This window comes from Xenopus laevis, chromosome 2S (genome assembly GCF_017654675.1).
Source record: "Xenopus laevis strain J_2021 chromosome 2S, Xenopus_laevis_v10.1, whole genome shotgun sequence".
In the NCBI taxonomy this organism is placed as follows: Eukaryota; Metazoa; Chordata; class Amphibia; order Anura; family Pipidae; genus Xenopus; species Xenopus laevis.
This window is the reverse complement of record NC_054374.1, coordinates 127,639,293-127,711,381: the sequence shown is the minus strand read 5'-3', so window position 1 is coordinate 127,711,381 and position 72,089 is coordinate 127,639,293. Positions and strand designations below refer to the sequence as shown.

The 72,089-nt window shown below is 38.8% G+C and overlaps 2 protein-coding genes across 4 annotated transcripts in view; one reads left to right on the top strand and one right to left on the bottom strand.

Annotated features, from left to right (window-relative positions):
- Window positions 1–41,654: 41,654 nt before the first annotated feature.
- On the top strand, window positions 41,655–51,196 carry fkbp11.S (FKBP prolyl isomerase 11 S homeolog). 2 transcript variants are annotated; one of them, XM_018249995.2, is made up of 6 exons: window positions 41,655–41,828; window positions 43,046–43,108; window positions 46,040–46,127; window positions 49,250–49,283; window positions 49,870–49,940; window positions 50,960–51,196. In XM_018249995.2, the coding sequence occupies exons 1-6, from the start codon at window positions 41,721–41,723 to the stop codon at window positions 51,175–51,177; spliced, it is 582 nt and encodes a 193-aa protein (XP_018105484.1). In that variant the 5' UTR covers window positions 41,655–41,720; the 3' UTR covers window positions 51,178–51,196. The 2 variants fall into 2 exon arrangements, with proteins under 2 accessions (XP_018105484.1, XP_018105486.1); XM_018249997.2 differs by lacking the exons at window positions 41,655–41,828; window positions 43,046–43,108 and adding an exon at window positions 43,130–43,374.
- A 7,012-nt stretch (window positions 51,197–58,208) lies between these two features.
- The window catches only part of ccdc65.S (coiled-coil domain containing 65 S homeolog), a 13,911-nt gene continuing 30 nt past the window's right edge, over window positions 58,209–72,089 (bottom strand). The window contains exons 1-9 of one of the 2 annotated variants that reach the window (XM_018249992.2): window positions 71,795–72,089; window positions 68,193–68,362; window positions 67,857–68,024; window positions 67,029–67,198; window positions 65,190–65,328; window positions 63,181–63,378; window positions 62,171–62,389; window positions 60,283–60,435; window positions 58,209–59,105 (exon numbers count right to left, since the gene is read on the bottom strand). The exon at window positions 71,795–72,089 is cut by the window's right edge and continues 30 nt beyond it. In XM_018249992.2, the coding sequence (XP_018105481.1) occupies window positions 58,791–59,105; window positions 60,283–60,435; window positions 62,171–62,389; window positions 63,181–63,378; window positions 65,190–65,328; window positions 67,029–67,198; window positions 67,857–68,024; window positions 68,193–68,333 (1,503 nt within the window). In that variant the 5' untranslated portion in view covers window positions 68,334–68,362; window positions 71,795–72,089 and the 3' untranslated portion in view covers window positions 58,209–58,790. Of the gene's footprint in view, window positions 59,106–60,282; window positions 60,436–62,170; window positions 62,390–63,180; window positions 63,379–65,189; window positions 65,329–67,028; window positions 67,199–67,856; window positions 68,025–68,192; window positions 68,363–71,689; window positions 71,767–71,794 lie in introns of those variants that run through there. The other variant, XM_018249994.2, reaches the window with a different exon arrangement.

The following is a 72,089-nucleotide window of genomic DNA, read 5'->3' as shown; positions in this document are numbered from 1 at the left end:
TATTTTTTATTGATAAGTCATAATGCTTCTCCTTTTATGCCTTTCCCATGCAGCACTGAAGACCACAAACTGTGTTAGTTTTGGATCTCTGGTTTGCAGTGTTTTTAAATTCCTCATGCTTATAATTACACGCACAGCGTGTACACTGCTCCGAGTTTGCCCTTTTCCAACCTTGTCCATATATTTATGTTTATGGAAGGTTTTACTGTTCATTGTTGTGGGTAGGTGGGTGGGTGAGTGTATTTTGGCCGAGGTTTCTAAGAAGGGTGAGAAATACAATATCATTTTGAATGCTTGGATATTTCTGCAAATACCCACTGGAGCAAGCAAGAAGTGGAAAGATTGGCTCTTAAAATACATAATCCCTTGTGTGGTGACAAAAAAACAAGACACCAGAGCCAAACATGTCATTTGTTCCAGAAATAATCACAGGTCTGTGTCATAATGTTTTGGGAGATTCCCTGTCAGTTGTGCAAAATATGTGAAATAAATAGCTGATCTGAGTCAAAGGGTACTGTAAAGTGACACTATCAAAGATGTGTTACTCATGTCTTCCAGAAAGGGCACTCCTTTACTAGCCGTGGGCTTCCAGAGCTAGAGGTGCCTCACAGGACACTAACATACAGGAATGCTTTGTTTATAAAGAGCTTTCCATAATATTTTACAAACATTTGAGTTGGCAACTTTTCGAATGCCACAATGCACCCAAATGTAATAAAAGGCACAATGTTTGCCCAGGAGCAGTAATCCATAGCCACCAATAAGATGTTTGGCCAGTAAATGCTACCTGCTGATTGGTTTCTATGGGTTACTGCACCTGGGCAAACTTAGTGCTTTTTATTACATAGCCCCCTTAGTCTTCTCTTGATGCCACACTTCTGCAACACTTTATTATCCCCAAAAGCACATCAAAAAGAGCTCGCTCTGTAACCATAACTGAAAAATGTACATTGCCACCAAAAAGTGATGAAAGAGCCACAACACTAACTTATCCCCAAAAATGCAATGATCATCAGCCATTCACTTTTGGACACACTGTCACTGCAGATACACACAGATATATAATTTATCACTTGTGGGCAGTGTGCAAAGTGCAAATTACAGGTGCAAGCTACTTTGTTTCCATGCTTTACACCAGTGATCTCCAATCTATAGCTTACAAGCAACATGTTACTCACCATCCCTTTTTGATGTTACTCCCAGTGACCTAAAAGCAGGTGCTTAATTTGAGATTCCTGGCTTAGAGGCCAATATTGAGGCATAGAAATACATGTTTATTCCAAGCAGGGTCTGCTGCTGACTGGCAATCCACATTAGGCTGCCAAACAGCCAAGCACAGGAGGCTTTTTCATTCTTGTGTAGCTCCCCAACATTTTTTTACATCTGAATGTGGCTCACAGGTTCAGAACCACTGCTTTACACCCTGCCTCATGGGATAGTGTTTGTGGAGCACAAAAACTTACTCTTTCTGTCTGAATACAGCTCTGCCTGAGTAAGGTGATAGGAGGTCCCCATTTTCATTCCCTACCCATTGTATCCTGCACCTTGTGCTCCTTTGTGAATGAGTCATAAGGGCACCCATCAGTGCTGTTTGGCCCAGGGTCATCATGATCCTTGTCCATTGTTTTCTCTTCATTTTTAAGACTTCTGAAACCATGATCCAGGCAGAATCAGATAGCACCTTCTAAAAGTGGACAATACAGTTCAAACATGGCAGTTCTCAGTCTTAAATCACATTTCTATAAAACACCTGTTTTTAGCTCTTAGTACAAAGTTGATACAGGGACTTGGTCCAATAGCCCCCTTGGGGTCAGGTAGGAATTGCTTCCCATTTGAGGCTATTTGGAGAGGCTTCAGATGATTATTTTCCTCCTTACTCTGGCAGTTAGGCAGGTTTCATTTAGACAGGTTGAACTCAATGATCATGTGTCTTTTTTCATAGTTTGCTAGAAACTGTGGGGGGGGGGGATTCAGGTAGTTAATGAATGAGTATTTAGACACTCTTAGGGTGGTGGCAGACGAGGCTACTGGGGGAGATTAGTCGACAAATCGCCTCTTCTTCAGGCGACTAATCTCCCCTAAATGGCTTACCGCTGGCTAGAATGTAAATCGCCAGCGGGATTGCACTCGGATTGCTTCGGCTTTCCGAAGTTGCCAGAAGTTTCCTTGTGAGGAAGCGTTCCGAGTGCCATTCCGCTGGCAATTAACATTCTAACCAATGGAAAGGCATGTAGGGGAGATAAGTTGCCCGAGAAGCGAAGATTTGTAGATGGGCGACTAATTTCCTCCAGTAGCCTGTCTGCCACCACCCTTACGGCAGAGACACATGCTCAGATTCGGGGAGATTAGTCGCCCAGGGACAAATCTCCTCTTCTTCGGACGACTAATCTCCCCGAACTGCCTCCGAGAGGCAATTTGGGGAGATTAGTCATCCTGAAGAAGAGGAGTTTTGTCCCTGGGCAACTAAATCTCCCCGAATCTGGGCGTGTGCCATTACCCTTAGATCAATTAATCACAGTCTTGCCTGTCACCCTCACTAATCCTCCCTCTTATTCCTTTTATTTCCAGTACCTATTCGCGAGGAAACCGAAGTGCTCCGAGTGCCATCTCGCCGGCGATTTACATTCTAGCCTGTGGGAGGCAGTTCGGGGAGATTAGAAGCCCTGAAGAAGAGGCGATTATAATAATCCCTGAATAATAATTTCCCCGAATCTGGGCGTGTGCCCTTACCCTTAGATCAATTAATCACAGCCTTGTCTGTCACCCTCACTAATCCTCCCTCTTATTCCTTTTACGGTATTTCCCAATGTAGGAAACATGTGAAAACTATTATTTGAGGTCCATTGTAAATGCAATAACTGTTGCCTGGGTGCAGTCTACTTAGAATAATTCACAAGAGTTGATAGAAGGTAGTCGCACTCACAGGACTTATGCTGTACAAAAAGTGTTTTATTTTTTTATTTCATGGCAAAAACTATATATATATATATATATATATATATATATATATAAATATATATATATATATATATATATATATATATATATATACAAAAAACGGCAGCACTCCAAGGATTTTAAACACAGTTCAAAGGTGAAGAAAGAGCAGGTTTATTAGAATCCAACGTTTCAGTTCATATCTGGAACTTTCATCAGGGAATAGTTCCAGATGGGAACTGAAACGTTGGATTCTAATAAACCTGCTCTTTCTTCACCTTTAAAGTTTGTTTAAAATCCTTGGAGTGCTGCAGTTTTTTGCCTATATATATCCTCATTTTGGTTAAAGCACCCAGGTTTTGTTTTTACGGCTCATGGTGTGCGCTCCATTTGTATTTTTTATATATATATATATATATATATATATATATATATATATATATATATATATATATATATATATATATATATATATATATATATATATACGTGTATTTAGTAAAGCATGTCTTAGCCAACGTAACGTTTCCATCCCCACTGGGACCGAAACATTACGTTGGCTAAGACATGCTTTACTAAATACGTGTTTTTTGATTTTGAAAAATATCCCGGTGTTGCTGGTTCTTTTTTGGAAAAAAAAAAAAAAAAAAAAAATATATATATATATATATGCACACAGTATACAGTATAATATATGCACTGCACAATTTCTTCTGGTTTGCCTTGTAAATATAGTCCAATGCCTTAGTCCTCTTTGGCATTATTCCTTCTCTGTTACTCATGTTAGCTTTGTTGTGTTTAGTTTAACCAGTAACATGAGTGGGCTAATTACAGGAGCTTTACCTTTGTATTGTGTGGTTGAAACTTTGCATCCACCAGTCTAGTAAATGGTAACTCTTGCTCATGGTTGGAGTTGGTATGGTGTGGTTAGAGTAATACTGGAACACTTGGCAAAGGACAGGTCTTTGATGTCCAGCCTGCAACCTTCTGTAGTTACTTGAACTTCAATTATATCCATTTCTAGGAAGCCTTTATCTTCCTATGAATGTTGTGTATCGAAAGCCATCAACAGCTAGAGGGGCTGGAGGCTGTACATCCCAGACACAGATACTACAAATATATATAAAAAAATGAAATAAAAAATGTTATACAGTGCAATAATATGTGATTTGTCCCTTTACTAAAGATATTTCCTGTCCTGACGAACCCTGCTCTGAAACTTAGCCCACTTTTACTATTGTGATACATAATGTGGCTGGTTGTTTAGTGATAGGAAGTTTTATTAATTTCACAAGAAAGGCATAAAACTATCATGTCTCTTATACACAGGCAGACAGAAACATGACAAGTTAGCAGTCTAGTGGCTTATGCATGGATACTAAATAATCACCTTGTTGACTTGGTGGAAAATCATATCGGTTAAGGACTGCTAAGCCTGTGAATGTTGGCTGCAAGTCCAGTCCCAGGGGAAATGTTTCTTGGCCCTGGGGTGGGGTGATCAGGCTAAATTAATGGATCTATTCATGTATGGTCAAATTTACACAAAAAGGAGTACAGGTATTCGCATTTCCATGGAATATCTTAAAAAACCGACATTGAGAGACGTTGTTTTGAAACCATTGTTGGGGCTTATCAGAGCAGGGTTTCCAATCAGCATATGCCAGGGAAGTGGCACCTAAAACATTACTTTGTTTATAGCCACAATACTGGGTAGTCTGGGCCCTGGGGAAAGCAAATGTGGCATGATGCTTAGTAAGTAGATGGGAATTAAGTCTCTTGGACGGTGTTATTGGGATGGGAATGTGTAGGCTAAACTGGGAGGAGAAGGACTCCCAGGGGGTTATTTATTAATGTAATGAGGTCTGAATGGCCTTGGGTTAATCCCCTGGTGCAATGGAGCCTATCACAAATGACGGGATTTTTATTACTGTTCCTTTTCTTATTTCCCAATCCATTGATTTAATCAATCCCTTCTGGTTTGTGGGGTTAACATGCACCAATCTTGTCCTCTGGGCCCTCCCTTCCTTGTTACTATCTTTTTTTTTTGCCTAATCACCTCTGAACACATTCTTACCCATCATGGCAGCAAATCCAAGGCAACAAGTGTACCCCCCCTACACACCTCCCTCTAATCCCTGACACTGTTAAAGCAGCCAAAGTATCTCAGCCTTGCTGGCGAGGGGCTTCTTGATAGAGGCTGCAGCAGACAAAGCCTCCTCCTGGGGGGTTAATGTGGAGCGTCATGGCGGGACTGTGTGTCCCTCAGGCAAAGTAATGAATTGTCCATCATGCTTTTCAGGTGCGCCCGTCCATCCTGCATTAATCTTGGATGTCAGAGAGGGATGGAAGTAACTAAGCCAGTATTTATTACACTCCTATTGTGACTAATTGAGCTAATTATCTGAGGCTCCAGCCCAAGAGGCAATGTGAAATTCACATGCACAATGCTGAGAATCGCAGACCCTCACCAAGGGGGTGAAATGGGCACTTAGCTGTCACCTCCCCTAAAATTACTAAGGCACAGCACAATTTGCTCATAAAGAGTTAGGTTTGTATAATGTGGTATCCTTAGACAATTGGAGCACATTACATACAGTGGGGCCCCTTACATGTCATCCACAGAAGCTATTTTGATAACACTGCCTATCACAACGTAGTGTATTAGTAGAACCATCCCAAAATCCTTTGCTCATGCACATGGGTTATCATCAGGGCCGCCATCAGAAATCGGTATGACAAAAATGTCTGTGTCTCTTGTGGTCCGCCCACCACCACGGGCCCTGCCCAATGCCCCACACACCCCCACAACACAGTAAAAAAGCCACAAAAAATAGGTGCTAAAAACCCATTGGTGGCCAGAGTCCCTCCTACAAGTTAAAAAAAACAGTTTATGGTCAGGGCACCCCGATAAAAGTTGAAAACTTCACTGGTGGACAGCCCCCCCTACAAGTTAAAACCCTGTTGGTGGCCAGGATCCCCCTACAAGTTAAACAAAAACAATTGGTGGTCAGGGGCCCCCATAAAACTAAAATAAAAACTTCAGTGGTTCCCAGGGCCCCTCCTACAAGGTTAAAAAAGGGGCCCAATAGAAAAAATTGGTGGCCAGACCCCCCCCTTACAAATTAAAAACATACAATGGTTGGAAGGCCCCCCTTACAAGTTAAAAAAAATACATTGGTGGTCAGGGTCCCCCCTTACAAGTTAAAAACAAAACATAGGTGGCCAGGCCTCCCCCCTTACAAGTTAAAAAAAACACTAGTGGTCATGGGCCCTATAGAATATTTTTTTTAATAATTGGTGGCCAGGGGCCTATAAAGGATTAAAATAATACATTGGTGGCCACAGTTTAATAAATTTTTTTTAAAAAAACACGTGTTCAGTGGAACTTTCCTTAGATTCTTCTTCCTTGTCCTCAGCAATGGCAGCTTCTTTTGTTTTCTTTGGCTCCTTTCATAGCTTTGGGTCTTTTGGCGGCTTCAGAGCTTCAGCTTAGGCTCCTTTTGTGGCTTCGGTTTTTGGAACTCCAAGTCTTCGCGCCTTGGGACTTTGCTTGCACATGTTAAGGGGGGCCCAGCTAATTTGGATAGTACAGTGTACCCCTGTGCCCCCTGATGGCGGCCCTGGTTATCATACTCTAGCCTTCAACAAGTTGTAAACTACAAATAACAGGACCCACACAGAGTCTGTTGTCTGTGCTATGGCTATATGCCATGCTATGGCTAGATTTATGAGCTTGAAATAGTTACTGTATATCTATATCCTTGCACTACTGCCCTGTTCTGGGCTGAAAAAAACTCCACATATATCCTCACCTTTAAAAAATAAGACTCATTGACCTGAATTTAATGTTCCCACTTCATATAAAGAGAATAATTTTGTTGTCTTAACTTTAGTCCTACAAGTTATGTTATATCATACTTAGTCCTTAAGCCTCTTAAGTCCTCTTCCAGTATTCCCAGGATTACTTGCACAGTGTATGCACTAGCAGTATTGAGTACAATGATCTAAGAAGACAATTAATGCTGATCTTCAAAAACAGGATAGTTATTATTTCCTTATAGGCTGAATGGAATTGATAGGTTTATGGCAGCCTCTGTTCCCTAAAACTTGAGAATCCCACATTCCGTAAGTGTCTACAGTTCCATAACAGCGCATATTCCACTTTGTGAACAATGTTTATAAAACTCCCCAAGGCGGAAAAACAGAGAGAAAACAGCTTAACGTATAGCAAGGGAAAAGAATTCTATTGAAAGCAGTGGGGGGCTTTCATCTAATAAATCTGCTGTAATTCTGCTACAATAGTCTTGTTTCAAGCCTGCAGTGTGTGTGTGTGGGGGGGCAGTATATTAAGTCCAAAGTGTCATGTAGACTGGGTGTCCTAGGAACTCAGCCCTACATGAGCATTCTACATTGGAGGAGGCATGTGATCCTGTAAAATTGCAGGCGGCTTTCCTTATAATTTCTTATACAAATCATACACTGATGTGTATGAGTTATGTTTGTCCCAATCAGTACAAGGTTTGCCTTAATTTATGTCTGATATTTGTAGAGGCCTGTAAAGCCCAGATTTGCATTATATATATGGTACTTATTGTCAATGAATAGTGCAGAGGGAATGTTGTGGTTCTCATCTGCCCCATCACGCAGCTGTACAGCATGTGTGAGGTGCAGGCAAGGGAAAGATGCTGCAGTTGTCTATGATCACTGTCTCAAAGGCCACACTGGGTTAACCTTTGGCTGTGACTCACTCCGGGGTGGACACTGCTGTGGTTGGTGGTTTGGCTTCTGGATGACCCCCCAATTGTCTCACCACAAAAATGACACCTCATCCCACGGCGGGAACTAGCCAGAGAGGAGCCAGGATGACAGAGGCACTGAATACCCACAGAAAAAATTAGTATAAAGAATCCTCAGTCTGACAGCTGGATACCGTTCCTCCAGCCGTGCGTGTTGATGCCATGCTCATAAAGAACCTGATGCCATCCCATGCACTTGTCCTTTCATTCTTGCATTCTGACAGTGCCTTCAGGAGCTGTGCAAAGTGCACCAGGGACACATCAAATTACTCATGTCCTCCTCCAGCCAAAGAGCCTGTTGAAAGTCTTATTTATTTTTTTGGAAGCCGCACTTTTCCCACTCCCATATTTATGAACTAAAATGACATGTGAGTAATAAGTAGAGTCAGAGAGCTATGTTGCAGACGTATTAGGAAGTCACTAGGAATAATAATGTATTACAATTAATATATTCACTTTACAAAATATGAATATGGAAAATTCCATAAAGAACAACCATGAGGTGCACAGATAGTTTAAAAGAAAAATACCACCGAACATTTTACAGTTGTGTTCAGAATAATAGCAGTGTGTTTAAAACAGTGAATAAAGCTCAAAATCCTTATAATAGTTTTTATTTCCATACACACAAATGCATTGGGAACTCTGCACATTCTTTTCCAAATTAAAACATGAAGAAAAAGTATCAAATTTGTGTTATTCTGTTGGAGAAAGTGAAGAAAAGGGAATATTGGGCTATTCCAAAAAAATAGCAGTCTGCATTCTTTTTTAAAAAATCAAACATTCATTGTATAAACAGAAAAATGTTTCAAGATTTTGCTTTCCTTTGAATGACTGAACTATTATTCCGAAATGTAGATCTTTATAATAATATGTTGCATAAAAATGCTCATGAAAAACCCTGTTTCATCTAAATAAATCATTTTCCTAAAAATATACTTTTTTATTAGTATGTGCTATCAGGTAATCCTAAATACATACCTCCCAACATTTTGGAAGTAAAAAGAGGGACAAAAATTTTTTTTCGCACATAGCGCAGTGAATTTTTTGACCATGCCCTTTCTCTGGCCACACCCCCTAATTACCATGTTAATTTTACAAAATTTGGCAGGTTATGAAAGTTTGAAAATATTTCTCCTTATCTAAACTGTTTTTTTGTGTCTCAAAATTATTACAAAGTATCTTATTTGCACTTGTTAGCTGTTCTGTGCTCTCTGCTAAAAGCCAATTAAGTTAGAAACTTTATTTCTTTTTCTGGCAGTTCAGTGCAGAGAAAATAGGGACTTTCCAGTACAAATGAGGGACTGCGGGTTGAGCTGTCAAAAGAGGGACTGTCCCTCCGAAAAAGGGACAATTGGGAGGTGTGCTAAATAGAAAATTGTAATTTTAAGCAGTAGGGGCCACCCCCTTGCATCATACAAATCACGGTGCACACAAACTAACCAAGGGCACATATACATATTAGGCCACACGAGCCAATTAATGTATACAGTTCTGACTTTCACTCTCATGCTTCTTCCTGTTACAGTTAGAGCTGCATTATGCAGTATGTCTGAATATTATAACATAGGAAATGCAGACAAACAAGCAGACATTGGGTAGTATGAAATGAGGTAGGATTAAATGTAGGTAGACAGACACAGTTTATAATAATAATAAAATGTACAGTGCATGTTAGTGTATTTCAGTGGGGGTGACATTTCCCAAAGGACAATGGGCTGTTTAGAGAACGGGCACATAAATCACTATCACAGATTGTACGTATGGCTCTGAATGGGCACATATAGTGCAATAACAGCAATGCTTGGGAACAAAGCTAGATCAAGTAGGCAGCTTATTGGCCTCCCAACAACCGATATCTGCCTGATTTATTTATAGATAGATAGATAGATAAACAAGGAAAAGTTGCATTAATTTTTAAAAAAAAAAAACATTAGGCGGGGGTGCAATGAGGCTGTGACCACAAAATACATATAGACAAATACAAGAGTCCTCTGCACTCAACCCGGTTGTATTTTGTATATAGATATAGATATATGTATCTAACAGGTTAGAAAATCCCACTGAATGAGGACTGCATTCTATATATATATATATATATATGGGACAGGTTAGAAAATCCCACTGAATGAGCACTGCATTCGAAAATTGATGAGGTCTACAGATCTTTGGTCAGGGGGTCACCAAATCTGGCACTGGTCTGTTCATTTGGTAACCTTGCCAAATGAGAGGACCTGTTAGTGAGCTGCCAGCTTTCGAAATCATCAGAATACATTGGTAAGAAAAACTCTATAACTAGGAATGCAAGGAGTATAAAAAATATGGAACAAGGGTGAAACACTTTAATATTAATTTGCATGGTGGACAAAACCCCTAAAAAATGCTGTCAAGTACATCAGCACAAGGAGCAGTAACACCAAAAAATTAAAAGTGTTTTAAAAGAATGACAATATAATGTAATGTTGCCCTGCGCTGGTAAAACTGAAGTGTTTGCATAAATGTGCTGCTGTGTGGCCTTGGTGGCAGCCATTCAAGCACAGGATACACACTAGATAACAGATAAACTCTGAAGAATCCAATTGTATACTACAAAGCGCATCTGTTATCTGCTGTGTATCCTGAGCCTTTTCTCCTTTTCCAGCTCTGAGTAGCTGCCCCATGGCTACACAGCAGTAACTATAGTAGAGCTTATGAAGAAAACACCCCCATTTTACTAGTGCAGAATAAAAGTACATTATGTTTTCATTACTGTACACCATTTTCATTTTTGGTGTTACTGCACCTTTAAACTGTCAGGAAAATTGGCCAGTGGTGGTGGAGGGTTAATTATAACCCTCAATAATAAGGGCTCAATAATCAAAGACACTTAAAGGATAAGTAAACCTTTAAAATAAGTGAGGTGCTATTCTAAGTGCTTTTGTTATTTACATTGATTATTTATTTAGTTTTTATTCCAGGATATTAAGGGATACATGTACTGTTAATATGAAAGAATTTTTTAACAGCCCCACCTGCTGGTCAGTTTCCCACCATTCTGACCACCAAGTAGTCTTTCTTTCTCTTGACAACTTCCTTGACTACTTGGTGGTGACAATGGTCTGAAACTGACCAGCAGGTGGTGATGTTGTAACAAAATTCTTTCATATTAACAGTACATGTATCCCTTAATTTCTTGGAATCAAAAGAAAATAATGAATGTAAATTACAAAAGTGCTTAGAATAGCCCCCTAATCAAGTTGACATTCACTTATTTTAAAGGTTTACTTATCCTTCAATAGTAAGTTACAGAGCACTTGTGTCTGTTTTCTATACCCTGCAAAATCAGGTGCAAGGTACAGAGCACAGCACTGGGGTGCCTGCCAAGTGCTTAGTAAAGGGGGTCTATTGCCCTTTGCACTCCCTTGTGTGTCTTGCCATCTAGATGTCCCCAGTATTCTCATCATGAATACAGTGATGTTAAATGGAGGCAGGGCTGTATTCATGAGACGTCAACAGGTCTTTATATCCATATTGGAACACAAACACGTGCAGCTATGGATGTAAAGTGCAGAGTAGGGCTGTTAATGAGGCATATAATGTCTCAGATGCGTTTTGATATCTGCAGCTACATGAGATGAGTTAGTTAATGGTTGTGTACATAATCCTTTCCATTTTTACCTGTCTTCTTTCAGTTTGCTTAGTTTTTTCAGGCATGATTCTTGCTAGCACCTTTCATGAGCTGTCACAACCTTGTGCACATCTGGATGTACAATACAAACAGCAAAAGTGTTTCCATTCTTTTCACCAGCCCCTGTGTGAGCACACATTAAGTTTTCTCCCAAAATACGTGCATATCAGAGCTGAAAATTGCCCCACAGACAGATGCCTACAGACACAGATGAGATACAGTGTGTATCCATTGTGTGGACTCTGTGTGTATGTACTGACAGGCTGATCCTATGCCTGTCAGTGCAAACACAGATGGCAGAAGATCAGGTTTTCTTCTCCAGCAGAGAAAAAGACCTCTGTGCAATAAGACATGTAGAGTAAATCATTAATCAGCCCTTGGGCCTATGGCACACTGAGCATTCTCATTGCTCAAGAGTCTATGCATTGCCACAAAGGCTCCAACCCAAAATGATTAAATTTCTGCTTTTTAAAAACAAACTGCATTATTATTATATTATTGCATTGTAGTTATCAAATGGAGTAACTTATCTCTTATACCAGAGACAGAGAATGCAGACATTGGCAGCACTGCCATCTTGGCTGTGTCACTTCCAGAAATTATGCTGGCTCTAAAGAACCCATTCTCTTTTGGAGGAGACTAAGGGGCAAATTTACTAACCTCTGAAAATACACAGCGCAACACTTCGGCAGGCGTAGATTCGCCAGGACAACGCTACTTCACTAAAATCCAAAGTTGCGTCTAGGGCGCCGAACGCTGGCGAGGCTGCGCTAGTGTTACTGCACCAAGTGAAGCAAAGTTGCGCTAGCGTTGAAAATTTGCATACGGCAGGAAGTTAAAGTTAAATGGACGTATATGTTGCAGCAAATACATTCACTACACAAGCCAGGGAAACCTTAATAAAATAAATAAAGTTGTTATATTGCTCTACACATGAGCCCAGTGTAAAGTTTATGTGCCATATGTTAGGAAATGTAGGGGAGAAGTCAGATACCCCCCCAAAAAAAAAATTACACTATTTTTCAGCCTATCACCATGAAAAAGGAAAAGTCGCCTGCGTTTTTTGGGACTTAGAAAAATTTTCAACTATTTTTTGAGGAACTCCTATCTACTCTACTGCACTTCACCTGGACTGAGGTGGCAAAGGCAAGTCTGTCCGCATCTTAGCGAATTTGCGTAGTTACGTCCATTCGCCAGAGCACAAATTCGCCAGGCAGTTAGGGAGCGAAGTACCGCTAGAGTCTATCTCCTTCACTAGCGAAGTTGCACCGCTGACCGTTAGTAAATTATGTCATGCTGGAGAATTTTCGCCCGCTTTAGTCACTTCGCCCTTTAGTACATTTGCCCCTAGGTGGCAATGTGATGCACCTTACAGATAACACTGGATTCCCTTGTCCTTTAGGGCTCTTACACATGGGAGTTTATTTATGAAATGGTGAAGTTAGAGATCACCACAGTCTGCTAGAGTGAAATTCCGCCACTCTCCATTTATTTCTATGGGATTTTTAAAGTCATATTTATCAAAGGGTAAGTTCACCATTTGATAAATACGCCTTTAAAAAACCCATAGAAATGAATGGAGAGAGGCAGTCTTTCACGATCTTTGATAAATATAACCCATGGGCGGTTGCTTCCACATTTTTCAAATGCATGCTGAGCAAAAAAAAAACACATGTATTGTATTTAAACATGTTTTTCTGACACAGCTAAGCATGTTTTTTTCCTTTCCAAACGCAACCATCTATTCAGCCAAATCCGAATCCTGCTGAAAAAGGCTGAATCCTGAAAGGAATCCTGGATTTGGTGCATCCCTAATACTATTGATAAGTGAACATGTGTCAAGCGCAAGAAAATGCATCATGCTGCTTCTAAACGAACACACTCAAACGAAAACGGAGTAAAACGCAACTCAAAACGCTCAAGAGCACAGAATGGCAGAGTAGTATAGAATCAATTAGCGAATGTGGGTTTTTTTCCTGCAACGAATGTGAAATCCAGGAAAAAAACGCCCGTGTGTAAGAGAACTGAAACACACAATCTGATTCGAAAGTACACTGACTGAAGTGCGTGATATTTGAAGAACCCAGAGTGATATCTGTGAATATGGTCCTTGCATTACAATATACTCAGGGGCGTGCCGGCAATGAGGCGAGCTGAGCCGCTCGCCTCAGACGGCAGCGCCTGAAAGAATTCCAGGGGCGGCAAAAAGCCGCTCCTGCACCTTTAAGAGCCGAATTTACGGTTTTTGAACCGGAAATTCGGCTGTACTATTGCGAGAGAGCGCAATTGCGCTCTCCGCAATAGTGTTTCTGCCTCCACTCCCGACACGTAAGTTGGTGAGGGGGGGCGGCATTGCAGGAGCCGCCTCAGGCGGCTCCTTAGTCTGAATCGCCGCTGAATATACTATGTGACCACAGGATGAGTGGGAAGGAATAATGATAAGAACCACTATTTGTTAAACCAAACTCTCAGGGTGATGATAAAGATTTGCATTAAACCCATCAACCAGCTGACATTTATTCAGAATGCCGTCAGAAGGGGGGGTCGGACACATCATCATTTGCGTCATTTCACTAGAAAATATGTCAAATTTGCTGCTTCTGGCTCCGTCACCACAACAAAGTCTAAATAAAAGCAAGAACATTTGCCTTGAGCTACCTCATACATATAAAGGCAGTTTGTGCCTGTAGCAGGTGAAAAAAAAGAAGATTAAAAAAAAGCTTTTATCTCAGCTAATTAAATTCAATGCTAAATGAGCAGAACTAAGAGATACAAGGAAAGTAAAGTATGGTAAGCAAAGATAAATGGGAGTAGGGCAAGTTAAAACATGTAGTGATATTTGCATCCACGTACAGACATACACCATGAAAAAAAATGACAGGTACAAAATATGTTTGCTCCATTTGGGGCATTATAGTGCACTTGTAAAGAAGGTTTAAAGGCATTCTCTCATGATTTTTATGATGTAGTTTTTATTTCTAAATTACACTGTTTACACTGCAAATAATTCTCTCTACAATATAAAATTTAATTGCTGAATCAATAAGTGTATTTTTTTTAGTTGTAATATTGTTGTGTAGGTGCCATATCAGGTCATTTTGCCTGGTCATGTGCTTTCAGAAAGAGCCAGCACTTTAGGATGAGACTGCTTTCTGACAGGCTGTTGTTCCTCCTACTCAATGTAACAAAATGTGTCTCAGTGGGACCTGGATTTTACTATTTCTACTAGAATACTGTTCTTAGATCTACCGGGCAGCTGGTATCTTGTGTCAGGGAGCTGTTATCTGGTTACCTTCCCATTGTTCTGCTCGTGGGCTGCTGGGGGGAGGGGTGATATCGCTCCAGTACAGTAGTAAAGAGTGACTGAAGTTTATCAGAGCACAAGTCAAATGACTGGGGGCAGCTGGTAAACTGACAATATGTCTAGCCCCATGTCAGAGTTCAAAATGAAATATAAAAAAATTAGTTTGCTCTTTTGAGAAACAGATTTCAGTGCAGAATTCTACTGGAGCAACACTATTAACTGCTGCATTTAAAAAAATGTTTCCCATGACATTATCCCTTTAAGGTGCACTGCATTGGAGCATGTACTAGGCAATTGCCTTGTATTAATAATTGGGGGCATGTGAATTGTAGGTGTGGAGGCATGTATTGTCAAATACATTTGGATATGGCATGCACAATCCCAATGTACTGATGTTTTTCTTGTGCCTTAAGCACCCTTCAAATCTGCATTTGGTGCGTATCCAGGCTGAATTTACAAACTCTATCATACACAGCCTTAGTACTATACTACAATAGGTCTATATCTATATCACTATGAGGCATCCAGGAAACCTTGTGATTCACAATCCACTGCAGTGTCTTACAGTTGGTTCCTTGGTGTGTTTCTGGTGTGAATGCACAGTTTCAATCTCTTATTAATAGCTCTGATCAAACCCGAACGTATACCACAGTTCAAAGGGTAAAGCTACACAAGCAGCACATGGCTCTATAGGTTCCATTAAGGTTCAAATTAGCACTTAGCAGAGCTGGCACCATGTTAAAGGAGAAGGAAAGCTCAAAGACAGTTTATTGCCAACAGATTAGCCACAATAGTGCAAGCTAGAACGCTATATTTATTCTGCAGAATGCTATACCAGCTCTAGACATTGTCTCTGTTTGTTTAGGATAGAAGCTGCCATAAGGACATTGTTCCTGCACTGCGGCCTTATGGGCTACTAGCAGTGGGTTTGTCTTTTGTGGGCGCTCCTCTTTTTAGCCTAATTTTATTAAAAGTTACATTTTATATAAGGCAGTTTTGCCAATTATACTATATAGGCGCCACACTGAACTAGTTTGCTTTGAAGTGAGTGTTGATGGACTAACGGTGTTTTGATTTCACTTCTTCTTCTTCTTCTCTCAGTGCAGGAGATCAAAGAGAAAGTTGGGAAATTTCAGTAACAATACGGGACTGCTGGTTGAGCTGTCACAATTGGGACTATGCTGCGAAAATGGGACAGTTGGGAGGTATGCTTGCTCTAAACATTTTGGGGTCCTGAAAAATAATACACCATGGGGCGCAATAATATCTAGTTATGCTACTGGATGGGGCCTACCGTCGTAGTTAGTGCCACTTCCTCCAGCCACTGCCATGCCTTCTCCATGCTCCCTCCTCCACCCTATGTCAGTCCTTTTGCATAAACCACCCTAACATTACACGTTTAGGTTTAGTGTATGGGACAATGTTAGGGTGAGGAGAGGGAAGGAGAGTAAATGCAGAAGGGCTGACAGCAGATAAAGGAAGAGGGCTGAATATGGGGCTTTCTAAACCAGCCAGGAGTGCATCTATTCACAGGTTAATTTTTAAGGTTTTGTTCTATTTGTATTGGTTCCTGTGATATTTGTATGTTGATACTGGTAATACTGGGATTTTGGCTCAAATGAATGTCAGCAACCTGAGGGTTAAATAAATCCCAAAAGTGCATAGTTAGTTAGGGTTCCTGACACTTCGGGACTTCAAAATGCTGTTGACCTGAAAGTCTGCCCAGCAAATTATCTAAAACTAATAATATCTCAGAAGCCACTCAAAATATAAAATACACGTAAATTGCAAAAGGCTCAGAGGACCACTCTGAACAAGTTTACATCTCTTTTTTTGGGGTTAAAATCCCCTTTAATATATGAAAAGGCATACTCCCAACATTTGAAAAATGGAAAGAAAGACGACACCCATTTTATGCCTCCCCCCCCCAATTACCATATTTATTTTACAAAATTTGGCCGGTTATTAAAGTCTGACGTTTCTGGGAGTTTAGGGCCATGTTGTATGTGTTTTAACAGTTTTGTTAATGAAAGGGAATTGCCCTTTAAGCTGCTTCTCTCAAGAGACTTGCTTATCTTAAGTAGTTCAGGACTCTCCCTCAGAAACGGGACAGTTGGGAGGTATGGAAAAGGGTTTGTTACAGTGAGAGCTGTAAAGTTGAGGAATTCTTTTCCTGAATGTGTCCGAGAAGGTTCTCATTCATCCAGGTCACAATATATCTATAGTAATTTCACTAATGTGTCTTAATATTACTGCTATGCGATTCCTGATTGCACTGTGCTGGGGGGCCTCATTATTATTAATTTCATGATGGAGGCTGAGGGCCGGTGTAAATTTGAAACCGGGCCTCACTTTGTACATGCCTGTGATAGATTTACTCGTCCTGAATCGGTTGAAGTGACAGATAGCTTTTGAAAATGGCAAAATACAGGGTTATTAAAATTAGTTTTTAGTACAAGTTGATCCAGGAACATGTCAAATTGCCATACTGGAGTAATGAAGGAATTTTCCCCAAATTGGAGAGGCTTCAGATGGGGCTTTTAGCGTTACCCTGATCAACAAGCAGTCACACAGGTTTCACATAAGGTTTAGACATAAAAGGTAAAACTTGATGACACATTTATTCTTTTGGCCTTATCTATTGTGTTAATATGGTAACAAAAAACATACATTTTGCAAATGGCAAGAGTTGCTAAAGGAATTATAGTTTAAATGAAAGCGTCTAAAATATTGATGGGTGGTTACACAACAGATGAAACAGGGACAAATGTATTAAAATTATGAAAGCCTTTGTAGGCCAATCATTTAACTATAATCTAAATGTTGAAAACAATCCTTCTTTGAACGACCTCAATGCTATAATTGCTTCATTCCAACAGGACTAGTGTTAAACTGAAGTCTGGCGATTATTTGCTGCCATCTGGTGGTTAAATTAACTGAATCTTAAACCAGATAACAATTTTAGTAATATGGCATCAAATTGTGACTCACAAAATTCCAAAATGCAGGCTACAAAATGAAAAGGCAATATATCTTTATTTAGTTTACATGTTCTTAAAATATTTCCCCCACAAACAAAATCCCTTAAGTTCCATTCAGCAAGGCACTAAATCATAGGTTACCAATATGGCATATATTTAAAGAAAAAATACTGTATAGAAACAGGAATGTGCCAATGTATTATAATCCTCTAAATACAGAAGGAATGTGATTTAAAAAGTTATGTTTCAGGCTAATTTATTGAAAGTTTAAAAAACCCTACTAGTTCCACCCATCTGCTCAAGTTCCTGCTGCCTCCTCTCTCGGGCTGTGCAGGGAAGCCAGTATCACTCAGCTCACTGCACTGTAGGATAGGAACCAATCAGCAGCTAGGCTAACCTGATAGGAAACTGAAGCGTGTGTTTGCTTGGGTGACTGCAGGACTGTGATTGGCTATTCCCCTCCTACTGTGCTACTGGCAGCAGGAGTGTATTTACCATATAAATACATTCCTGCTGCCAGGGCCTGTGCCTAGGGTTGGCAGCTTTAAGGGGACGGCCTATATGTTAACAAAAATTGTACAATGTATGCAACTTTAGAAGGGGCATAAACCAACTGGACAAATTCAGAAGGATTTTTAGAGTTAAAAGTTATATATTCATTCATTATATTAGTAAGTACTTGTAAATGTATATATAATATACAGTGATGTGCCCTAAAACGTGTATGGTTAATACACAATTAGATATACCTTATTATTTTCCAGCTGGCTTTTTCTATAATTGATCATGTGATCACTTATGTCACAATGCCCACTCCAGATAAACACTCTCTGATATCTTTGAGCTGTGTCAGTTTGAGTGTGGAAGCTGAAGAGTGTGGATGTGCAAGTAAGAGATCTATAATATTTTCATATTTAGGGCATCATGGCCATTCACGCCACTTAGGTATTGTACTAAAATAGAATGTGGTGTTCCCTACACTACAACTTCTCCAAAAGGACTGCTTAAAAAGAAGGTTTAGTTAGGAGTTTAATGCAGGGGGAGTTAAAAAATACTTCAAAGTGGCTCATGTGACCAATGATGTCATAATGCTCACTCCAGATTCAAACTATCTGATAGCATCTGATTTCAGTTGTGTTAGTGTGAGTGAGGAAGCTGAAGTGTGTTGCTGTGCAAGTAAGAGACCTACAATATTTTCATATTTAGGGCATCATGGCCATTCACACCACTTAGGTATTGTACTAAAAGAGAATGTGGTGTTCCCTTCACTACAACTTCTCCAAAAGGACTGTTTAAAAAGATGGTTTAGTTAGGATTTGAATGCAGGGGGAGTTAAAACAGACTTCATAGTGGCTCATGTGACCAGTGATGTCATAATGCTCCAGATACAAACTCTCTTATAGTGTCTGATTTGATTTGAGTTGTGTTAGTGTGAGTGAGGAAGCTGAAGTGTGTTGCTGTGTACAGGGGGGGACTACTGTCCCAGGTCTGGATGGTTTGGGGAGTTAAGGGGGGCCGGCTGTGCTGCACTTACTTGCATTGCCGGGACCCTGCCATCAGTGAGCTGCAGACTTCAGAACGGAGGGCGGGCTGGAGCTGTGCTGTGATTCGCCATGAAGTGTAAGTCCCGGTAAAGCAGCATGGGGATTGGATGGGTAAAGTTTGAACCACCCCTCTACTTTATCCAATCACCATGTGGCTTTACCGGGACTTACATTTCACTGGCAAATCAGAGCACGGGAAACTGAAGATACCAGCATCTGAACTCCCTGGCTAAGTTAAGTGCAGTTTTCTTTTAACTTGTAGGGGCCCTGGGCAATTGTTTTGTATTTTTTAAAAAAACTTGTAGGGGCCCTCGCCAATTGTTTTTTTAAAAAAAATGTGTAGGGGCCCTGGCCAATTGTTATTTTTATGTTTTTTTTAAAAAAAAAACTTGAAGGGGCCCTGGCCAATTGGTTTTTTTAAAAAAAAAATGTGTAGGGGCCCTGGCCAATTGTTTTTTGTTTGTTTTTAAAAAACTTGTAGGGGCCCTGACCAATTGTTTTTTTTTAAAAAAAAACTTGTAGGAGCCCTGACCAATTATTTTTCTTAAAAAACATGTAGGGGCCCTGGCCAATAGTTTTTTTTAAAAAATAAATTGTAGGGGCCCTGGCCAATTGTTTTTTTTTTAATTTTTTTAAAAACTTCTAGGGGCCCAGACCACTAATGCTTTTTTCAAAAAAAAACTTGTAGGGGGTCCTTGGTCAACAATGGTTTTTTTCTTTAACTTGTAGAGGGCCCTGACCACCAAAACTTCTAGGGGGGCACTGTGCACCAACGTTCTTTTTTTAACTTGTAGGGGGGCACTTAATGTTTTAGTGCTTGTGTCTTTCGTGGCCTTCATACTAATAGGTGAGGGAGGGGTGGCGAGGGGGGTCCAGAAAATTTTGTTGTGCGGGGCCCCGTGATTTCTGATGGCAGCCCTGGCTGTGCAGATAAGAGACCTACAACTGAACTGAACAGAAATGTTAAAATGTAAAAAGGGTTACTTTTATCTGTATTGCTCACAAAAAAAGATAACACCATGCCTCTCACATAATATCCCTGAAAGTAATGGTTAGAAAAAAGTTACACCAAGACTTACACCTCCCCGAAGTAAATTGTGTCATCATTTGCAATTGTGTTTTAGTATTTGGGAAAAAGTGGCAACTCTGGAAGGCACATTGGGTGGGATGAATTTACGATTGTCTTGACTGGTTCATGGGAGTTTTTAAATTGTTCTTTAAGTTTTAGAGACCGAGTGAATTTGTAAACATCCTGCATTACATCAAATGAGTTAGTATAATGGAAAAAAATATTTTTGGGAACAACAGACTCTCTGGTGATATTAAAGTATGGTTAGACGTAGGAAAAAAAAATCACCATTTCTCTTTCAACCGTCTGGGAGGGTAACCTCTTTGGGTAGTAACCCCCTTCCTAACAGGTCAAGTTTTCTGTTTGGTATGTCTATGATTAATTGGGACCATGTCGTAATGTTGGGTCCTCAAACTAACCAAGTTTCCCCCCACCTGTTAGCATTTGATAATTAGGGTCATGGGGTAGCTGAACTTATCATTCTACGCCCATCTTTCAAAAGGTTTTTACCTCCCTCACCAAAGAAAAAACCCTAAAGTGAGTAACCCCCAATATAAAAAGAGGCTAACTAAATTGGTACAAACAAATTTGCAATTGCTGTTTATATTTTTTCATTTTTAATTTATTTAGCTCTTTACTCAGCAGGTCTCCATTTTGCAATTTCAGCAATCTGGTTGCTAGGGTCCAAATTACCCTAGCAACAAGAGATTGATTTGAACAAGAGACTGGAATATTAGTAGAATAGGTCCTGAATAGAAAGATTAGTAATCAAAAGTAGCAAGTCAGTGACCCCATTTGAAAGCTAGAAAGATTCAGAAGAAAAAGGGCAAAAAACTATAAATAGATAATGAAGGCTATCAGAGTTGTGGCACTTTTTCATGAGCAAATAAACATCCTTCACCGGTTTATTGGTGTTTTTGTTTTGTCAAGAAATTGTTTTTGGCCCTTGCCAGTTTTAGACCCTACACATGGCAGCACTTGACACCAAACAGGTGTTATATACTGCTAGAATCACTCCACTCATGGACTTGTACTAATCTTGGCTGGGCACATTCTTTTTTTATGCAAAACAGAAAAAAATCACCACTGCTCGGTCCCGGTCTTCATATTAACCCTTTGTGACATATATGATGAATAAATACATACTTATATTTATGTATTTATTCATAATATATGTCACAAAGGGTTAATAACTGTCTCAAATGCTAAGTTGAACATACATTTAATTTCACTTTTTCTTCCTAAGAAATAGTAGGTAAAGAGTGCTAACCTGCTCAAATGCTAAGTTGAACATACATTTAATTTTACTTTTCTCTTTTTAAGAAGTAGTAGGTAAAAAGCTCTAACCATCTCAAATGCTAAGTTGAACATCCATTTTATTTAACTTTTTTCTTCCTCAGAAGTAGTAGGTAAAGAGTGCTTACCGGTTCAAATGCTAAGTTGAATATACATTTTGTTTTACTTTTCTCGTTCTAAGAAGTAGTAGGTAAAAAGCGCTAACCGGCTCAAATGCTAAGTTGAACATACATTTGATTTAAATTTTCTCTTTTTAAGAAGTAGTAGGTAAAAAGCACTAAACGGCTCAAATGCTAAGTTAAACATACATTTAATTTTACTTTCTCTTTCTAAGAAGTAGTAGGTAAAAAGCACTAAACGGCTCAAATGCTAAGTTAAACATACATTTAATTTTACTTTTCTCTTTCTAAGAAGTAGTAGGTAAAAAGCGCTAACCGGCTCAAATGCTAAATTGAACATACATTTAATTTAACTTTTCTCTTTTTAAGAAGTAGTTGGTAAAAAGCACTAATCGGCTCAAATGCTAAGTTGAACATACATTTAATTTAACTTTTCTCTTTCTAAGAAGTAGTAGGTAAAAAGCTCTAACCATCTCAAATGCTAAGTTGAACATCCATTTTATTTAACTTTTTTCTTCCTAAGTAGTAGGTAAAGAGTGCTAACCGGCTCAAATGCTAAATTGAACACACATTTAGTTTAACTTTTCTCTTTCTAAGAAGTAGTAGGTAAAAAGCACTAACTGGCTCAAATGCTAAGTTGAACATACATTTGATTTTACTTTTTTCGTTCTAAGACGTAGTAGGTAAAAAGCGCTAATCAGCTCAAATGCTACGTTGAACATATATTTAATTTAACTTTTTTCTTTCCAAGTAGTAGTAGATAAAAAGCGCTAACAGGCTAAAATGCTAAGTTAAACATACATTTAATTTAACTTTTTTTCTTTCTAAGAAGTAGTCGGTAAAAAGCACTAACCGGCTCAAATGCTAAATTGAACATACATTGAAATTAACTTTTCTCTTTTTAAGAAGTAGTAGGTAAAAAGCACTAACCGGCTCAAATGCTAAATTGAACATACATTGAAATTTTAACTTTTTTCTTTCCAAAGTAGTAGTAGATAAAAAGCGCTAACCGGCTCAAATGCTTAATTGAACATACATTTAATTTAACTTTTCTCTTTCTAAGAAGTAGTAGGTAAAAAGCGCTAACCGGCTCAAATGCTAGGTTGAACATACATTTAATTTAACTTTTCTCTTTTTAAGAAGTAGTAGGTTAAAAGCACTAATCGGCTCAAATGCTAAGTTGAACATACGTTTAATTTAACTTTTCTCTTTTTAAGAAGTAATAGGTAAAAAGTACTAATCGGTTCATATGCTAAGTTGAACATACATTTAATTTAACTTTTCTCTTTCTAAGAAGTAGTAGGTAAAAAGCTCTAACCATCTCAAATGCTAAGTTGAACATCCATTTTATTTAACTTTTTCCTTCATAAGAAGTAGTAGGTAAAGAGTGCTAACCAGCTCAAATGCTAAGTTGAATATACATTTAGTTTTACTTTTCTCGTTCTAAGAAGTAGTAGGTAAAAAAGCGCTAATTGGCTCAAATGCTACGTTAAACATACATTTGATTTAACTTTTCTCTTTCTTAGAAGTAGTAGGTAAAGAGCACTAACTGGCTCAAATGCTAGTTGAACATACATTTAATGTATTTTTTCTCTTTCTAAGAAGTAGTAGGTAAAAAACGCTAACTGGCTCAAATGCTAAATTGAACATACATTTAATTTCACTTTTTTCTTCCTAAGAAGTAGTAGGTAAAGAGTGTTAACCGGCTCAAATGCTTAATTGAACATACATTTAATTTTACTTTTTTCTTTCTAAGAAGTAGTAGGAAAAAGGCGCTAACCGGCTCAAAAGCTAAATTGAACACACATTTAATTTAACTTTTTTCTTCCTAAGAAGTAGTAGGTAAAAAGCACTAACTGGCTCAAATGCTAAGTTGAACATCCATTTTATTTAACTTTTTTCTTCCTAAGAAGTAGTAGGTAAAGAGTGCTAACCGGCTCAAATGCTAAGTTGAATATACATTTAGTTTTACTTTTCTCGTTCTAAGAAGTAGTAGGTAAAAAGCGCTAATCGGCTCAAATGCTACGTTAAACATACATTTGATTTAACTTTTCTCTTTCTCAGAAGTAGTAGGTAAAGAGCACTAACTGGCTCAAATGCTAATTGAACATACATTTAATGTATTTTTTCTCTTTCTAAGAAGTAGTAGGTAAAAAACGCTAACTGGCTCAAATGCTAAATTGAACATACATTTAATTTCACTTTTTTTCTTCCTAAGAAGTAGTAGGTAAAGAGTGCTAACCGGCTCAAATGCTTAATTGAACATACATTTAATTTAACTTTTTTCTTCCTAAGAAGTAGTAGGTAAAAAGCACTAACTGGCTCAAATGCTAAGTTGAACATACATTAGATTTTACTTTTTTCGTTCTAAGACGTAGTAGGTAAAGAGTGCTAACCGACTCAAATGCTAAGTTGAACATACATTTTAATGTATTTTTTCTCTTTCTAAGAAGTAGTAGGTTAAAAGCACTAATCGGCTCAAATGCTAAGTTGAACATACATTTAATTTCACTTTTTTCTTCCTAAGAAATAGTAGGTAAAGAGTGCTAACCGGCTCAAATGCTTAATTGAAAATACATTTAATTTTACTTTTTTCTTTCAAAAAAGACATAGGTAAAAAGCGCTAATCGGCTCAAATGCTAAGTTGAACAAACATTTAATTTTACTTTTCTCTATATAAGAAGTAGTAGGTAAAAATCACTGACCGACTCAAATGCAAAGTTGAATATACATTTAATTTAACTTTTTTCTTTCTAAGAAGTAGTAGGTAAAGAGCAATAACTGGCTCAAATGCTAAGTTGAACATACATTTAATTTTACTTATTTCTTCCTAAGAAGTAGTAGGTAAAGAGTGTTAACTGGCTCAAATGCTAAGTTGAATATACATTTAATTTAACTTTTCTCTTTCTAAGAAGTAGTAGGTAAAGAGCACTAACTGGCTGAAATGCTAAGTTGAACATACATTTTAATGTATTATATCTCTTTCTAAGTAGTAGTAGGTAAAAAGCACTAATCGGCTCAAATGCTAATTTCACTTTTTTCTTCCTAAGAAGTAGTAGGTAAAGAGTGCTAACCTGCTCAAATGCTAAGTTGAACATACATTTAATTTTACTTTTCTCTTTCTAAGAAGTAGTAGGTAAAAAGCGCTAACCGGCTAAAATACTAAATTGAACATACATTTAATTTAACTTTTCTCTTTCTAAGAAGAAGTAGGTAAAAAGCACTAAACGGCTTAAATGCTAAATTAAACATACATTTAATTTTACTTTTCTCTTTCTAAGAAGTAGTAGGTAAAAAGCGCTAACTGGCTCAAATGCTAAATTGAACATACATTTAATTTAACTTTTCTCTTTTTAAGAAGTAGTAGGTAAAAAGCGCTAACTGGCTCAAATGCTAAGTTGAACATACATTTAATTTAACTTTTCTCTTTCTAAGAAGTAGTAGGCAAAAAGCTCTAACCATCTCAAATGCTAAGTTGAACATCTATTTTATTTAACTTTTCTCTTACTTAAAAGCAGTGTCGGACTGGCCCACCCGGATACCAGGAAAACTTCCGGTGGGCCCAAGTGTCAGTGGGCCCTCATGCTTCTTAATACTGGGCCTATTTCATAGTCATTCCCTATTTCTATGAGAACATAGAGGCTAAATAAATGGACTAATAGATTATAGTATGTAAAAAAAAAGAGACTAGGAGAAAAGAGGTTGAGTGAGGTGAGGAAGAAAATAGTACTGAGAGTGGGCCCCTGATTTAAAACTTTTGTGGTGGGCCCATGATCTAAGGTTTTTTGGTGTGCCCCTGGTTTCCCAGTCCGACACTGCTTAGAAGTAGTAGGTAAAAAGCACTAACTGTCTCAAAAGCTAAGCTGAACATACATTTGATTTTACTTTTTTCGTTCTAAGAAGTAGTAGGTAAAAAGCGCTAATCGGCTCAAATGCTAAGTTGAATATACATTTAATTTAACTTTTTTCTTTCTATGAAGTAGTAGGTAAAAAGCATTACTGGCTCATATGCTAAATTGAACATACATTTAATTTAACTTTTCTCTTTCTAAGAAGTAGTAGGTAAAAAGCGCTAACCGGCTCAAATGCTAGGTTGAACATACATTTAATTTAACTTTTCTCTTTTTAAGAAGTAGTAGGTGAAAAGCACTCATCGGCTCAAATGCTATGTTGAACATCCATTTTATTTAACTTTTTTCTTCCTAAGAAGTAGTAGGTAAAGAGTGCTAACCAGTTCAAATGCTAAGTTGAATATACATTTAGTTTTACTTTTCTCGTTCTAAGAAGTAGTAGGTAAAAAAGCGTTAATTGGCTCAAATGCTACGTTGAACATATATTTAATTTAATTTTTTCTTTCCAAGTAGTAGTAGATAAAAAGCGCTAATTGGCTCAAATGCTACGTTAAACATATATTTAATTTAACTTTTTTCTTTCCAAGTAGTAGTAGATAAAAAGCGCTAACAGGCCAAAATGCTAAGTTGAACATACATTTAATTTTACTTTTCGCTTTCTAAGAAGTAGTAGGTGAAAAGCACTGACCGACTCAAATGCAAATGTGAACATACATTTGATTTAACTTTTCTCTTTCTAAGAAGTAGTAGGTAAAGAGCACTAACTGGCTCAAATGCTAGTTAAACATACATTTAATGTATTTTTTCTCTTTCTAAGAAGTAGTAGGTAAAAAGCACAAATTGGCTCAAATGCTAAGTTGAACATTCATTTGATTTCACTTTTTTCTTCCTAAGAAATAGTAGATAAAGAGTGCTAACCTGCTCAAATGCGAAGTTGAACATAAATTTTATTTTACTTTTCTCTTTTTAAGAAGTAATAGGTAAAAAGCACTAATTGGCTCAAATGCTAAGTTGAACATACATTTAATTTAACTTTTCTCTTACTTAAAAGCAGTGTCGGACTGGTCCACCAGGATACCAGGAAAACTTCCGGTGGGCCCAGGTGTAAGTGGGCCCTCATGCTTCTTAATACTGGGCCTATTTCATGGCCATTCCCTATTTCTATGAGAACATAGAGGCTAAATAAATGGACTAATAGATTATAGTATGTAAAAAAAGAGACTAGGAGAAAAGAGGTTGAGTGAGGTGAGGAAGAAAATAGTACTGAGAGTGGGCCCCTGATTTAAAACTTTTTGGTGGGCCCATAATCTAAGGTTTTTTGGTGTGCCCCTGGTGTCCCAGTCCGACACTGCTTAGAAGTAGTAGGTAAAAAGCACTAACTGGCTCAAATGCTAAGTTGAACATACATTTGATTTTACTTTTCTCTTTCTAAGAAGTAGTAGGTAAAAAGCTCTAACCATCTCAAATGCTAAGTTGAACATCCATTTTATTTAACTTTTTTCTTCCTAAGAAGTAGTAGGTAAAGAGTGCTAACCGGCTCAAATGCTAAGTTAAACATACATTTAATTTAACTTTACCCTTTCTAAGAAGTAGTAGGTAAAAAGCGCTAACTGGCTCAAATGCTAAGTTGAACATACATTTAATTTAACTTTTCTCTTTTTAAGAAGTAGTAGGTAAAAAGCACTAATCGGCTCAAATGCTAAGTTGAACATAACTTTACTCTTCCTAAGAAGTAGTAGGTAAAGAGTGCTAACCCGCTCAAATGCTTAATTGAAAATACATTTAATTTTACTTTTTTCATTCTAAGAAGAAGTAGGTAAAAAGCGCTGACCGACTCAAATGCAAATTTGAACATACATTTGATTTAACTTTTCTCTTTCTAAGAAGTAGTAGGTAAAAAGCACAAATTGGCTCAAATGCTAAGTTGAACATACATTTAATTTCACTTTTTTTCTTCCTAAGAAATAGTAGGTAAAGAGTGCTAACCGGCTCAAATGCTTAATTGAAAATACATTTAATTTTACATTTTTTCTTTCTAAGAAGTAGTAGGTAAAAAGCGCAAACCGGCTCAAATACTAAATTGAACATACATTTAATTTAACTTTTCTCTTTTTTAAGAAGTAGTAGGTAAAAAACGCTAACCGGCTCAAATGCTTAATTGAACATACATTTAATTTAACTTTTTTCTTTCTAAGAAGTAGTAGGTAAAAAGCATTACTGGCTCATATGCTAAATTGAACATACATTTAATTTAACTTTTCTCTTTCTAAGAAGTAGTAGGTAAAAAGCGCTAACCGGCTCAAATGCTAAGTTGAACATACATTTAATTTAACTTTTCTCTTTCTAAGAAGTAGAAGTTAAAAAGCGCTAACCGGCTCAAATGCTAGCTTGAACATATATTTAATTTAACTTTTTTCTTTCCAAGTAGTAGTAGATAAAAAGAGCTAATTGGCTCAAATGCTACGTTGAACATATATTTAATTTTAACTTTTTTCTTTCCAAGTAGTAGTAGATAAAAAGCGCTAACCGGCTCAAATGCTTAATTGAACATACATTTAATTTAACTTTTCTCTTTCTAAGAAGTAGTAGGTAAAAAGCGCTAACCGGCTCAAATGCTAGGTTGAACATACATTTAATTTAACTTTTCTCTTTTTAAGAAGTAGTAGGTTAAAAGCACTAATCGGCTCAAATGCTAAGTTGAACATACGTTTAATTTAACTTTTCTCTTTTTAAGAAGTAATAGGTAAAAAGTACTAATCGGTTCATATGCTAAGTTGAACATACATTTAATTTAACTTTTCTCTTTCTAAGAAGTAGTAGGTAAAAAGCTCTAACCATCTCAAATGCTAAGTTGAACATCCATTTTATTTAACTTTTTCCTTCATAAGAAGTAGTAGGTAAAGAGTGCTAACCAGCTCAAATGCTAAGTTGAATATACATTTAGTTTTACTTTTCTCGTTCTAAGAAGTAGTAGGTAAAAAAGCGCTAATTGGCTCAAATGCTACGTTAAACATACATTTGATTTAACTTTTCTCTTTCTTAGAAGTAGTAGGTAAAGAGCACTAACTGGCTCAAATGCTAGTTGAACATACATTTAATGTATTTTTTCTCTTTCTAAGAAGTAGTAGGTAAAAAACGCTAACTGGCTCAAATGCTAAATTGAACATACATTTAATTTCACTTTTTTCTTCCTAAGAAGTAGTAGGTAAAGAGTGTTAACCGGCTCAAATGCTTAATTGAACATACATTTAATTTTACTTTTTTCTTTCTAAGAAGTAGTAGGAAAAAGGCGCTAACCGGCTCAAAAGCTAAATTGAACACACATTTAATTTAACTTTTTTCTTCCTAAGAAGTAGTAGGTAAAAAGCACTAACTGGCTCAAATGCTAAGTTGAACATCCATTTTATTTAACTTTTTTCTTCCTAAGAAGTAGTAGGTAAAGAGTGCTAACCGGCTCAAATGCTAAGTTGAATATACATTTAGTTTTACTTTTCTCGTTCTAAGAAGTAGTAGGTAAAAAGCGCTAATCGGCTCAAATGCTACGTTAAACATACATTTGATTTAACTTTTCTCTTTCTCAGAAGTAGTAGGTAAAGAGCACTAACTGGCTCAAATGCTAATTGAACATACATTTAATGTATTTTTTCTCTTTCTAAGAAGTAGTAGGTAAAAAACGCTAACTGGCTCAAATGCTAAATTGAACATACATTTAATTTCACTTTTTTTCTTCCTAAGAAGTAGTAGGTAAAGAGTGCTAACCGGCTCAAATGCTTAATTGAACATACATTTAATTTAACTTTTTTCTTCCTAAGAAGTAGTAGGTAAAAAGCACTAACTGGCTCAAATGCTAAGTTGAACATACATTAGATTTTACTTTTTTCGTTCTAAGACGTAGTAGGTAAAGAGTGCTAACCGACTCAAATGCTAAGTTGAACATACATTTTAATGTATTTTTTCTCTTTCTAAGAAGTAGTAGGTTAAAAGCACTAATCGGCTCAAATGCTAAGTTGAACATACATTTAATTTCACTTTTTTCTTCCTAAGAAATAGTAGGTAAAGAGTGCTAACCGGCTCAAATGCTTAATTGAAAATACATTTAATTTTACTTTTTTCTTTCAAAAAAGACATAGGTAAAAAGCGCTAATCGGCTCAAATGCTAAGTTGAACAAACATTTAATTTTACTTTTCTCTATATAAGAAGTAGTAGGTAAAAATCACTGACCGACTCAAATGCAAAGTTGAATATACATTTAATTTAACTTTTTTCTTTCTAAGAAGTAGTAGGTAAAGAGCAATAACTGGCTCAAATGCTAAGTTGAACATACATTTAATTTTACTTATTTCTTCCTAAGAAGTAGTAGGTAAAGAGTGTTAACTGGCTCAAATGCTAAGTTGAATATACATTTAATTTAACTTTTCTCTTTCTAAGAAGTAGTAGGTAAAGAGCACTAACTGGCTGAAATGCTAAGTTGAACATACATTTTAATGTATTATATCTCTTTCTAAGTAGTAGTAGGTAAAAAGCACTAATCGGCTCAAATGCTAATTTCACTTTTTTCTTCCTAAGAAGTAGTAGGTAAAGAGTGCTAACCTGCTCAAATGCTAAGTTGAACATACATTTAATTTTACTTTTCTCTTTCTAAGAAGTAGTAGGTAAAAAGCGCTAACCGGCTAAAATACTAAATTGAACATACATTTAATTTAACTTTTCTCTTTCTAAGAAGAAGTAGGTAAAAAGCACTAAACGGCTTAAATGCTAAATTAAACATACATTTAATTTTACTTTTCTCTTTCTAAGAAGTAGTAGGTAAAAAGCGCTAACTGGCTCAAATGCTAAATTGAACATACATTTAATTTAACTTTTCTCTTTTTAAGAAGTAGTAGGTAAAAAGCGCTAACTGGCTCAAATGCTAAGTTGAACATACATTTAATTTAACTTTTCTCTTTCTAAGAAGTAGTAGGCAAAAAGCTCTAACCATCTCAAATGCTAAGTTGAACATCTATTTTATTTAACTTTTCTCTTACTTAAAAGCAGTGTCGGACTGGCCCACCCGGATACCAGGAAAACTTCCGGTGGGCCCAAGTGTCAGTGGGCCCTCATGCTTCTTAATACTGGGCCTATTTCATAGTCATTCCCTATTTCTATGAGAACATAGAGGCTAAATAAATGGACTAATAGATTATAGTATGTAAAAAAAAAGAGACTAGGAGAAAAGAGGTTGAGTGAGGTGAGGAAGAAAATAGTACTGAGAGTGGGCCCCTGATTTAAAACTTTTGTGGTGGGCCCATGATCTAAGGTTTTTTGGTGTGCCCCTGGTTTCCCAGTCCGACACTGCTTAGAAGTAGTAGGTAAAAAGCACTAACTGTCTCAAAAGCTAAGCTGAACATACATTTGATTTTACTTTTTTCGTTCTAAGAAGTAGTAGGTAAAAAGCGCTAATCGGCTCAAATGCTAAGTTGAATATACATTTAATTTAACTTTTCTCTTTCTAAGAAGTAGTAGGTAAAGAGCACTAACTGGCTCTAATGCTAAGTTGAACATACATTTAATGTTTTTTTTCTCTTTCTAAGAAGTAGTAGGTAAAAAGCACTAACCGGCTCAAATGTTAAGTTGAACATACATTTAATTTTACTTTTCTCTTTCTAAGAAGTTGTAGGTAAAAAGCACTGACTGACTCAAATACTAAGTTGAACATACATTTAATTTAACTTTTCTCTTTCTAAGAAGTAGTAGGTAAAAAGCGCTTACCGGCTCAAATTCTAAGTTGAACATACATTTAATTTTACTTTTCTCTTTCTAAGAAGTAGTAGGTAAAAAGCACTAACCGGCTCAAATGCTAAGTTGAACATACATTTAATTTAACTTTTCTCTTTCTAAGAAGTAGTAGGTAAAAAGCGCTAATCGGCTCAAATGCTAAGTTGAATATACATTTAATTTAACTTTTCTCTTTCTAAGAAGTAGTAGGTAAAAAGCACTAATCGGCTCAAATGCTAAGTTGAATATACATTTAATTTAACTTTTCTCTTTCTAAGAAGTAGTAGGTAAAAAGCACTAATCGGCTCAAATGCTAAGTTGAACATACATTTAATTTTACTTTTCTCTTTCTAAGAAGTAGTAGGTAAAAAGCACTAACCGGCTCAAATGCTAAGTTGAACATACATTTAATTTAACTTTTTTCTTTCTTAAAAGCAGTGTCGGACTGGCCCAACAGGATACCAGGAAAAGGGGCCAAGGTGTCAGTGGGCCCTCAAAATTCTTAAGATTGGGCCTATTTCATGGCCATTCTTTATTTCTATGAGAACATAGAGGCTAAATAAATGGACTAATAGATTATAGTATGTAAAGAAAAGAGACTAGGAGAATAGAGGTTGAGTGAGGTGAGGAAGAAAATAGTACTGAGAGTGGGCCCCTTTTTGGTGGGCCCATGGTCTAAGGTATTTTGGTGTGCCCCTGGTGTCCCAGTCCGACACTGCTTAGAAGTAGTAAGTAAAAAGCACTAACTGGCTCAAATGCTAAGTTGAACATTCATTTAATTTTACTTTTCTCTTTCTAAGAAGTAGTAGGTAAAAATCGCTAAACAGCTCAAAGTCTAAGTTGAGCATATATTTAATTTTACTTATTTCTTCCTAAGAAGTTGTAGTTTAAGAGTGCTAACCGGCTCAAATGCTAAGTTGAATATACATTTAATTTAACTTTTCTCTTTCTAAGAAGTAGTAGGTAAAAAGCCTACACTATCTTACTTAATAACTCTACTAACCCTACACTAAAGCCCAATAATAAAATAATATTGCATTTTTCAGTTCTTTTTTGTATTGATTTTTGGCTACGATGTCCATATGTATGTAAAAGGAAAGTTCAAAGAAGCATTTCTGAGCAGATTCCACTAGCAGGTGCTCAATGAGATCATGTAAGAAATGAGTACAAAAGCGTTTATTACTGATACACGATTGAGCCTGCTACTGTGTCTAGCTTGACTACCACACACACATCCTCACGCATTCAATTGAATATTTGTATTGGGACATAAGATGCCCCCTGCTGGGAACCCCCACTCCTCTGCTACTTGTGCTTCTCTAACGCAGAAAAACTTTTAAAACCGAAATTTAATAATGTCTAAAATAGCTAGGAAAGTACTAGTTACCCACTATATTACAATTTAACATACAAACCTGCCTCTTTTTCAGTATATCACCAATTATCTGTTACTGAAATAAATACAATCTCTGTCTGAAATATTATACTATGGAGAGTGTTATGACATTTTATACATTGCCATTTTGTTATTAGAGTAATAATTTTCCTAACCAGATGCTGGACTAGAAAGAGGGGTCCTCTAAAACCTCTGACGCACTGGAACACTAGACTAGACCTACTACTCAGCATGAGGCAAGGCCACGCTGGGATCCATTTTCCTTTCAGGCAGGAACTGGACCAACAAAAGTGATATTATCACTCTTATTTAGAATCCCCAAAAAAATCTGTTTAAAGTGAAGTAAACACAAAATAAAGCAAGTGCATGTGAGTTTATGTGCAATGGCAGTCCTTAATTAACTAAAGTAATTTTTACTGATTTGATTTTCAGTACCCACAATGCATTGTTTTTATTTATAATACATTGCACACACCTATAATTTTAAATCTCAATACCGTTAGGGGCAGATTTATCAAGGGTTGAATTTCTAAGTAGAAAAAGCTTCAAAATTCGACCATCGAATTGGAATACTTCGACTTCGAATATCGAAGTCAAAGTTTTTTTACATCGAATTTGGCCATTTGCGGTCAAAGTAAAATCGTTCAATCGAACAATGAAATCCTTTCCTTTCATCCATCGATCGAGCGATTTTTCTTTGACTTCAAAAAACGTAGAAAAATGCTCTAGATGGTCCCCATAGGCTAACATAGCACTTCAGCAGGTTTTATTTGGCGAAGTATTGAAATCAAAGTTTTTTTAAAGAGACAGTACTCCGATTATCAAATGTTCAAATATTCAAACGATTTTACTTCGAACCGAATTTGAAGTCGAAGTCGTAGTAACCTATTTAATGGTCGAAGTATCCAAAAAAATTACTTAGAATTTTTAATTTTTTTACTTTGAAAATTCGCTCGAATTCACTTCGACCCTTGATTAATCTGCCCCACAATGTTTAGGTTACTCTATTACTGAGTATAAAAGGAAAATGGGACTGAAAAGCACTGCTCTCAATTTCTTATCCAGCCAGATTTAATGGAATTCTCCGAAGTTCCTCCTAAGGAACCCACCTTCCCTAGTTGTCTCAATGCACAAGAAGTAGTTCAATTCTAAATATGAGCATTTAATCTAGATGTATGGCAAACACACCAGATTCCTTGTATCTTTTTTTAATGTTACAAATGCTTTGCAGTCTTTAGATGTCAGGATACACGGTGGGCATATGTACAATTATGATGTTGCTACGCAAGGAATGCGGTTTTCTGTGGGGCAGAGTTAGGGAGATCAGCCAGTCATGGGACACCAAAGGGAAATCCTTACAGTAATATAAAGAGATGATTAGTTAGGAGTGGGATATTAGATATTTAGAAATTATTTATTTATTTATGTCTAAGCCAGACATAAAGGCAGTAGCGCCATTACTTTATACCAAAAGTAAGACTATAATGAATGATAAATTAATACGCTTATAGCTAGAAAAAGCTGTACATCATCGAGGTATAGATACATGGGTAGGTGAGATCGATGATAGATAGATAGAGAGAGAGAGAGAGAGATACATGGTTACTGTGTGAGCTGGAGAACTGAGAAGTCCGGCACTATATAACCAGTAGTAACCAAAAGGTTACTGTCCTATGTGGAGGAGGGCCGATAATGGAAGTCAGTGTTGGCCACTCCCCCTTTTAAAACACACCCACTGATAAACACACCCATATTACCACAAGAACTTTTAAGATCGTATCCACATTAACAGTGGTAGCACACCAAAAAACCAAATGGTTGGTGCTCACTGCAGGGAAGTCCCTCATCACTCATATGTGAAAAATTGAAGTCATGTTAAAAACACACCCTTAAATCCATATGTCTCATCCTCCCCTGTGGATAATACAACAACCCCCCAACACATGATTAATACCTTAGGGGCCCTTAACAACAATTTCCAAATGCTAACAAACCCCTAACAGGCTTACATCTCACAGGTAGGGTAGGGCAAGCAGCACTGGGCAAGCAGAGAATGACACACACAGGGAGGCAGGGCCGGGCCAAGGTATTTTTGCACCCTAGGCAAAGGCTTCAATCAGTGCCCCCCCCACCCAGTCCTGCATTACCATTTCCCACCTTACCAGTCATATAGCCCCCTGCACCTGTGCCAGCACCTATCATATTGCCTCCATTTGTACCTATACCAATGGCAGTCAATCCCTCAGATTGCCCCCAAGCCCCAATTTGTACCTGTGCCAGCATAAGCCAAAAAATCCATCATATTTTTACCCCAATCTGTACCTATGCCAGGGGCAACCAAAAGAATCCATCATATTGCCCCAATTTGCATCTGTTCCAGCAGTAGCCAAAAATTCATCATATTGTCCTCAAACATCTGTGTACCTGTGCGAGCAGCCACCATATTGCCCCATGTACCTGAGCCAATCCCTTATATTGCCCCCAATCTGTACCTGTGCCAGCATCAGCCAATAAATCCCCACTATTGCCTCCATATATGTACTTGTGCCAGCAGCAGCCAAATATCCATCATATCATCTGTTTACCTGTGCAAGTAGCAGCCAAGATATTGCCCACAAATATGTACCTGTGCCAGCAGCTGCCAAAAGGGAGGTGTGGAGTGATTCTGTCTGAAACAGGGGGTTTATAAAGTTGAAAAACTATTAAAGGCCAAGCAAATCAGGGTTTAAAAAAGAAAGAAAGGAAATTCCCCTTAAAAGTGTGCCCCACCCATGATTGCGCCCTAGGTGGGCGCCTACTCTGTCTGCCCCTAGTCCCAGCCCTGCAGGGAGGGACGGCAGAACAGAGCAGGAGACAAGGAAAGCTCTCATTCTAATATGTACTACATACAGTGACAAAGTGCTGGTGCCCCATTAGCATTTTGAATAAGGTGTGAACAGGTGAACAATGTGGCAGTTTCAGTCTGGGTCTCAGGTGTGAACAGTACAGGATTTTAGGATATAAACAATAGAGGTGTCACAAGTGTGAACAATACAGGGGGATCACAGGTGTGATACAGGGGATTAGTCTGAATTTCAGGTTTAAACAATGCAGGGTGCAGTTTATCTCTACCTTTTAAAGTTTACATATGGTAAAGAGACACAGCATCTGGGGGGCCAAAGAAGGGGGGGTCGCCAGTTGGACAGCCCTGTTGTATGCTATTGTAGGTTCGATGCACCACACTGGGATACTACACAACACAGTAAAGTGTAAATCAAATAGAGTTGTTACTTTTGCTGCAAAGTTGTCTGAATATAAAATATATCAGCTCCTGTTTCTTAGAATAGCAGATTCAGAAAAACCCAAGTAAGCCAAACTCATTGCCAGCCTATTGCACTACTAATTTACTAGCTGTTGGGACAGTCTGTTGTCCTCTATTGCACAATCCCTTACTTTGTCGATTATCAAATGTTTAGTAGATTCAGAATAACAATAGACTAAAATCTGCCTGGGGCATTTTTTATAATGTCCCAGTGTGCAGTAACATAGCCCCACCACCATGCGCAAACAAGGACACTAGATCGCAAAAGAACGAGGGAGGGCCTACGTCAACAAGCTTTGAGGTTAGAGAGCAGCACCCGCTTAACTTTTTTTTTTTAATGACGGACTAGGGGTAGGTTGCTTATGCATTAAGTGCCTGGTACCCCCCAAGCTTTAAACCCTGGGCATGTGCCTCTTCTGACAACCACTATTTGCCATCCTGAAACTTTGTATACTTTTATGTACCCCTTTTATGTACACACTAATATATTTTAATCACTGTATAGTGCAGAACACACACAGGTCTGAATTAGAACAAGATATAATACGCATCTACGTATCTACACTCTCCAACCACTTGTACCAGAACATAGCAATCAACCCAAATACATTAATATTCGCTAAGCTACATATGGTCCCTCCCACTTCCCTCCATAAAACAGAAACTTCTTAGTCCATACACGGTCTTACAACAGACAGCATTAGTAGTATATCTGTCCTCTGGCAAATTATTTTCTACCATTCACAAAATGAATTAAAGTGTGTATCCCTTTGCTATTGGATGCATCTATTTGAGTTTTTTACGTGCCGCGCATCTGAGACTAGCGCCTGCTCATCTGTGGGGCCTCCGGGTGGTCGAGGCTGTCCTCCTGCAGCTGTCATTCTCTTCCCGCGTTACCTGGCTGTAGCTGGCTGATCGGAAGGGCTGCTAACCCTCAGTTTCACCACCGAGCTGCTATTCAGCTCCTCAAAATGAAGGCGGTAAGAAGAGACCCTTTCTTGGCTGCAGCTCATTGTGGCTGGGATATTGGAGCTGTCAGTGGTGCTGAAAGTGCTGATCAAAGCCATGGTAAGAGGCCACATTTCCAGCTAGAGGAAGGCTGCCTGGTATCTTACAGAGCATTCAAGCTGATCTAATAGCTCAGATGGGCAAGCTTGAAAATAATGGAAAAAATGAACTAGACAGCATATGCATTTACTTCATGTATTTCATATAATAATTATAATTCCAAGTGAGAGAGCAACCGCTGGATAAAATGGCAATTATCCCTGGATGTTAACCCCTTCCCTGGGACAGTATAACACACTGCTCTTTGCTTTGTAATTCAGCTGCACTTGTCCTAAAGAGGCAGGCTATAAATGTATTATCCTGATTAAAATATTCATTTGGTTATTGAACACAAAGTTGTTATTTGGCTCTACTGATATATGTACGCCAACCCTTTGTTCTCTACCTGATACACGACTGCCATGGCAAAGTGGTTCGATAAATAACCTGACAAATTAGGTTCCATGCAGGATGCTGCCACTTTGCAGAGTGATTTGTCTAAGTTTTGCAACTGGGCAGCAAACTGGAAAATGAGGTTCAGTGTTGATAAATGCAAGGCTATGTACTTTGGCAGAAATAATATAAATGCAAGTTATACACGAAATAGCAGTGCGTTGGGAGTTTCCTTAAATGAGAAGGATCTAGGAGTTTTGTAGATAAGTTGTCTAAAGCTGGCCATAGACGCAAAGATCTGATCGTACGAATCAACGTACGATCGGACTTTCCCATCTCCTGACCTGCCACTAACCATTCGGATCAAAGTCTTACCATTCCGATCAAATAAAGTAGTAAAAGAACAGATCAGCCAATATACTACCTCCGACAGCAATCGTACGATAGTTATGTCTGACAAAGCTAGTGACAGTCTCCCAATCGTACGATCGGCAATACATGCAGAGATATTATCGGCAGGCGACAGAAATCTTCTAACCTGTCTGATCGACCAGACGACCGATCTCCACCGGATGAAAAATGTAGGGACTCTCCACACACGGTCCGAAAATCATACGAAAAGTGGCTACTAAAGCAAATAAAGTTCTGTCTTACATATAAAAGGGCATTAACTCAAGGGATGAAAACATAATTATGCCTCTTTATAGGTCCCTGGTAAGGCCTCATCTGGAGTATGCAGTGCAGTTTTGGACTCCAGTCCTTAAGAGGGATATAAATGAGCTGGAGAGAGTGCAGAGACGTGCAACTAAATTGGTTAGAGGGAGGGAAGACTTAAATTATGAGGGGGTTGGGGTTGTTTTCTCTGGAAAAAAATGCTCTTGCGAGGGGACATGATTACACTTTACAAGTACATTAGAGGACATTATAGACAAATGGCAGGGGACCTTTTTACCCATAAAGAGGATCACCGTACCAGAGGCCACCCCTTTAGACTAGAAGAAAAGAACTTTCATTTGAAGCAACGTAGGGGGTTCTTCACAGTCAGGACAGTGAGGTTGTGGAATGCACTGCCGGGTGATGTTGTGATGGCTGATTCAGTTAATGACTATAAGAGTGGCTTGGATGATTTCTTGGACAAACATTATATCAAAGGCTATTGTGATACCAAACTCTATAGTTAGTATAGATATGGGTATATATAATTTATGTGAAAGTATGGAGGGGTGCAGTGTCGGACTTGGGCGGCGGGACACCGGGAAAAAAGCCAGTGGGCCCCAGGCTCTTGTGGACCCTGCTGGCCCAGATCCACTCAGTGGCGCGACCCCTCTATGTCGGGGTAAAAATCAAAATTTAGCACATGTGCACTGATGTGTATACGCACATACCCGGCACCGCGCGTATGCACAGAAGTGGTACGCGGGAGCGGCAGGGGGGCCCTGAGCCCCCCAGTCCGACCCTGGAGGGGTGTGTGTATGGATGCTGGGTTTTCATATGGAGGGGTTGAACTTGACGGACTTTGTCTTTTTTTCAACCTGATTTAACTATGTGACTATGTAAAAGACAACCACAATGCATGTATAAAAATATACTTATAAAGAAAACACTGCACAGGACATAGCATGTACAAATAAACACAATCAATTGGTTGCTTCTCAAAAGATGTCTGTCTGTCTGTCTATGTATCTGCATATATCTTCTAGATATATTAAGGTATACAAATTATTTAGTGAAGGATATACGGACCTAGCTGCATCCATTGTATTTCATACAAATGACCTACTTGGTTTCTCATCCATAAATACTGTCCATAGTTTAGGGCCTTGTTGATTGCACTTCATTGCAAATGCAAACCAAGAATACAAGGGCAAGAATACAATGTTTTTTTTTCTGAGCTGCAAATAGAAGCCATTTGGAAACAAGAATTTTAATAATTCTTCATATAAAATTCATTGCCCTATGGTTAATTGTACCATGTTTTTTCCCCTCACCACAGGGTACAACCACAGGCTAAAGGACAAGTACATTAAAGCATTTGGACCTTTACGCCAGTAGCCAACAGCTTCAATATAGAAAGTCAATAAAAAAACAACGCAAATAATTCTAAATTAGGCTTTTTGACCTGTTATTTGGTGCTAACTTCTTTAGAAATCCACTTGTTTTTATGTACAACAAACTTAGCACATTTATAAAACTAAATAAACATCCCATTTTCACAAGTAATGGAGTTAAGGCTAAAGTTCTCACTGATCTTCTCCTTCCTGGGGGGAGAGAGAATCTGAGAGTAGACAGCCATAAACTTCTACAGAATCCAGCATGTAAACTCTTCCAGCTCCTCATCAACAGGACCCCGTGTGTGGGCGAGAAGTTTAAGTCAAAAGGTAATATGAGATGCAGTTCTTTAGCTGTTCCTGCAGCCTGCTTGCTCTCTCCGATTTAATCGAGTTTAGCAGGTCCATTCCACATCAGGCTGCTACTTCCACTCGTGAGCTGGACCTTGTTCTGATCCACCCCCTCTTTGCTGCAACTTCCCACAGGCTGCCAGTGAGACCCCCTCTCATGCAGCATCAGGCTGGGATATACCTCTGCATGTTGGGGGTGGGGGAGCTTCCTTACGTGTTGCTGCAATACCAAATCCTCCTCAAAGTAGCTCCTCTTCCACTGTAGCGCTCTTCCCTCCGTACTCCCAGCTGCTTAAAGGGCATGTAAAGTCTAAAATTGAATAAGACTCGAAATGCTGTATTTTGTATACTATATATAAACATGAACTTACTGCACCACAAGCCTAATCAAACAAATAATTTATGCTTTCAAAGTTGGCTACAGGGGGTCCCCATCTTGTAACTTTGTTAAACATCTTTGCAAGACTAAGACTGTGCACATGCTCAGTGTGGTCTGGGCTGCTTAGGGATCGTCATAAACAAAGCTGCTTGAGTTCTGCATGGCTGGTAAGTAAGGCGGGGGCTCCCCCTGCTGTTCATAAGTATGATTGTTTCCCTGCTCAGCAGTTAGGGACCATCTGACAATTCCTATCCATAGCAGTAAATGAAGGGCAAATTTCACTGCATACAGTCAGGTTTCTTAAAAAAATGGTACACATTTTTTAATTAAAATATATTGGAGATAGGTTTCTTTTTCATTAAAGAAACTAAGTAAAAAAATGTTTGCCTTTACATGCCCTGTAATGTTGGCTCCTGTGCTGCCTTGTTCAGTCTGTGCCCTGGATTAATTGGCTCAGCCCAGGGACATACCACTAGGCAGGCTCAGTGAAAACTGGTCCCATACATTCATTCCGATACAATGTTCTGATTGCAAAGAAGAAAGGATATGGAAAGGGGGGGGGCTCCCAGAGCTGAAATATTACATTTGCACTGGTCCCTTTCACAAGGAGCTCCTTCAGGCACATCGTGGGAAAGGGAACCCTGAGAAAAGCGAGGGTTCACCATTTTCTTTCCATATGGGCCCAGTATTGCATACATCCCAACTGTCCCATTTTTAAAGGGACAGTCCCTCTTTTGACAGCGCAACCCGCAGTCCTTCAATTGTACTGAAAAGTCCGGTTTTTCTCTGCACTGAACAGCCAGAAAAAGAAACAATGAGCCCAGAACAGCCACCGCAGCTAATAAGATACTTTTGTAACAATTTCGAGATAAGCAAATAAGTAATTGTAACAATATAAGATAACAGGTCCCTTGAGTCACAGCTTAAAGGGCAATTCACCTTCATTAGCAAAACTGGAATAAGTGGAAAAAAAACACAGAAATATGTTCAAACTTTCATAACCTGCCAAATTTTGTAAAATGAACATGATAATTAGGGGGGAGTGACAACAAAAACGGGCATGGTCAAAAAAATTGTTAACAACTTTTTTATCCCTCTTTTTATTTCTAAAATGTTGGGAGGTAACTATTGCAATGAGCTACTACTGGTGGTAACCCCATGATTGTGATGGCTGCCCGGGCTAATATAGAGACAGGAATCAGCGCCACAGAATACAACACCCAGTCTGGCTCCAGTGGATGTACAGCAATGACCAGGCGGCTGGGGAATCAATTGGTTGTGTGTGTGACGACTCCCCGCCACTCTGCACCGTTATATTTGACTCCGCCCAGCACAACACCAGCTAGAGCCGTGAAGGGGCGGAGCACTGCGGTGGGCGGGTTAGCATGGGCGGTACTGTGAATGTCGACTCCCCCTCCGTGTCTCATTGCCACGCTCCCTGTGTTCTCTCTCTCGCTCTCATCCTTCGTGTTAGACAGCTGTCACAATGCTGTGGGGGTTTGTGCTCGTCCTGCTCCTGTCCCCTGCAACACTCAGGGCAGAAACCCCGGAGGAAGATAGTGAAAATGTCACTGAGCTTGTGATTGAGACCATGGTGAGTAGAGGCAACAGAGCTGAGTGACAGCTGTGGAACTGTACTGACTAGCCAGCAGCCAGGTGGCACAGCATCTCCATTTGTAACCCTAATGCCCTGGGACATCACTTGCACCTCCCGGTAATCGCACTGTGTCTCATCCCATTCATAACACTGATCACTTCTCACATCTTCTTACACGTCGCCTTATAGTGTTCCCTATAGTGTTCCCTATAGTAGCCCGGCATGTTACTGGCTGCCTGTGCTGCTGCAGCTTCTCATGTCACATGACCCCCGCTATGCGCTACGGGTAGAAAAGTTTCTCGTTATTAGCGCCCCCGTGCAACTTCTCTCTCCTGTCTGACTTCTTCCTTCACTGATCTCTGCATTCACTGCGGCTGATCATTCCGTGCAATTGTCAATGGCCTCCGTCGCCGACCCCTGCAGCTGTGCTGTCCTCTCAGGTCTCTCCCATTGATCCTTCTCCCCGTCCCAGTTCCATTGTGTCCTGTCAGGTGTAACAGGTACAGATCTGCTTTCTTGTTATTGAGCCATTACTGTATTTCTCTATGTGTCCCCTCCCTACTGCTCAGTACTACCTCTATTCCCTCCTCTGCTCAGTACTACCTCTATTTCTTCTCTTTATTTCCCTTCAACTTTTCTCTCTTCTTCCCATAGGATCGTCACCTCCACTCTCCCTTACACCCCCATACGTCCCTGTGATCTTTGTGTCTCCATGGCCATCACATACATTCACATCACATACATTCGCATTACATACATTCACATCATCACGTGCATCTCCTTTTTAATCAGATGTCCCCATTCTCCTTCCCGTCATCTGCCGCTTACACTTTCTTCTGCCAGTTCCACTCAGCTCCCCCAGTCCATGATAGTTCCCCATCTCCCCCACCCACTCCCAGTCTGCACCAACCTGTACCCCCTGCTCTCACTATTCTCTCTCACTGGCCACATGGCACGTCTGTAACGTATGGGATTATCATGCAGTTCTGTAATGTATGGGATTATCATGCAGCTTCAATTACCAATCTGCACCCTGCCCTATGGCCTCTATTATAGGACTGGACAACCCGTGTCTCTCCAGATGATTTACAACTGCTGGTGCAGCTGTGTTACTTCAACAGAAAGTATAAGGCACCAGCAGCCCTTTCCCTTATCTGCCTTCTCACCCCTCCATGTTTATCCCTAATGTAACTTCCCCGTATTTCCTGACGCAGGTGAAGCCGGACTCGTGCACTGAAACTGCAGTTATGGGGGACACCATCCATTTTCACTACACGGTGAGTTCGCACGTTGGCCGTGGCCACAGCTGGGCCTAAGGGGGGAACAACATGTGTAACAATAATAACACGTCAGCACTGCGGGTCCCACCTCCTCACACCGGGGAGGGGCGGAGACAGAGGGCAGGCACCGGAGAAGGGTACACAGCACACGTGGGCTGGCTTTGGATACTGGAGACAAAACTGTGCCCTGTTAATGCAATTCCCGGCAGACACTGGGACACGATTGACTCTACTTGCAGCACATCTATCGAGCAGAATAAAAGGTATAAATTCTGGTATTTCTCGTACACAAGGATAGAGTGTGAATGAAACAGGCAGTAGTAAACCAGCTGCCATCCTTAGCCTTCTACAAGGCTCCCTGGAGGCACTGTAATGTTATAGGAGATCACATCAATATGATATAACTGAGCTGCACTTTTCCCATGTTTCAGTAAGCACAAAGATGTAGCTATTAACAGTAACAGTTTGTATAAGGGTTATTCCTCCTACTGAGACTCTTCAGTTGTAACAATAAAATTCTCATTACTTTTGTGAGAACATTAGACCCCACTGCTCCTCTACACTCAGTTTCAGTTCATGCAAGTGCAGTACTTGTATCCTCAGCAAAACCAATAGGACACTTACATCAGTGGTAGACACACAACTGCACAGTGGCTTTGCACTAAATTGCCCATACTGCTCCCCACCCTAGCCATTTCTCTAAAGTGTCCTTTCTCAGTAAATTACACATCAAAGCAATAGCAATATACAGCTCTGTACCCCTGCAGTACTTTGTATATGACCCCTATCCTAATGTGACCCTTAGGGCACAAGAAGAATATTGGGCAGCCTCCAGTAACTCTGCAGGGCAGTGCTTAAAAGAGCCTTTGTAGCAGGTTATGGTGTCTAGTTCGGCTAGTACCCCTGCAGCACATTGCTTAATGTCCCAGTAGCCATGCAGCACAGTGCACACAAGTCTATCCTAGTAGTGAATATTTCCCCACCCACCATGCTTAATAACATTGCTATCTGGACTTATAGAAGTTGTACATTACAGTAAGTCATGACCTGGGAGTCTCCTGGGAGTGGAAGAAAAAGACAAATACTACAGTGTAATATAGGGGGTTTTGTTGTGTTCTGGCTACTCTCATCATAGGTTCAGCTGCATGTCCTGCAGTGTTCCAGTGTGAATCACCTCATTTGTCGGGATCCCAGGAACTTGGTGCTAATAATTTTGCCATCTCACAGGGGTTGGGCTGCTGCTAATGGAATCATGCCCTGCAAGTTCTCCTTGCGACACAGCTGCCTTGTTGAGCCATAATAAAGGTTGAACTTGATTGACATGTGTCTTTTTTCAACCTAACTTACTATGTTACATAAAGCAGATGGATATGTATATTACTGGAGGATATCATTCATTTATAGACAGGCTGAACAATACAGGCATCAGCTGTGACTGTTGGGAGATCTGGAGTGTAAAGGGTTCAGTGGGGCCCAGACCACTGTGCAATTTCATGATAAGCTTACTATACTGATAATCTTTATTTGGGGGCTCTGGGGGAGAGAAGTCATGCCGCTCTGCAGAATCTATGGGTGTCATTAAAGTCAGCAGTTAGAATTGATACAGGTGTTGCTAATATTCCACAGATACTGCCCTTACTTTCTTTTCATTTTTCACCACTCCATAAAACTCAATATTTGCTTTTAAACTGAAAATAGCCCCAAGCTTATCATGCCCTGTCTCAGCTCCTATTCATCCAATTTACATTCAAGTGATACATACATTTTTTTTTTAATTTGACGTTAAAGGGGATTGTTAATCAGAAATAAAGACTTTTTCCAATTATTTTCTGTTTTCTATTTGTGACAGTTTTTCTAATATTGAAGTGTAAGGTTTTATTTTTCACCTTCTAAAGTAGCTCTGGAGGGTCGCAACTCTTTAACTGTTTTAAATTTATACATTTAGTTGATACATTTGTTATCTTTAGCGCTACTGTGCAGAATCCCTGAGTTTCATTAAAGGAGAAGGAAAGTTGTCTTGCACTTCGGGTGCCAAATGTTAGGCACCCCCTAGTAGTTGTATTTACTTACCTGAAACCCCGGTCAGTGCTCCTCTCAGCAGAAAACTGCACCGGCCCAGAGTTTTTCCAGCAAGCACCATTAAATGATCCTCTTCCCGCTTCTTCTTTCTTCAAATTTCACTTGGCAGTAGAACAAAATAGCCGACTTTTTAGTTTAAGTTCAGCGCAGGGGTTTCAGGTAAGTAAATACAATCACTTGGCACCCCCAAGTGCAAAACGACTTTTCTTCTTCATGAAAGGCAGTTGTTAGAATTGGTGCAATAGTTGCTAATATTCCACAGATACTGCTGAGAAATGTATCAACTAATTGTATCAATTAAATGTAGCAAATTGTAACAGTTCAGAATGCACATGGATCACTGAGCTGCCAGATTGAAACACTAAAGACACAAATATTACACTTTAAACCTATATTTTGGGAAACCGGTAAAAGATAAAAGATGGAAAGCAATTGAAAAAAGTAATTTTTCATGGTGAACAATGTCAAAACAACATGAAAAACATAATTGATCAGCAGCAATATACATATATGCCTTGCTTATCTTTATACAACAGAACTTTACTGGGTTTAGAGATATTCTTCTATTTTTAATAGCACATTTTTTTTTACTATTTCAATAGAACAAATTTTATGCCTTAAAGATTTCTTTTCTTGGTAAGTCAAACTTGCATAGGTTGAAACCAGTAAGCATGAAGAACACACCTAAAATTCTATTGAGTGTAGATCCACTTGATAAATCCAGCTTTCTTAATGTGTAAAATACACAGCTGTAACATAAAAACATGTATAGAATGTTGAACAGATCTGATTCTTATCATACATTTAATTGGATCTATAACTCCTTGTTTGGCCATGTTGCATCTCTAGGGAAGGCTGGAGGATGGGCGGGTTATTGACAGTTCCCTTTCTCGAGATCCTTTTGTGGTGGAACTTGGAAAGAAACAAGTTATTCCAGGTAAGCCCAACACAGTTCGGGATCCTCTTCATGGGGCTCAGTGAAATGCATGCCTATCCTCACGACATTAAAGGGGCACTGTCTGGTCTATAAACCATCCCCATTGAATGCTGCTTTTTTTTTTTTTTTAAGTTGAGAGGCAGTGAAGGTTATGCTGGGCATATACTGTAAGATGCACTCATTTGATAAGGGCACTGAATAAGCTTTGTCCGATATGGATTCCAATATTCTGGGGCAAATCATGATGTCAATAATGAGGGCCTAGAAAGACCCGACGTGATGGGAGAAAAAAGTGTTATCTTGCAATGTGGACCATGTCTAATTGCGGGGGTACCCACATTTTTTTCACCCGTGAGCCACAGTCAGATTTTCAAAGAGTTGGGGAGCAACACAAGCATAAAAGATGTTCCTCAGTGGTGCAAAATAAGTGATTTGATTGACCATATTTTAGCCCCTATGTGGAATAGCAGCCTACAGGAGGCTTTTTTGGCAGTACATCTGTTTTTATGCAACCAAAGCTTGCCCCCAAGCCAGGAATTCTAAAATAAGTACCTGCTTTGAGGCCACTGGGAGCAACATCCAAGGGGCTGGTGAGCAACATGTTGCTCAAGAGCCAATGGTTGGAGACAACTTGCCCAATAGACAATGAGCTGCCAACTGGGGAGAGATGCAGACTGCACTATGGTTCTTTGCTAGACAGCCTTTCCTAGCTTCAGCTTTTAGTATCCCATACAGTGTTCATTTCAAATTCCTTGCAGGCATATAACTTTTGCTGCTGTCAGGCATGCAGTCTGCCTTTCCCTGGATAGCTGTGAGCAGAATTTCATAATTAATTCATAAAGTCTCTTCTGATTTATACTACAGGGCATCAGCGTTGCTCACTATTTCTAAGGGGTTTGTTTGGCCCCAGGAAGGCAATACTCCCTACATTCTTGGCTTAGTAATGATGGGAACTGATTTATTAATGCTTTGAAGAGTGTTCGGTCTCACCAAATATTATTTAAAGGAAAACTATACCTTCAGAATAAATATTAACAGACAATTTATATCATAATAAGTGGCCTATTAAAGAATCTTACCACATATATATAATATCTATATCAGTGAAATAACCCTTTTACATCTTTTGCCTTGAGACAGCATTTTGTGATGGTGTGTGTGCTCCCTCAGAGATGACCTGACAGGGTATATGCATGGTTAATTGTAACAGAAAGAAGTGTGGGAGTAAAAGAAAGAACTCTGTCCATTCATTAGATCAGGGATCCCTAAACTTTTGAACCTATGAACAACATTCAGAAGTGAAAGGAGTTGGGGAGCAACACTGGCATGAAAAATGTTCTTGGGGGGGCTAAGTAAGTGCTATGATTGCCCATTTGGTAGCCCCTATGTGGATTGTGAACCTACATTGAGGTTCTGTTTGGCAGTGCACCTGGTTTTTATAGAACCAAAACTTGCCTTCAAGCCAGGAATTCAAAAATAAGCACCTGCTTTGAGGCCACTGGGAGCAACATCCAAGGGGTTGGAGAGCAACATGTTGCTCACGAGTTAAAGGTTCGGGATCACTGCATTAGACAGTGTAACCTAGCATGTATGTGTTTGTGTGTGTGAGCACAGTGAATTGTATGAGCCAGGGGGGTGGCCCTTAATACTTAAAATGGCAGTTTTTCTATTTAGGATAATCCAATGCCACATATTAGTAGAAAAGCATATTTTTATGAAAATGGTTTATATAGATGAAGCAGGTTTTTATATATGGATTGTTTTAAGAGTTTATCGTTTTATTGAGCGTTGCAATGTTCAGGGGTTTAGTTTTAAGGCAGCCAAATACAAGGCAACTTGTTTCTTTCCCATAGCATATAAAATATGATCAACAGGTTCTGCTTTTGATACAAATACAATAAGCCTGATTATATTTGGGCTTAATCTCAGCACATAGAATAAGAGGGATAACATTACAAACATGATAAGAACATGTTCCTTGTCAGCACTTCCTTTCTTCCTCAATCCCCCCCAACCACCAGCTCTCCAGAAAATTGTCTCTAAGTTGTAGCAATGCAAATCTATTCATTGCAGTTCTGAAGCAGCAAATGACAGAAGCAGTCTTCAATACACCTCTGTGTTGATTGCAGTGCACACATACATCATATTGATCTAGACATGTTATTTCGTTTTTATTCTACATTCCGAATGTATACTTGGTGGGCCAAATTTCAGGCTTTCATCTTTATATTGTCTGCAGCTGCAAAAATTAAATATAGGAAGAAGCTTTTATTTCTGCATCTTTAGAGTGATAGAATATGGGTACATACACTGCATGTGTATAGAAAACAGATCCGCACACACACTGGTTAATGCAGTCGGGGAGTATCCCCTTTTATTTAGCCACCAAACATTCAACGTTTCGGGGGGGACACACACCCACCCTTAATCAGGATACAATTCTTAGTGCAGTAGCCCATTTAAACCCAACTTCCCCGGCCTTCTTTTCCCATCATGCAACTCTCCACAGTATTTAACCCTTATGTGGAATACAGGAATACTTATTAATCAAATTTTGAAAAAACAGTTTACAAAATCTTCAATATCAAAGTGTCCAAGTGCAATAAATATTGTTTATAAATATTGTATGTATTGCAGAGAGTTGCATAATGGGAAAAGAAGGCGTGGGAAGTTGGGTTTAAATGGGCTACTGCACTAAGAATTGTATCCTGATGAAGGGTGGGTGTTTGCCCCCGGGTGGGTTTTCCCCCCCGGGAGGGTGTTACCCCCTGAAACGTTGAATGTTTGGTGGCTAAATAAAAGGGGACTGCATTAACCAGTGTGTGTGTGCGGATCCGTTTTCTATACACATACGTTGCTAAGGGACCCGGCCGGGTCAACGGAAGAAACGCACCACCAGTTGCAGGATTGGTGAACTACAGGTGTGCGGTAGGAGAAATTACATTGTAATCAAGTTGTGGTACATACACTGCGTCATCCAGATGACGGTCTCCATGTCTGTGTTAGGTTTGCATAAATGAGTAGGGCAAATCTCTCCCTTTGTTATAATAAAAGTTGTATGCAATTTAGTATTTTTCACTGTGATTTATGCTATATTGCTGTCTGCTTTTTTCATTGTACAGGTCTGGAAAAGAGTTTGGTAGGCATGTGTGTTGGGTAAGCATATCATTTTTTATTTTATATTATTGAGTGTTGGCACAAATTGTATTGTATTCAATGGTGATTTTTAGCTGGCATAGAAGTGCGTATATCCTGCTTAGGAGCCTCACCTGCTAGGCTTTGTGTCTAATCACACTTGATGCCTTTAGGGCAGAGAGGCATTAAACATACATTCTTTTTTAAAGAGATCTATATTACTCTGACTGCATTTACTGCTGATGGAATTACTAAATTACACAGACCACAAGTTACTCATCACTAGCGATGAGTGCATTTTTTCTATTTTTGCATGTCAGTGCTTTTGCAGATAACTCTGCTAGACAGAACTGGCTTAGAGTTTCACTGTGTACTGTACAAACGTATATGGATGAAATGACAATAAACTCACCCTTGACTCTTGACTTGCAAATGGGAAATGTCCCATCTCTCAGAGGAATTTATGAATTTTAGTTCAGTATTTACTTTTTTACGTTTCTAAACAAAAAAACAACCTATAAATTCCAAGAGAAATATAGAGAGAAAGCTGTTGTTTTATTATGCTGTTATTGATACTTATGATTTAGTTTACTTTTTTTATCATCAGAGAGAAGCGCAAAGTGGTTATCCCTCCTCACTTGGCTTATGGCAAGAGAGGATACCCTCCTTCTATACCAGGTACTACTTGCTCAGTCACAGGCAATTCTCATGTTAAGAGAAGGGGCTGGAACATATTATGTGCATTATGTTCTTTATACAGGGTGTGTATATCATATTGACAGCATTGTTGCTTAAAGGAAAACTTTACCCCCAAAATGAATACTTACGCAACAGAGAGTTTGTATCATATCAAGTGGCATATTAAATAATATTACTGAACTGGAATATATATTTAAGTAGATATCGCCCTTTTACATCTTTTTAATTGATCCACAATTTTATGATATTTTCTATGCCTCAGAGATCACCTGACCAGTAATACTGCAGCTCTACTTGTAACAGCAAGAAGTGTGGAAGCAAAAGACTGAGCTCTGATAATTGGCTCATGTGACCTAATATATGGTGTGTTTGTGTGCACTGTGAATCGTAGGATCCCAGGGGGGCAGCCCTTGTTTTTTAAAATGGCAATTTTCTATTTAGGATTACCCAATGGCACATACCACTGAAAAAGTATATTATTATTAAAATGTCATGTTATGTCCCTTTTATACCTTTTCAAGGTAAAGACTATTGTCACTAACTAGTGTAGCTAACTAGCAGGTCCAGACTTAGTCACATATAACCCCTCTCAAGCTCAATAAATGGTGACTGTCTATGGCATCTTATAGCAGCCCCTCTGGCATTTGCCAGTCCAGGCCTGCTAACTAGTCATGCCATTGACCAGCGCCGGATTTCTTTGCCGGCCGCCCCTAGGCCGCGCGGTCCGACCAGGCGGCCGTGCGGTCCTATCGCCCGCTTGCACTTCCCCTTCCCAGCGCGCCGGCGAAAAAACGCCGTTGCAGCTGGTGTAATTGAATGGGGACGCACACGTCCCCATAATGCAGCTGGGCGGCGTGCCGCCCCTATTTTTTGCTGCCCTAGGCCCGGGCCTATGTGGCCTTGCCACAAATCCTGCCAGTGACTCATGTTAATAAATGCTATTTGATTTATTTGGTCTACATTTACAGGAGTAACATTTATTATTTTTTTACCTCTAGGTGACGCTGTGCTGCAGTTTGAAACAGAAGTAATGACACTGTTCAAGCCCACACCCTGGCAGACCCTTGTGAATTATGTTTTTCCCTTGCTGTGCATTGGTTTGGTACCCATGCTTTTGGGGCTTATTGGTTATCACTTGTATGCCAAATCTAAGGCCCCTGCTGTGTCCAAGAGGAAACAAAAGGAGGATAAAAGAAATAAAGCAAAAAATAAATAAAATACTATATTTTCTCATATCACACACTCATGATGCTTAATCATTTCAGAGAACCTCCCATGGGATATTTTGCTTTGCCACTGAAACTTAGCAATCGTAAGAGAACAAAATGAAAAACCACTGGACCAGAACAAGCAAATGGAGTGGTAGATTAGTTATATATGGTGTCTGAAGTTGGGCCTTGCCTGCCCTAATTCAGAGAACCAGGTAACCAATTTACCATTTAGATAAAGCTGGCAAAAGAGAGCTCCCCCATAGCAACATATAAGAGGTTGATACATAAATGCAACCTACTGGTTACTAGGGATGCACCGAATCCAGGATTCGGTTCGGGATTCGGCCTTTTTCAGCAGGATTCGGTGGAATCCTTCTGCCTGGCCGAACCGAATCCAAATTTGCATATTTAAATTAGGGGCGGGTAGGGAAATCACTTGACTTTTCGTCACAAAAGAAGATTTTTTTTCCACTTTTTCCTTTCATGACCCTAATTTGCATATGCAAATTAGGATTCGGCCGAATCTTTCACCAAGAATTCTGGGATTCGAATCCCAAATAGTGGATTCGGTGCATCCCTACTGGTTACTATAGTTTATTAGACCTATTTCAATCTTTGCACATTTTATTACATAAGCCCAATATTGTGTACAAATAAACACACACACATTTGGGAAATGGTGCAGCAGGGCATTTATACCCCTTTATTTTGCTTTATAAGTTACTTGAAAGCTTTTATGCTAGTCACACAGTAATAGGCAGGCCTGGGCACCCTGTGCAACCCAGCTGGCCATTTAGCACCCTGCCTGTCGTGTGCATGATGTCACATCATGCATACGACAGGCAGGCTGCGAAATGGCCAGCTGGAAAGCACGACAAAGTCTGTGACGATGTCTTGAAGCAGAGTATAATTAGAAATCAAGGAAATCCTTGGTACAATGAGGATTACAAATTGGAAGTGATCTAATCATTATATCATTATGACATTTTATCAGATAAATGACATGGGTGTCAAAACTGTTGTGTAAATGTATGAAAGAGTTATAGCTGTAATTGTGTTTATCCTTGAATTTTTATCGTATTAATATACTGTATGCCCAAGGGCAGGGCTGTCCAACTGGTGGCCATTCCCTGACTTTTTCCAACTTGATATAGATTTGGAGGCCTTTTTTAGGAGAATACGGCTGACAGCTGAATTGGACGATAAGGGGGAACTCACTGCTGATAAATTGAATTTTATTGTAATACTTTTCATTTACAGGATTGGGGTCTGTATAATTCGAGTACATATATGCCTGCTAAAACTAACCATGTGGTGGAAACATACATACAGGGCGTGAAAGACGAGATTAGGAAACTTGAGGATAAATTTAAAAAGGGTGATATACACCAGTCCAGGGAGAACATCACGTTAGAGGAGAGAAAGGCACTGCTGTCCCTTCAGAATAATAGGGATCTGGTGATTAAACCAGCAGATAAGGGGGGAGCAGTAGTGGTGATGAATAAAAAGTATTATGTGGATACAATTGTGGCAATGTTAAATGATACCACTACATATGAAAGATTATCCACTAATCCCCTTTTTTCTGTGCAGCGGGCTATTAAGGATTGTGTGGATCATGCCTTAAAATTGGAGATCATTGATCAGAAATTGGCTTACTATTTGATACAGGTAAATCCAACTACACCTGTATTAAACATACTCCCTAAAATCCATGAAAATTTGGACAAGCCCCCAGGTAGGCCCATAGTGGCTGGGGTTAACTCAGTGTTTTGTCCGTTGGCGAAATTTTTGGATAAAATACTTAGGGAGTATGTATTTAAAACAAAATCCTATGTTAAGGATACTGGTGATTTTTTAAGTAAAATCAATATGATCAATGATCTACCCCCAGATTCCATGTTGGTTACCTTAGATGTGGAGAGCCTCTACACCTCCATCCCACATGATGGGGGTGTAGAGGCGGTCCTTCATCATTTGGATAGGGACATCACCCTTGATGGAGCCCAAAAAAAGTTTTTGGTAACACTACTACAGATTGTTCTGGGTAAAAACTATTTTTTATTTCAGGATGAATTTTTTCTGCAGATTAAAGGCACAGCGATGGGCTCGAATGTCGCCCCGTCCTATGCAAATTTATTTATGGATGTTTTGGAAAATCAATTTATTTACACTGATTATGGATTTCAAGAAAACTGTAAGTGCTGGTATCGCTACATAGACGATATTTTCACAATTTGGACGGGACGACATTCTGAGCTCATTGATTTTGTAGAAAGACTTAATAGGTGCACCCCTTTTATTAGGTTTACCGTGAACTGTGATCCTGACAGTATTTCTTTCCTAGATGTGATGGTAAAAAATACTAGAAAGGGCAATCTTGAGACTGACCTCTATGTAAAAACAACAGACAGAAACACACTATTGAGATATGATTCTTTTCACCCTCCACATATAAAGAAATCTTTACCCAGATCTCAAGTCTTAAGGGTGAAACGTATTGTCCAAAATGAATGTCAGCAGACTATGAGAGTGGATGAAATGAAAGAGAAGTTTAGAAGAAGGGGCTATCCGAATAGGATTTTAGAAGGGGCTGAAAGTGAGCTGAGGAGAACGGAGAGAGATAGTACCTCAGGGAAGAAGAGGATCCCCTTTGTAAATCAGTATAATGTCCTGAGCAATGAGATCTCAGGCATAATACGGAGGGAATGGAGTCTACTAACTAGAAATTTCCCAGATAAAACTGCCTTTAGATCCCCGCCTGTGATGTCATACATGAACGCAGATACTATTGGAAATAAATTAGTAAAAGCAGATCTTGGTTCTTCCCTGAAATCTAATCAAACCTTTCTCAAAACACCTAAAAATGGGACTTTCCCCTGTTGTGGGTGTAGCCACTGTAGTAATGTACTTAAAGGAGAATGGGTATACCATCCCCTACAGGGCACTCGTATTCCCATTAAAGGTTTCTTTACTTGTGCATCCACGTATGTAGTGTACAATATTAAATGTCCATGTGGAAAAATTTATATAGGAAAGACGATAAGGAGTATTAGGGAGAGGCTTACTGAGCATAAGTCGGCCATTAGGAATAAATTAAACCAACCTGTTGCCAAGCACTTTAATGAAAATGGTCACACTGTAAGTCAGCTGCGATTTCAAATTCTCGATTCAGTCCCAAGAAGGAGACGTGGGGGTGACCGGGATAAGGAGCTATTGCGCAAGGAGGCGCAATGGATAAGGAGAATTAGGGTCACTATTCCCAAATGGACTGAATCATGAATATGATTTGAATCCGTTTTTATTGAAATAGCTGTTCTTCCTTTTAAAATTGATTTTATCTTTTGTAGGTGGTTATATGGATACTGTGTATCACTTTTCTGGGACTGTAACCAACAATGGACATTAACAAGATAAGTCCCTTTTGATATATTTAAAGATAATCAACTCATGTGATATTAAGTGATACATATGACAAATTGTAACCTTTTAAACATTTTGTATATCTTGTTAATATATGTGGTGACACCAGGGGGCACTGTGCCCAATGGTATTTAAGGTCAGGTGGTGGTGGAGCTTTTTATGCTTGACAAAGAGTGGGGTGCCGCTCGAAACGTTGCATCTGTGCTGCTGTCCTACAAATAAAGACGGTTTTAATACTATTGGAGTGCTGTCTATTGGATGAAACAACTGGTGGCCATTGGCCCCCTTGTGTGGTCCCCCACATGAAAGTCTGCCTTCTGTATCTGTTAACCATGTGTTTCACTAACTGGCCCCTGCATTGTTTAAACCTCAAATTCAGAATGTAATCCCCTGTATTGTTCATACATGTAATCCCCCTTGCATTGTTCACACTTGTGACACCTCTGTTTTCACACCCTATAGCCCTGTATTGTTCACACCCGAGGCCCAGAATGAAACTGCCAACATTGTTCACACTCATACAAACTGGTGAAGGGGCACCAGCACTGTGTCACTGTATGTAGCACATTTTAGAGTGGTCCTGATAGGTTTTTCTGTCTCCTGCTCTGTTCCGCATGCCCTATGCTCCCTGTGTGTGTCTCTGCTTGTGCGTGCCATTCTCTGCTTGCCCAGTGCTGCTTGGGTGTGTTATTCTCTGCTTGTCCAGTCCTGCTTGTATGTGCCATTCTCTGCTTTCCTAGTGCTGCTTTGGTGTGCCATTCTCTATTTTCCCAGTTCTTTTTGTGTGTACTATACTCTGCTTGCCCAGTTCTGCTAGGATGTGCCATTCTCTGCTTGCCCATTGCTGCTTGGGTGTGCCATTCTCTGCTTGCCCATTGCTGCTTGTGTGTGCCATTCTCTGCTTGCCCATTGCTGCTTGGGTTCCATTCTCTGCTTGCCCAGAGCTTCTTGGGTGTGTCATTCTCTGCTTCCCTACGCTACCTGTGGGATGTAAGCCTGGTAGGGGTTTGTTCTGGGGGGTTGTTAACATTTGGAAATTGTTGTTAGGGGCTTTAATCATGTGTTGGGGGGTTGTTGTTGTATTATCCACAGGGCACAGGGAAGGAGGAGGCATATGGATTTAAGGGTATGTTTTAACATAACTTAAATTTTTCACATATGAGTGATAAGGGATATCCCTGCAGTGAGCACCAACCATTTGGTTTTTTGGTGTGCTAACACCGTTAATGTGGATATGATCTTAAAAGTTCTTGTGGTAACGTGGGTGCGGTTTACAGTGGGTTCAAAAGGGGGAGTGGTCAACACTGACTTCTATTATCAGAAAAATTTCGGCCTTCGATACCACAGAAGTTGGACAGCACAGCAACCTAAATTTTTACCCATTACCCAATCCAACATACAACTGCTATATTCAGAAACCTACACATTGGCCACCCTAAAACTAGAAGTAGCGTCATTATAAACCCTGAATTGCCAACATCCAATGGCATGGGAAGGTGGTGAGTGAGACAAAGAAGCCCTTGAGACCCATTTACGCACATTCCATTTGTGTATTAATTTCTACCTGTAATGTACGGAATGCCTTTTAGGACAATGTCAGGGGAAATCGTTGTCCTGAATGCACTGTCCTAAGCAAGAGGAATGCGACATGTCATGCTTTTCTACTCACCCATCCTCCAAGGCTGATGTCACACCATCAGCTCTTGCTCCTCACTCCTCCCTCCTGAGCCATCCATCCTAGGTCCTCGCTTCTCACTCCTCAGCCATGCGTCCTGGGTCTTCGTTCCTCACTCCTCCCTCCTTAGCCATCCTTCCTGGGTTCTAGCTTTTCCCTCCGCAGTCGTCAGCTCTTGCTCCTCAGTCCTCAGGGTGTGCATATTCAGCCCTGCACCCTGATTATAGTTACTTGTTCTTGTCATTTGTTTTAGCCAATAGGCATTTTAGGTTTTTTAATTTCAGCAATCAAATTCCAGCTACAGCTGACAACTGAGGGAGAAGCTAGGACCCAGGATGGATGGCTGAGGAGGGGTGAGTGAGGAGCAAGGACCCAGGTCGGATGGCTGAGGAGGGAGGAGTGAGGACCCAGGTCGGATGGCTGAGGAGGGAGGAGTGAGGACCCAGGTCGGATGGCTAAGGAGGGAGGAGTGAGGACCCAGGTTGGATGGCTGAGGAGGGAGAAGTGAGGAGCAGGTGAGTGAAAAAGTAGGCGACCTTGCATTCTTCTAGCATAGGAGATTGCATACAGGAGATGGGTTTCGCCTGACGATGTCCTAATATGCGTTCTGTAGTAATGTACCAAATACCTATATTTTTAAAGGGGTTCCAGGTGTACATGACCCTAGGACTAGCCATAGGGCCATAGGCCCCAGTCTGAGGACCATTTCTGCATTCCACTGTGCACCACACAGCTGTCTTTAATTTCTTTTGTGAGCTTCCACTGAAAAAGGGGGAGAGAGAGACAAGTGGCTTGGAGATTATGGGAAGTGTCATGTAATGTGTTAATGTAATGTGGGTCTGTAATAGTAAAACAGTACTTTGTTCTTAAAAGCAAGCTTTGTAGTTTACAATGGGTAATTTACCAGTTACCTACTGTGTATCCTGTACTTGATTGGCTGCCCCCACGGCTACACAGCAGCTTGTTTATATAAACTATAGTAGTTACTCTGAACCAAACACAGCAATATTACCAGTGCAGGGGACAGTACATTATATTGTTATTGCAGTAAACAACCGTCTATTAACTTGTAGGAAATACAAGTAGAATTATTCAACACAGAACAATATCCTTTAAACCCTTATCTTTTTAGTTTTCCCACAGTCAAAATATATTAATTTATCAAAAAAGTTTCTTTCCTGATGACAATGTACAACATTTTATAAAGGGGAAGTTCACCTTTAAAACAACTTTTAGTATAGTATGGATGGACCATCTCTAAGCAACTTTTCGCTTTGCCAATTGGTCTTCATTTTTTTTTAACGGTTTTATTAACTCTCCTATTTTGCTTCTCTAAAGCCTGCAACTAAAACTGCTCTCTGGTTGTCAGTGTCACTGACCCATCCACTAATGATTTTCACAAAGGTCCTTTTACCAAAACAGACTCTTCTGTACTTGTGCTTTGCACCAAATTACCAGTTGCATCAGAGAAAAGCTCTCTTGTCAGCATTTCTGGTTATGACATTATCCCAACACAATAAACATGGTAGAGAAAATGGTGGGATGTCAGTGGCGTTCGTAAGCAAATGTAGAATGCTTATTTGCCAATGCTACAGGTGGCCGCAAGGCCACATGGTCCCAGTGCCCGCCACTTCTTGAGCGCAGGCCCCCCCCCAGCCCGCCACATGGTCCTAGTGCCAGGCTCTTAGTGCACTCTCCCCATGCTGCGAGCGTGCTCTCAAGCACCGGAGAGCTTTGAGTCCCCAGTGCTCCTTAGGGATGCGGCTGGGCAGCTTACCACCCCTAAAATTTTGCCACCTTTATGGCCTCGCCACAAATCCGTGCCTGAATATGGCAGCCCCCTCATAGAGGAACATGAGGGAACAGATAGGTAATGTAAAATCATTAGGCAAACACTTTTATGCCAAAATTATAAATAGCATAAAAAACCAATTATGATAGATTTAAAAGAGGTTTAATTTTTGGTGTCAGTATCTCTTTAAATGAAAATGAAATCTTATTGCTGTGTTTTGGGCTTTTCCAAGCCATTCCTGGTGTGTAGGCTTTGTGACTCAGCTCAGAAGACAGCATCAATGGTGAACTGTATGATTATTAGTGACACTTGTTCCTCTGTGGCCTTGCACAAGCACAACATTTGGGGTTCTTGTGACATAATGTGACAGTAATATATATTAGTATTCATGGCCCACTCAATACTACGTTTTGTATAGCTGCTTTCTCCTGATACCTGTCCTGGTTGCTTTTCATTGATGGCAATAAAAAAACCATTACTGACAGCCACATAGAAGGCAGCTCCTGCTCATATATTTATAGATGCACACGTGCAGTGAAGGAATATCATGTGTCTAAAATGAATAGCCACCCTGCTTATCACTAAGGCATATTGACCCCTTAAGTACTATCAAATTATTTGTTTCATTTAGAGGTTTATAGAGAGTGCACTTGGTATAGAAACATTCCATGGTAATTGGCATCTCCTTATGAACAAAGGCATGTGTAGGGATGACAGATGCAATGCGTTCATAATGTCTGGCTCACAATATGAGCAGCTTCAATAACGTTATGGACAGGCCGTCGGACTCTTGCGTCAGTAACAGGAACAGGCAGAGGCTTCTGTTGCAGGTTGCTGCGATTGTTAAGGATCAGTAGTGGATTTTGCTGCGACAGCACCTCATCACTCACAGAGATGCCATCTAGGTACTGTTTGAGTAAGTATCGAAGTTTCTGGTTGTCATGCGTCAGTACAGCTTTCTCACGATCTAACGCCCAGCGTTCCAGAAGAACCTTATTGTAGCGTTTCCAAAATTGGTCAAGGGCACTATATTCCTGCATCAGCTGCACAAAAATGATACTGATTAATATCTTGGTAGGGTATGACAGAGTTTGAGTTACCGGTATCTAATCATGAACTGTCCCCCTTACAAAACAGTGCAATACATAGATGCAAAATCATGAAGTAAATTTGCTAACAATTATGGAACCCCTAAAGGATTGCCAGCATGCTCTACAAGAATGCACACCATACCAGAACAGAGTGAAGATTTATTTAAAAAAAAGGTGATGGTGGTGTGGTGCTCATGGTATAGTTTCTAGGGCTGGTGTCATTTTTAGTTGACAGCAGCAATGGCCCAGGGTCTCAGGTAAACAATTATAATCACTGGAGAGGAGGGGCAAAACATTTGACAGCCCCCTAGTGATTATACCTTTCTTTTTCCTTTTCCTTTAATGTATTGTTCCAAATTATTGTAATAAGTTATGCTTTAAAATTATGCTGTGCTTAACAAGAAAACCCCTGCTCCACCAGCGGTTATTATTAACAACTTTATAAACTCTTGACTACTTCACTCTCCAGGCACAATCGTACCTTAGAAAGTCACAATGACAAGCAAAATAGATGTATTGATGTGTAGCACAAGATAACATGGGCAGAAGTGCTTTGTGAATGCCACCTTAAAGGAACAGTACCATCAAAAAATTAAAGGTTTTTTTAAAGGAATAAAAATATAATTCGGTGTTGCCCTGCACTGGTAAAACTGCTGTTTGCTTCAGAAACACTACTATGTTTTATATAAATAAGCTGCTGTGTAGCCATGAGGGCAGCCATTCAAAGGAGAAAAGGCTCAGGTTACACAGCAGATAAGCTCTGTAGAACATAATGGTGTTATCTGTTATCAACTATTTAACCTGTGCCATATAGCCTTTTTTCAATTTCCACCATTGCTACACAGCAGCTTGTTTATATAAACTATAGTAGTGTTTTTGAAGCAATCAGGACAGTTTTACCAGTGCAGGGCAACAGTACATTATATTTTCATTACGTTAAAATACTTTTAATTTTCGATGTTACTGTTCCTTTAAGCCTGCAGTTTGTGTGTCTTTTTATGCCTAGCACAACTCCTCATAACAGTAAATGAGACCCCTGATGTCATTGGAGGCAAACTAGGCATCTGAAACACATTACAAAACTGCTTGTCATATATTCCAATAAAGTTTGGCTTTCAAGCCTTCTTACCACAGCCAGCTCTACTGTTGGCTTCTCCATGCTGGCCCTTTCTGCTTCCTCCCTGTCTTCATTACTGAGGGAAGATGGGTAGAATGGGAGGACTTTCTCCTCCTCAGTCTCCAGTTTGCGGCACATTTCTGCCAGGCGAAGTATGGATTCTCCCTGGGCAGAAAAATCAGAATGTGATAAGAAGGGATGTTTTGTTACAAGTGCATGAGCTAAAAAAGAGCCATGTAAGACCTTAATTTAATATTAAAGACTGATTTAATAGCAAACCACAAAGGCCATTTCCAATACTGCAGCCCTCTGATCTGGAAATCATGTAGGCTGCAAAATGATTGCAATTAAATTGCATCTACCACTGCCCTAATTTCCTAATAAGAATTCTATGGAGGCAATTCACTATTGTTGCTCATTGGAGGGGAGTGCCTTGTGTTTGTGGGAAGCCTCTTTATCAGTGCCATTTTCCAATCATTTTAGTAGAATTTTTTTTATGCAGAATGCGTTCACCATTAATAATATTTATAATGAAAGGATAAGGTTAAAAAAGCTATAGTAATTTAAACTATAATGAAGAGAAATAATCAGTGAAAAACTAAAAGTTATAATTCCTTTAGAAGATATTTTTAGAAATAATAATATATTATTTACAGGACAGTCTTTATTTTATTGTGTGCCCAATAACCCTATATACAAAAAAAGTTATACAAAAAATATAAAAAATATTTATCATTATAATTCTCAGTATTCAATACCTTGAAATGTGTAGAAATTATAGGGGTCATTTATAAAGGGGTTGCTCTTAAATTGACTTCAATCGAGTCAACACATGCAATATAAAGGAACAGAAACATCAAAAAAATAAAGTGTTTTTAAGTAATAAAAATATAATGCAGTGTATACTGCACTGGTAAAACTTCTGTATTTGCTTCAGAAACACTACTATTGTTTATATAAGTAAGCTGCTGTGTAGCAATGGGGGCAGTTATTCTACGGATGCACCGAATCCAGGATTCAGTTTGGTCTGCCTTTTTCAGCAGGATTCGGATTTGGCCAAATCCTTGTGCCTGGGCGAACCGAACCCAAATCCTAATTTGCATATGTAAATTAGGGGCGGGTAGGGAAATCACATGCTTTTTCGTCACAAAAGAAGATTTTTTTCGGCCGAATCTTTCAACAAGGATTCGGGGATTTGTCAGAATCCCAAATAGTGGATTCGGTGCATCCCTAAACATTCAAATGAGAAAAGGCTCAGGTTACACAGCAGATAAGCTCTGTAGAACATAATGGTGTTATCTGTTATCCACTATTTAACCTGTGCCATATAGCCTTTTCCCAATTTCCATCATGGCTACACAGCAGCTTGTTTACATGAACTATAGTAGTGTTTCTGAAGCAAACAGTACATTATATTTTTATTACTTTAAAACACTTTCATTTTTTGGTGTTACTGTTCGGTACTTGCATCCAAACACACGTCTTCCCTTTCACATGGTTTCCAATGTTTTCTCTTCTTATGAATGGTACCCAACTCCACCTATTGACATTGGGCAAGCTTGGAGTTACTGCCATTCTGGACCTGGCAGTAGATCCGGGGTTCCCACAGAGGGTTGTGTCAATAGGCACAATAGATTTACACCTAGATAATCAGATCCCAATCCAGTTCTTGAATGCCTGCGCTGGTGCTCCAAAATGTTAGTAGCAATTTCCATCAAAATGCAAGCCCATCTGTGTCCATTTTGATGCACTTGGGCAATTGTGGCAGTTGCATTTTGGAGGGCAGCCACAGCTTACACTGGGGTAAAAAAACTGCATTACAAGTAAAAAACATGGTGTACAAATTTCACTTTGTAAACTTTGTATACTGCAGTTGCTCTCTACTGACCCCTTGTGTTACCTTATCTATAATGCGCTGTAGTTCCTTCAGGGTAGCATTGCTCTGCATGGTCAGGGTAGCAAGGCGACTGTGCTCTGCAGATCTGGCTTGGTTCATTTGACTTTTTAGTTTCTGGAACTGCTTGTGCACAACTTCCTTATCTTCGCGCAGCCTACGATTCTGTTCCTCACTTTCTCTGGCATGGGTTGTTATGCGGTTCTTAATGCTTGTTATAGAATCCTGAATTAGCAGAAAGCTTAATTAATGATGAAGACAAACATTGGTCACAGCTGGGCACCCCCACTGGCACCCCAAACCCCAGGAATAAGAAACATATTTTGGAAGCTGGATTTACTTTAGTAAAAAGAAGTCGTGAATTAAAAGTAAATTATTAATTAACTTTTATCCAGCTGTTATCCAGCTTTCTTTGCTCATAGCAACCAATCACCAGTTACAGTTTACTGCCAGTTTAGAAGTGAAAGCAAACTGATCCGATTGGTTCCATATTTAGAAATCTATATAAAATGCAGGTGTAGAAATGCAGAAGCACTCCCATTTGCTCCTTCCTGTATGTGTCTGCACTGACAGATACATGGAGTGGATTCCTATGTGAAAATGCATACCTTCGCACATTAAAATCCACTCCACTACAATTTGTGTTTATAGAGTCATTAGTATATATATATATATATATATATATATATATATATATATATATATATATATATATATATATATATATATATATATATATATATATATTAGTATATTTATATAGTAGAGACATTAGTATATGTCCCTGAGGAACCCACCAGACTAAGATTAAATTAGATTTAATTAGATACATTTATATCATAGTATGCTCCACATCAAAGTGGCTCTGGACATAGAAAGTAGCTTCCGAAAAAGATTTTGTAACAACTGCCTAAGTGGCATTATTGGCTAAAAGCATGGGCAATAAGTCAGAATTCAAATGGCCAGTATACGTTTTGGCGCAATACCTCAGTGACAGGATTATTGTGTGTGGTTACCTGAATTTTCTGTAGCTTTTTCATTTGCATCTGAATTTCTTGAGCGCTTTTCTCATCTTTAGCTTTTAGAGTTTCAAACGTTATCCTGCGGTCCTCTGTGGAGTCTGTATAGTTTTTGAGGGCCGCCTGAAACTGCTTCCAGAGATCTTCCACACTCCCTTCCAGCAATACTCGCAGGGCATGCTTCTCTTCCAAACTCTGATGGACAAGATCCACCCCCATATCTTTGAATATAATACACAGCTGTTCTATAGACTTTTCAAGTAAGTAACTCAGTGATGGGCAACTCACAGAACCTCCCTAGTAGTCATAGGCAGTCAGTGAGCTGCTTGTACTTTCAGCTGAACAAAATCAGGATGGTCTCAGGTTAGACTTTCCTGATATAACTGGCTCTGACATTCAGGATGATGGGACTATCTATAGAATATACTTTATAAAGAATATACATACTCTTTAAAGCATCAAATAGAAGAGGTTTAAGATAACAAATATATACAATGGTTTTCAAACATTTTAATAATTTCTATATTTTAATATGAATGTGACCTAAAACGTCATCTGATTTTTAGGTCTTCGGACACTTCCTTTGTTAAAACCATGATTATCATACTATTGACTGAAAACACCAGACTTTGATTTCACCTACAAATTATATGATAATCTTAAAGAGTCACTTACTTGTGCCGCACACAGATATGCTATTGGATCATTTTCTTTTCCATAAATACATGACCAAATATAATATTTTTTGTTTAATTTGTTTAACTAGGGTTTAGCCCTCTACTTTTAGGACTTGTTTGAAAATCAGCTGATGTTTGAGGTCACATTTATATAAATGTATTTCCCCCTAAACACATACACAAAAAGCAACACCAGGATTTTGTAACAATCAAAAAAGTGTGTACAGCTGTATGTACTCACTTAATACACTTTTTTTTGACTATGACAAAATCCTAGTGTTGCTGGTGTTTTATGAAAGCTATGTTTACTCTACCATGCATCTGAGTGGATTTTTGAATGCAGTGTGCCACCCTTTGAACTTATACTGTATATGCAACTGAGCTAAATGTATTGATCATCCAGGTGTTTAGTAATGAACTATTATCTAGTTTTGGATTGGACAGGAATGTCCACACTTTACCCAGTGATAACGACCACCACATAATTAAACAAAACAGCCTAATCCATTCACTTGTACGTGTTTAACTCTGCCTTTTTGACATCATGCTTCCTTTCAATGGAGCCTTGCTCCCCATTACCTTTTTAATCAGCCCACCTTGATTTTTTTAACCCCTCTCCCCTCCATTTTATGGTTTTTAGGAGATGAGGGGCAAAAACTGTTGCCAGAATAGGGCTCATCTACTATTTTATGCTGTCCCCATCTAGTGCCTTTGCTGATAAGAGGGTCTTCAGAGTTAGTTTATTACAAAGATTATTTTGAAGGTGGCAATAGATGTTACAATTACCATGTTTCCTGCAACCAAACGTTCGTTTTCAATACTAATTGACTTGTCAAATATATGGTAGAAGCAATAAAATTCTACCTGTATCTGACCATTCAGCCTAACAGTGGCCAATGTTTGGGTGCCTTTAGAGGTGCCAGATCAAAATTTTTCAGCTTGCCCAATGAACGAGTCAACCGATATCCAAGTCTTCTGCCGATATCAGTTCGGCTCGTCTCCCGTCACAGATGCACAAAATATACTACAACTTTGTTCAATATTATTTGTGCGTCTATGGCCACTTTAAGTAACTTTAAAATGCTCCTGTTTAACATGAGCCTACAGCCTCAAGTGTGATAAGCTGAATTGTTTGCAACAGCGGCAAACCACCAATGCATGTATTTCATCTGACTTAAAGTTTAAAGTCTGGCAGTGAAAGACCTCCTTTGATATTGGGAACCTGTAGAATTTTTAAACCTATGCAGGGATGTGAGCCAGCCCAGAAAAACCCTTAAATTATTTTATTATGGTGGTTGAACAACTGTGCTAAGGTTAGCATTTCTTTACCTTATTTTTTATTTCATCTCTCATGCTCTGATACTCCAGTTTGGCCTCATTTTCACTTTCTGTAGTATTCTGTTCCATTGCCAATAAAACATTTTGCAGGTAAGTAGCTTCTGTCTCCTTTTGTTGAATGATCATCTTCCTATTTAACAAAGAGATAACAGCAAGCGGATTGTTGAAATGTGCTTTGTAACATTGCTGTAAAGGTATCTGCCTGATGCTATTACATTACCTATCCAATCCACCATGTTCCTCTATGAGGCCATATTTTTGCTGAAGCAGTACATTGGTGTTAGAAATTCAGACAGGTTATCGAGTAACAGGTTGGCAAAAGAGTCAGGTTTAGGAGCCTCTAGTAACAATTACTTACAAAATCAGACCAGTTATCTAAAAACGAACAACATGACCTATAGCTTTAATAAGAATCAATATTTTTAAGAGTAGTTTTTCAGTGTGGAATTTAAAGTGTTATCATTTAAACCAGAAAGCATAATAACTAGACTAGATTTTCCTGTCACAATATTTTATGTTAAAAACAAAAACATGTATATATTCATTTCCTCTAGCAATTTCAGTGTGTGCCTTATATAGATGACTTAGCGATCAATACACAATCATTAGCTCCATATTGTCTGCATAGAAACAACTGCCTATTATATTTCTGACTACCAGAGGCAGAACAACACTAAACTTATTAAGAACTTTCCTCCTCTTCACCAACAACTAGTTCCTTCGGTACCCAAACTTGACATGAGGTGGAGTCATGATAAAGTCCGTAATGAGAACAGTCTCTGGAAAATTGTAAGGGGTGTCTCAGTGAGGTATTTGGCACAATAGGGTGTTTAATTTAAATGTAGGTTCACTGTACTACATATAGCAGATGGATAACCCTTTTCTTGTCTCGCATACAATGGGGAAACAGCAAAATGTGTATTTCAAATGACCTTTTCACATTTAAGTTGGGCACAGTTATTAAAACCAACCATTTTTTTTAGGGCTCTGAATATTACCCTCCGAGTCAGGAATTTAACCTTATGTTCTGTCCTCATACTTCATAAGACAAGGAAGATGGCTCCATCTGCTAGAGGGAATCAGGGGTTCAAAAGAATGCTTCTGAGAACTAGATAAAGATTCTAAAAGGTTGCTGGGCTCCTGGAACTGCTAAATCAAAGCTCCCATGAGAATTATATTTATTTGGACTCACCCACTTCTCTGCACACACGGTTTTAAAAAGTGCTTGCACAATTATAAAAAAAGTATGCACATTTTTTATGCACATAGCCAATAAAATTAGAGGGAACATTGCCCCCGCCCTCTTACCTTTTTGGATTACCCAAGTAAGTATCTACATTAGGTATACAAATTGTAAATCCCCACAACCAGATCAGTTGATTGAAATCTTCCCGATTGAGTACTTTGAAGGTCTGCTTTCCAGTTTTTGAACCCTGGATTATTGGTAGCTGTTAATGATATTGTATTCTCTTCCACCTACTTGAGAATTTCATCTATTTCCTCCACTGCTGCTTTATTGCATGTCCTGTCTTAGTTTTTGCATTGGTCTGACTGATTTTGAATGTTCTTAGCAGCACTGATGACCAATAAGTCAATGCTTTGTAGACTGCATTTTGTTTCATAATAGTGATGTTCTGTTATGTTTCCTGCTCTTACCACTGACCCTAAGAAGTTAACTGTTTCACTGTGATTTTCTAGCCCCAAAAATTCATGTTTGGGGTAATTACTAAGGAATCAACAATTCAATGATATTTTGAACTTTGCACCCTAGCCCACCATATATATGCATACTCTTTTTCAAGTGATAGCAGCAACATAATAGTATAAAACCTTTCTGTCTCAAATTCTTTCTGTATGGCATCCAACTCTTGTTGATATTCTTCCTGCAACAAAGCAAGGCGCTCCCTCTGCAGGTCCAACAGCTGATCAATGTTCTGAAGGTGACCACGCAGGGCATGAGCATACTGTTCCTCGGCTTCTTCGACATCCTGTGCTAAGGCCTAATATAAAAGGATGGTGACAAAATCAGCTTTTACATTTAGGCAATTCACTAAAAAGCACCTTATAAGCTCAGAGAAACATATTTCTGCATCAAGCATTAAGGCACAACAAAAAATGAATGGGGAAAAGTAATAAAAGAGGTAATGTTTACACAAGTAAGAGCAACCAATCAGATGTTTGCTTTAAGGCTAGGGCCACACGAGAAGATTCAGGGAGATCGGTCGCCACGTCTTTGAGGCGACTAATCGCCCTGAAAGGCTGGCTGGTATCTCGCACCCGCTAGCGCTAAAGTCGACTGCGCCTATTCACACGCAGCGATACGTTTTTCAAAGTCGCTCGAAATTGCCTCACGAGGCAATTTCGAGCGACATTGAAAAACGTGTCGTCGCATGTGAATAGGAGCAGGCGACTTTAGTGCTAGTGGGTGCAAGATACCAGCAAGCCATTCAGGGAGATTAGACGCGGCGATTACTCGTCAGGCGATTAATCTCCCTGAAATCTTCCCGTGTGGCCTAGCCCAAAACAGCAAACCAGTAAATGCTATCTGTTGATTGGTCGTTATGGGATGCTAAACTTGTTACAAACTTTGCACCTTTAATTATATTAACCTCCAACAAGAAAAAGTTATAGGGTTTGACTGATGGCATTAAAGCTCACCTTAATAACACTTTCCTTGCAGTCTACAACTCTTTCAAAGGTCTGGCTAAGAATCTCTATATCTTTGCGCAGTTCTTTTGTTTTCACCTCCCGCAGGACTGAGCGCCACTGCACATTCAGCTTGGTCAAATTAATTTTGCTGCTCTGCTCTTCTTTAGCAAGTTTATCCTGAGGGAGGGACAAATTGAACAGGGGTTACAAAATCAGCAACAAAAATATGTTATCATTTGTGAAAGGATAGATTTAAGCTAATGGCACAAGAAGAGTTTAATAATAAGTGCATTACACACTGTGATTTGTGTCTCTATAGGAAGCATAGCTGCTGGTCGTCATTACCTTTAGAAACTGCATCAACATGTCTTCTTTCTTTTTGCTCTGCTCCTCATCTGCCAGTAATTTCTGCTGCATATAAAGCAATCGCTCTTCTTCACTCATGCGACTCAGCTTGCTCGATTTTTTCCCACCTTTTTTTGGCATGGCTGCGTTATTTCAAAGAAGTGATTTATCTATGTGCGAATGGATTAAACACAATGAAGAAATACAATTATAATGCATACTATATATATATATATATATATATATATATATATATATATATATATATATATATATATATATATATATATATATATATATAAATCTTTACATAGAGTAGACCCGCACTCCAAATATTCAGTGAATCAAATTACTTTTACTACACACAAATGTATGCAATAAAAGTTATATAATTCACTGAGTATTTGGAGTGCGGGTCTACGTAAACATTTATGTAGAAAAGTTTGATCCAGCACCCACAACATTATTTAAATCCGGATCAGAGTGCGGCTGCCTAAAGACTGTATATATATATATATATATATATATATATATATATATATATATATATATATATATATATATATATATATATATATTGATAGATAGAAGAATTTAAACAGCTATTCAGAATGTAGAATGACAGTGTTTACATAAAGGAAAAGTCAATAGACACCAAATAAACACACTCAGTCTCGGACTGGCAATCTGTGGATTCTAGCAAATACCAGAGGGGCCTATTTTTAATCCCAGTCTGGGCCTGAACACACTGTAAGCTTTTTGGGTTCAGAACTGACTCAGAAATGAATCTGTATGTGTGGCTAATTCTGTACTCATGGAATTGTAAATCATAACATATAACAGAGATGAGAATACTGTAAAGGCAGAAGCTAAGTCTGAATGACTGTCACCATGTTTTGTTGTTGTGCCTAGATACAACTACCCAGTAAGTTCCAAACTGGAAACCCAATGCATTACTATTATGTAGCACACTATGATCATTTATTCATGCAAAGCATACTCTACAATTGCATTGTACAGTTCATTGGGTTTTTTCTATACTAGCGATACACTATACTGGTCAGATTGATATATATATAGATAGTCAGACAGACAGATTATAGATAGATAAATACATTATAGATATTTAGACAATAGATAGACATATTACAGATAGACAGATGATAAATAGATAGATAGATAGATAGATAGATAGATAGATAGATAGATAGATAGATAGATAGATAGATAGATAGATAGATAGATAATTTGATTTTTAGATAGATAGACAGACAGATAGATAGATGATAGATAGATTATAGATAGACAGACAAATAGATATTAGATAGACAGATAGATTATAGATAGATAGACAGACAGACAGATAGATATTTAGACAGACAGATATTTAGACAGATAGATAGATAGATAGATGATAGATAGATTATAGATAGATAATAAATAGACAGGCAGACAGATAGATAATTAGACAGACAGATAGATAGATTATAGATAGACAAGACAGATAGATAATTAGATCGATAGATATTTAGATAGATAGATAGATAGATAGATATAGATAGATAGATGATAGATTATAGATAGACAGACAGATATTTAGACAGATAGATGATAGATTATAGAAAGACAGACAGATAGATAATTAGACAGATAGATATTTATGATAGACAGACAGATAGATAGATGATAGATTATAGATAGATGGATAGATGGACAGATAGATATTTAGAAAGACAGATATTTAGACAGATGATAGATAGATAGATAGATAGATAGATAATTTGATTTTTAGATAGATAGACAGACAGATAGATAGATGATAGATAGATTATAGATAGACAGACAAATAGATATTAGATAGACAGATAGATAGATTATAGATAGATAGACAGACAGACAGATAGATAGATTATAGATAGATAGACAGACAGACAGATAGATAATTAGACAGATAGATATTGAGATAGATAGACAGATAGATAGATGATAGATTATAGATAGACGGACAGATAGATATTTAGACAGACAGATATTTAGACAGATAGATAGATAGATAGATAGATGATAGATAGATTATAGATAGATAATAAATAGACAGGCAGACAGATAGATAATTAGACAGACAGATAGATAGATTATAGATAGACAAGACAGATAGATAATTAGATCGATAGATATTTAGATAGATAGATAGATAGATAGATATAGATAGATAGATGATAGATTATAGATAGACAGACAGATATTTAGACAGATAGATGATAGATTATAGAAAGACAGACAGATAGATAATTAGACAGATAGATATTTATGATAGACAGACAGATAGATAGATGATAGATTATAGATAGATGGATAGATGGACAGATAGATATTTAGAAAGACAGATATTTAGACAGATGATAGATAGATAGATAGATAGATAGATAGATAATTTGATTTTTAGATAGATAGACAGACAGATAGATAGATGATAGATAGATAGATTATAGATAGATAATAAATAGACAGGCGGACAGATAGATAATTAGACAGATAGATAGATTATAGATAGACAAGACAGATAGATAATTAGATCGATAAATATTTAGATATTTAGATAGATAGATATAGATAGATGATAGATTATAGATAGACAGACAGATATTTAGACAGATAGATGATAGATTATAGAAAGACAGACAGATAGATAATTAGACAGATAGATATTTATGATAGACAGACAGATAGATGATAGATTATAGATAGATGGATAGATGGACAGATAGATATTTAGAAAGACAGATATTTAGACAGATGATAGATAGATAGATAGATAATTTGATTTTTAGATAGATAGACAGACAGATAGATAGATGATAGATAGATTATAGATAGATAATAAATAGACAGGCAGACAGATAGATAATTAGACAGATAGATAGATTATAGATAGACAAGACAGATAGATAATTAGATCGATAGATATTTAGATATATAGATAGATAGATAGATAGATAGATAGATAGATAGATAGATAGATAGATAGATAGATAGATAGATGATAGATTATAGATAGACAGACAGATATTTAGACAGATAGATGATAGATTATAGAAAGACAGACAGATAGATAATTAGACAGATAGATATTTATGATAGACAGACAGATAGATGATAGATTATAGATAGATGGACAGATAGATATTTAGAAAGACAGATATTTAGACAGATGATAGATAGATAGATAGATAGATAGATAGATAGATAAATATAGTAGCAACATATTACAGGGAGAATTTCTGATTGGCTGCTGTGGGCAACATCACCATTGATGCCTGTCTCCAATGTTATTAACTATTCGTTTATTTAAATAAATCCCGCTAATACAATACTCAGTTATGATGATAATTCTCATATATAATAACCCCCCAGGGATATCTGACACGGGGAGAGCCGGAGAGAAGGCAGACAGTGCCCATGGAGAGTTCCACACTCGCGTCCTCCTTTGGCCTCACCTCCCTCGCGTTGCACTACCCAATATAGAACGGGGCACGGAAACCAAGGTCCCTTCATACGGCTCTGACAACCAAATCTGAAACCCAATAATTTTACAGTTTTACCTTATCACAACTCCGGTTCCTGAATGGTTTGTTGAAGGTCTCCTAGCAACAGTGAGTCCCGCCTAATGTGGGCGGCACCTGGCGCTAATACGTAGGAGAGACGTACCTGGGTAGGATGAGCTAGGAGTTTGCGTTGCAGTCATATGGTGACGTCTAGATTCTTACACGTCTAGTATCTAGGAAAGGAATTGTGCAGCTGTGGCGTTGGACCCCTAAAATGTGTTCCCATGTTTCTTTTATGATTTATGGATTCATTCTGTAGTAGAAATAGTCCTTAAAATTAGGTGAAAGCTTT

Bases quoted from the DNA above. Each gene is read 5' to 3' on its own strand.
- fkbp11.S (XM_018249995.2), top strand. From the start codon at position 41,721: ATGCTGTGGGGGTTTGTGCTCGTCCTGCTCCTGTCCCCTGCAACACTC. The intron at 46,128-49,249 runs GTAAGCCCAACA...TTCATTGTACAG, and splicing joins AAAGAAACAAGTTATTCCAG to GTCTGGAAAAGAGTTTGGTA. The intron at 49,941-50,959 runs GTACTACTTGCT...TTTTACCTCTAG, and splicing joins ATACCCTCCTTCTATACCAG to GTGACGCTGTGCTGCAGTTT.